Here is a 54,601-nt window from a genome sequence, read left to right on the forward strand (position 1 = left end):
TGGAAATCTCTGAACATATCTCCTTGATGACTCATGAAGTGTGCCTTCAGCCAGCAGGGCAACATCCAGACACACAGGTCAGTGATAATCCTTCAGCTGCAGAGTTTTTGTTTTACCAACTGATAAGGACTTACTGGAGAGGCAGTTCAGGCAGTTTGGATGCTCACTAGCACAAAAAGCCAGAATCTGTTGAGAGCTCCTGACTATGGACAAATACTAGTCCAAACCAAAGCTTGACTCAGCCACAGATCCTTGATCCCTGGCACAGGGAGAAACCTGGTTGCTCATGTTACTTATAAAGGCTTGAGGGTCTCAAGGGCTACAGGATAGGAGCAATGAATGCCTCAGTGTCACCTGTCCCCACTGTTTGGGGAAACTACCATCTAGAGCCCCACTTCACCTCCAGGTCAGAGGCCTCCAGATACCGTTTGTTCTGTATCTTCTCCTTCAGGAACTGCAAGGCCATCAGGATATGAAAAATCTTTTTTATTCTCGAGTGAGGAATTTTTTCTACCAGAACGACATCATCTACTGGCTGACTCCTGATTGCCTCTGGAGCCAGTGGGCCTGCCAGCTCGCCCATTAACACACAGGTTGGACTCTACCTCCTGGACTGCTCCCCTCCTTCATCATGTACATCTCAAAGGGACTGGCCCTGTCCCTCAGGAAGAGTCTGACCCCTGCTGCCCTTTGGGAGCTAGAACACACCCCACTGGATACTTACCTGGTGCAGGGCTTGGGAATTGAGATGCCAGGGTGCAATGGACTGTGCTGCTGTTCACATGTGTCACTGGATTGGTGATGTCACCCTCTCCAAGCAGCATTCATGTAGAGCCTACTCCATGGGTGTGCTATAGAGGGGAGGCCTGACTTACAATCTGATGGTGCTAGACCTCTCACCCATCATGTGCACACCTCTCCCACACTCATTCTGATTCACTGGTATCCATATTGCAGCAGGGTGGAGGGGGGGGCAGATGGGGCCACTGTGGGTTGCTCTTTCTGGGTATCCAGAGCCCTTAGCTCTGCCTGGGAACCACTGTTCTGGAACAAACTGAGTGATCAAGCTGAGAAAGGCGCATCTGCAGGGTGAGGAAGATCTTGAGGAGGTCAGGAAAAAGAGGAAGTTGGATTTCTGGACAGTCTTCTCTTTGCCAGAGTGAGTGTGTATAGGAGGGGCCTGAGGTTTTTCCCAGAAGTACAGAGGAAGGGGCAAGCCATGCACTCTCCCCAGCCTTTCCCAGTTGAAGAATGGGAACAGCTTGTTTGACAATGACCTTTGTGCTGAAGTGGGAACATTCATCTTCAAGGGCCATGACACCACAGCCAGTGGTATCTCCTGGACCCTCTATGCTCTGGTTGCTCACCCCTAGTATTAGCCAAGGTGCTGCAAGGAGATCCAGAGCCTCCTGGGGGATGGTGCCTCCATCACCTGGTGAGTGCTCAGGAGATGGGAGAGCCCTGTCCACCCAGCTAGACAAGAAGCCCTGGTCTGCCTGGGCCCTGCCTGCCCTCAGGTTGGGCTTCATTCATTTCAGGGATCACCTGGATCAGATGCCTTACACCACCATGTGCATCAAGAAGGCACTGCGACTCTATCCACCTGTACCAAATGTCAGGAGAGAACTCAGCGAGCCCATCACCTTCCCTGATGGATGCTCCTTACCCAGAGGTCTGAACTTCACCACAGTCACTAACCTAGGAATTCTGCAAGAACCTGTGGCAGATCAGACCCATGTGTCCTATAGCAGTTCTTTGGTCTTGTTCCTTCATCATAATTGGATGTTTACTTTGTAATTTGGAGGAGGAATATAACATGCTTGGCACAGAACTTGAACATAGAAAAAGCTCAATAAACAAATGATAACCTTTGAATGTAGCCTTATCATTTAGCCCTAAAGTTCTAATTCCCTGAGATATGAGGGCTACAGAGACCATCAGAGAGGATAAGGGAGATGTGCTTTCTTTCTTGTGGAGTCTAGGCAAATGAGGGAGATCAGAAAATCCACTGTCATGGATCTGATGGTCCTGTCTCTGAGGAGCCCTGAGGTTGGTGGCAGAGAGGAATTGATTACCAGATCTGGGACACCTATATGGTTGGAGGCCACCCTTTGGCTCACATTTGTTCTGAATTCCAGCCCTACCACATCCTAGCTATGTGATCATAGGCAAGTTACTCAGCCTTTCTGAAGCTCAGGTGCCTCATCTGAACAATGGGAATATGAGCACCCTCCTTGGAAGGTTGTTGTGAGGATGGAATGAGTTAATGCAAATCCCTAAGGGCTCATGGATGGCACTTGATAAACTGAGTTGTAACTTGAGTTGCTCCAAAATATGAGCCTCTAATTCTTTCTTGCTTCTCATCCTATATAGATTTTCTGAATCAATGATTCTTTAAATTCCTCTAATGGTGAATCAACTTTTACAGAACAGGCTTTACGCAAATTGTTCTTCTAGAAATTAGCTCCAGGATTTGATTTTTCCAGAATTGAGTTCTTCCTCATAGACCTTGGCTGCAAGTCACATGACTCCCACTAGAGGACAGAAGCGTGCTAGACAGCTGAATCCTTAGGCAGAACTCATATTTATTCTTAATTTATTCCATTTTGGTTTTTAAAAAAATTCAATTAACGTCAATCAAATATAAAATTATTAAGACTGTCTCCGTGTGCCAAATCCTGTGCTAGGAGGTGGGAACACAGAGATGAAAGATACTGTCCGTGAATTCAAGAGTTCACAGTCATGAAACAAATACCTTTACTGAAGACAAATATTCATTCACTCTTTCACTCACTATTCACACATTGAGCACACTGTTGAATGTTCCATGTTCTTTGCACTGTCCTGGGCACTGGACGGTGATGTGTCCTTGAGTGAAACATGAATTGTGCCTTAGTGTCTGGGGAGGAAGAGGTATAGCTGACAGAGAGGAAGAGGCAGAAGTCTGGACCATTTATTGGGAAGCAGATAGTACAATAGGCTGAGAGTGGCTAAACGGTGGCCCCTCCAGGAAGCTTCCTTGTTGTCATTCTGCCTTCCTCATACAACCTCATCTTGTCTTCTCTCTGAAGATTGAGGTCCCAGTGCATCCCCCTAATGAGGGCCTGAGAGTGTGGCCCACCCCACTCCACACTATGCCTCGACCTGACCTCCATATTGTGAAACCAGAAACTGCTTGTGAAAGGAGTGAACAAACTAATAATTAATTCTCTTTTTTTTCTTTTTCTTTTTTGTTAATCCTCACCCAAGGATATCTTTTCCACTGATTATTATTATTTGTTGTTGTTATTATTATTGAGAGAGAGAGAGAGAGAGAGAGAGAATGGAAGGGATGGGGAGAGACAGAGAAAAACTTCAATGCAAGAGAGATACATTGAATGGTTGCCTCCCACACGCAACCCCTCCCCCCCCCCCGCCCCCAGGGCTGGGGATCTAGCATGCAACCTAGGTATGTGCCCTTGACCGCAGGCTGATGTTCCTGCCACTGAGCATAACCGACTAGGGCCTAATAATTAACTTTTTAATGACTCATTTGACTTGACTTAGTGGCTTAGGGCACTGACCTTTCCCCATCATGACTTCTGAGAACAGAAGTTGAAATTAGGAGCTAATTCTGGAAAAAAGATAGGCTTTGTTAAAGTTCAGGAGCAGAATATGAAGCAAGGCTAGTGGGGTAGAAATGTGCGTGACCTAAAAGGAAGGGGATCGAATTGACTCACATCAGAACCCCCTGCTCCGGCAAGGACCAATGCCTGCCAAACTCAAAACAGGGTTTAAGACCATTTCTCATGTCATTTCCTCTCAATGGCCCAGGAACTGCATCGGGAAGCAGTTTGCCATGAACAAGCTGGAAGTGGTCATGACCCTGAACCTGCTCTGCTTTGAGCGATGCTGGATCCCTCCAAAGTCCCCATATTTCTACTGGGAATTGGGTTGAAGTCCAAGAATGGGATCCAGCTGTGTCTCAGAAAGCTTCTATAACCTTTGATGGCACAAGGACAAACTCTGAGGACCTCTTGTTTATCATGCTGTCTTCCTGTCATCAGCTTCTGTCCCCTTCCTCCTGCTCATCAGACTGTCTACTCTTCTGTTTCTCTTCTCCAGACTTCCTACTTGTTTGCTGTTCCCTGTCTCTACCTAACTCTGACTTTCTACCTAACTCTTATTCACCTGCTGATCCTCCAGCCTGTCTGCCCTCTTCCTATCTTTTTACTTTCTGCCTGCCTTTCTATCCCTGTATTAGTATTCTTTTGATGTTATAGAAAATTAGAACAAACTTAGTGACTTACAAACGTAAATATTTATGATCTTACAAGTTAAGAGATCAGAAATCTGAAATGTGTTTCACTGGGCCACAACCAAGGTGTTGCAGAAACTCTAAGGAAGAATATTTTTTTCTTACTTTGTCTAGCTTCTATAACTGTGCTCTTAAGGGCTTTTAGTGAGTATATTAGGCATTCTTAGATTATCAAGGAAATATTCCTAAATGCAATTTATTGTAGATGTTAACCACATCTACAAATCTTCACAGCAACATCAGTCTTGTGTTTAATTGAACAATGGGGTACTATAGCCTATCTAAGTTGACATGTAAAACTAGATGTCACAGTCCACCCCTTATCTACTTGGCATTCACACACATTCCCTTAAACCATTCTTAATCTGTAAATAAAAACTATAATAAAGTTATACTTCTGCTGCTACCCTGTGTATCATGAAAAGGCATTAACAACCCCCCACCCCGCCCCGCCGAAGACAATGCAATGTCATTGGCTGCTGTTCACTGTTCTGTAACTTAAATGCTGTGATATAAAGTTGACTTATGTTAGATTTGAAGGGAAAAAGAGGAGGAAGAAAAACTATCAGATACACTCATGTACACACACACACACAAACATATTTATAACAAAATAAAAAGAAATAAAACAATTATAGTCCTTGTTCTTGCAATTGGTCACATGGCCGTAGCTAGCATTTATAACCACCTTCTTTCACTATCAATTCCATATTCTCTTTGCCCTCAGCAAGCACCCCAGCTAGACATGGTTCTTTGTCTGGTAGGGTGACCCAAACCTTCATTCTTAAAAGACCCTGGTTTTTAGTCCTGCTTGAATTGGGTAGTGGTATTTTTCTATTTAATTTAATAACAGGGTATGGCAGTTCTAAGAGACACTCTAGATATATCCTGTATTACAGACATACCTCCATTGGTCATTTCACCTTGGTAATCAGAATCAATCCAGTACAGTAACTACTTTTGATTCAGAGGCATGAGGAACCCAAAATAGCCAGCTAGCAGTTTTACTCACTAGTTTAATGTAATAATTATTATGTCTCCCAGTAGAAACATTTCTCCCTTTGGAACTAAGACTTCTAGGCCAACAGAGCATAAGATTGTAGGGACAAGAAGTAAAAAATGTGCTAATGGGATCACTAGGGGTAACAATGAATGGTGCTACTCCCATTTCCATCCCTTGATTCTTGAACTGGTAAATCATGGCAATGGAAGAAACTGCACCATTTATTAGACATTGATTTATAGCATATATGGCCTCCTGAAGAAACTTACCTCAGCCCTGAGAGTTATTGTCACCTAGCTGGTACTATATATCTAAACCTCTCCTGAGGTTTCTGGAATGCATAATTGGAATAGATATATACTCAGCATTTGCTATAGAAAACAACAGAATGTAAGGTTTTGATGTCTCCAGCTTCATTGGGATTTTCCCATATGCCCCCCTTCCAATTTTCAGGCTCTCACTACTTCTCAATCAATGTTCCACTTTAGCAGAAGATAACTGCAAGATTGGAAATTCAATTTGTATTGTTATTCAAACACTGGTGAGATGAGATTCTGGATTTAGTTTTCAGAAATTTCAATCCTAGCTGAGACCTGTGGCTACATAAAGGACATAAAGGTTTCTTTCAGGTCAGGCATGGAAGCTTTCAGGTTTTTTAAAAGCACTTTAGGCTGGGAAGTTGAATCCCCAACCTTATCCTTTTCTTTCTCCACCTTCTCCAGCACAACCAGAAGCAACCAGTCAATCTTTCTTTTTAAATTTTTTTATTGATTAAGTTATTACATATGTGTCCCTATCCCCACGTTACCCCCTATCCCCCCCCCCCCCCACCAACCAGTCAATCTTATTAGACTCCTTAGTTTAACTAAAATACTCTAAGGTATCAAAAACATGGTCACTAGACGCTTGTCTTATGTAGGTATTTGGTTAGCAGTATTCACTGGGGACAGTTTGTGTATCTCTATTGTTGCATGATGCCTGGACTTCCATGTCCTTTTATTATTGACTAGTAGCCCAGTGCACAAAATTCGTGCACATTTTTTAAATATATTTTTATTGATTAAGATATTACATATGTGTCTTTGTCCCCACGTTACCCTCTACCCCCCCCCCCCCCCCGCTCATGCCCTCAACCCCCCCCCCCCCCGTTGTCCGTGTCCATTGGTTAGGCCTATATGCCTGCATGTAAGTCCTTTGGTTGATCTTTCCCCCTTTCCCCCACCCTCCCCTACCCTCCCTCCAAAGCCCGACAGTCCAATCAATGCCTCTCCGTCTCTGGATCAGTCCTTGTTCATCAGTTTATGTTGTTCATTATATTCCACAAATGAGTGAGATCATGTGGTATTTATCCGCTCTCCAGTTCCATCCATGCTGTGGCAAATGGTAAGAGTTCCTTTTTCTTCTTCCTCTCCTTAAAGGATACCTTTCAGCATTTCATATAATACTGCTTTGGTGGTGATGAACTCCTTTAGCTTTTTCTTATCTGTGAAGCTTTTTATCTGACCTTCAATTCTGAATGATAGCTTTGCTGGGTAGAGTAATCTTGGTTGTAGGTTCTTGCTATTCATCACTTTGAATATGTCTTGCCACTCCCTTCTGGCCTGCATAGTTTCTGTTGAGAAATCAGCTGACAGTCGTATGGGTACTCCCTTGTAGGTAACTGACTGTTTTTCTCTTGCTGTTTTTAAGATTCTCTCTTTGTCTTTTGCTCTTGGCATTTTAATTATGATGTGTCTTGGTGTGGTCCTCTTTGGATTCCTTTTGTTTGGGGTTCTGTGCACTTCCTGGACTTGTAAGTCTATTTCTTTCACCAGGTAGGGTAAGTTTTCTGTCATTATTTCTTCAAATAGGTTTTCAATACCTTGCGCTCTCTCTTCTTCTGGCACCCCCATTATTTGGATGTTGGTACACTTGAAGTTGTCCCAGAGGCTCCTTACACTATCTTCATATTTTTGGATTCTTTTTTCTTTTTGTTTTTCTGGCTGGGTGTTTTTTGCTTCTTTGTATTTCAAATCTTTGACTTGATTCTTGCAATCCTCTAGTCTGCTGTTGGATCTCTGTATAATATTCTTTATTTCAGTCAGTGTATGCTTAATTTCTAGTTGGTTCTTTTTCATATCCTCGAGGGTCTCACTAGATTTATTGAGGGTCTCACTAAATTTATCTGCAGTTTCTAGAAAATTCTTGAAAAACCTTAAAAGTGTGGTTTTGAACTCTATATCCAGTCGTTTGCTTTCCTCCATTTCTGTCATTTGTGACCTGTTTCTTTGTCTCCGCATTTTTTATGCTTCCCTGTGTTGGTACAGTGGCTTTGTGTCCTAGGTATCCTATAGGGCCCAGTGGCTCAGCCTCGCCAATTACCTGAGGTGGACACTCTTGGTGCACCCCTTTGTCGGCTTTGTGCACAGTCTTGTTGTAGTTAAGCCTTGATTGTTGTAGGTATCACTGGGAGGAATTGACCTCCAGGCCAATTGGCTGTGAGGATCTGCTGTGTCTGCAGTGGGAGAACTTCTGTGCTGGAGACACCCTTATGGGGCCAAGACTTGCTTCAGTGGGGCTTTGGTGCTCACTGAGTCTGCCCCCTGAGTGTGTCCCTTATGAATCTGAGGAGTTGTAATTTGGATGGTCCCACTATGACCACTGGGTACACTGGCTCTTGCATCTCTAAGGAGGTGCTAATTTAGCCTCTGCCTGAGGCTACCCAGCAGGAGCTATGGAGAGATTTGCAGATTCCTCTTCTTTGTTTGGGGTTTGGAGGTGCCCAGATGAGGCCCAGCTGTGAAGCAATGCAAGCTGCTGTGGGGCCTTGGGCCTTCTTTTGGATGTTCTGGTTCTCTCTGACCCAGCTGCAGTTTGTTAGGTAATTTAGATTGCAAAGCGCCAGGCCATTCATATGCAAAAGCCTCTGCACACAGCTTGGATGCAGCGGGGTCTCAGGGAATCCACAGGGCAGAGCAAACAGCTATGGCTGATCCTCAGCCCTCCCTAAGAGGCCCCAGGTCTCAGTGTCCCCTGGTAATCGCTGCAAGCACCTCTGAGTTCTTGAAAAACCTTAAAGCCGCCTTTGAGTTCCGCCCGATGCCAGACAGTCCAGTTTCTCCCTGTATGAATCTGGGTCCCCAGAGACTCGCCCAGAACTGGAGTTCAGAGCTGTCAGAAGCTTGAGACTCCCTCCTGATTGAAAAAGAGAACCGTGTCCTCAGTTGCCAGCCCTTTCCGCGTGTGCCTTTGTACCTCTGCACTTTACTTCCACACCTCCTCTGAGCCTCAGTGTGCTTTTCTCTTTCCTTCTAGTTGTAGAATTTCCACTCAGCCAGCCTTCCTGTGGTTCTGGATGATGTCCATTTTGTCTTTTTGTTGTATTTTTGAAGTGGTTGTCGAAAAAAGATATTTACTAGTTAGTAAGTACTGTCCAAGGCAAGCAGAACTTTCTGAGTTAAGCTCATATTCCACATACAGTTATACATTCTGCTTTGATCACTTTGTTACAAGCTTTTCTATATCATTAAAAATTCTCCATAAATACTATTTCAACGACTATTACATCTGGGCACATGGTTTGTTCAACACTTTCTCACAAAAGCTGCCCTGGACAGTAAGGCTTGCATTTACGCCAATATGTGGAGGTGCTGAAACACTCATCCGCTACTTGGAAACACAGGATAAAACAGAGAAAACATGACATGCCTTCTGGGAAGTTTGGGAGGTGCCATGTATGGACTGAAATCTCTTTACATTAATGGTAAATGCAAATCTCTGAGGCCAGACAGCCTGGGTTTGAATCCTGGCTCTACCCCTTACCAACTGAGCGACCTTGGGCAGGCAGATAACCTCTCTGTGCCTTAGTTTTCTCACCTAGAGTTGTGGGATTATTTTTAAAGTCTGTTTTGTAGGGTTGTTGTGGGAGAAAACATAAATACTTTGCTCAGTGTCTAAAACATAGTACGTGCTCACTAAATGTTAGCTATCACCAAGTATTATAAGCCCAAATATATAAGAGAAACTTTCTCAGGGAGAGAAAGAAAGAGTTAAAATCAAAATTTAAACCCAGGCTTTCTGACTCCAAAGTCCTTCATTACTGCCCCTCATGGTGATGGTGAAAAGCTGGTGCTGAGCCGATTAAGGGAGAGTTAGGGTCCAAGAGTCCCTGGGATTGGAGCCAGAGGGATGGAAAATAACCAAAGAACTGGGGGAAGGTTGGGAGGAATGGGTGTAAAAGGTTACATGATCAGGCCCTTGGGTTTGGACAGCAGCCCAGGATACAGGGGAGAAAGAAAAGAACTCTGGTTGTGTGATGATCACTTGTCACATGGTAGGGCAATGGAGGAGGTTGTTGGGAGTAGAGTTTAGATGGATGAAGGAACAGGTCGGGAGGAAATGGAGCCTCTTGGAAGGCTGCCTGCCAAGGAATTTTCCTGAAATATATTGTGTTTTACTACCTGAATGATGGGCCTTGGAGTTGATATTGGGGGAAAGAATCATGAAAACACTGAGGGTAAGAGATTAACTTGCCCCTATCCCTTACTCTTTTATATAAGATCCTCTATCTAGCACTCTCCTCCTGATGAACTTGTATTCATCCTGTAAGACCCAATTCTCTTGGCTTAGTTTTCTCCTTCCCTGGATGGACCCAGCTCACTATTCATTCCTCCAGCAAAGGCCTTATCATATTTTTTTAATGTGTTTTTTTTTTTTTACTTTACCTACTAGATTGCGCACTCAAGAAACATTTGCTGAGTAAGTGAATGAATAAATGAATGAATGAGCATTCCTATGCCATTCTTAGGAAAAAGATTACTAGCACACCTACAAAAGGAGAAACTGAGGCTAAGAGAGCATCAGTTGCTGACTTCATATGAGGTGGGCCAGACATGGGGCTGAGCCTCCTGACCCTAAGGTCAGTACTCTGTCCACCAGCACATTCGCCTTGGGTCACAACTGAATAGGGGACAGAGACAAGCCCTGGGGAAAACTTCAGAGGCAGGTAGGCAAGCGATTTTGGAGACAAGGGAGAAGGATTCTAACACCAACTCAAGCTGTCAATGGCTGTTTTCCGTTGGCCATTTCACCTATCTGTAATGGGCTTTTAACTCTGGAAATGATAATGAAATATCGTAACCACACCTACTGAACATTTGATGAACTAGACTGTGATTTCTGGAACTCAAAGTTTATGTGTGTTTTGTTTGCAGCTGTGTCCTGGCACCTGGCATACTAGCTGACATAACAGGTGCTCATTAAGTGTTTGTTAGGAAGTGATAAGTGGAAGTTGAAATGTACACAACCATTGTCACTGTCAACTAAAAAAGCTTTTCTTCCTAGTCCCAAGATAGCTCCTCCACAGTTAATCAACTCTGGTGGCTCAGCTCCAAGCTCTGCCCTCACCCTTCACCCTCCTCACAGGTGGGTGGGACAAAACTTCCAGACTGGCCTGAGGTGGTCAGAGGCAGTCAGAGGTCCAGACGCATTGCACCATGAGTATCTCGGTGCTGAGCCCCACAAGATTCCTGGGCAGTATCTCTGGGCTCCTGCAGGTGGCTTCCCTGCTGGCTCTGGTTCTGCTGCTGCTCAAGGCAGCCCAGCTCTACCTGCTCAGGCAGTGGCTGCTCAAAGCTGTCCGGGAGTTCCCATCCCCTCCTTCACACTGGCTGTTCGGGCACAAACAGGAGGTAAATGGGAACGGGACAGGGGAAAGGGAGGGCAAGGAGGGCAGAGGCTCTCTGAGCGAGGTCATGGTCAGCAAGTCTATAGGACAAAGCCTTGTTGTGAGAAGCCTTGTTTGGCCATGGGGGCAAAACTCAGATTACCCCTCAGATCTTGGCTCCTCATCCCATGTGCTGGTGTTCTCAGTCTGTCAGATCCTTCTTCCTTAGGTAGGTCTACAAACTATTATGCCAGCCAGCCCTTTGAGGACAAGGGCTGCTCCTTTCTGAATCTCCCTGCTCCAGGCTCACAGAACAGAACTTCTCCATGCTTCCCTGCCCATGTCCACTCAATTCCATCCTGTCTGCCTGGCCCTGAGCTTGCCTGGGAACACAGACATCATCTCATGAATCCCTGCCTGTGGGGGTTCACAGCATGTGTGGACAATAGACAGGAATTTAGAGAAGATATCAGGAACCAGGAAAAGGGATAAAATTGGGTGTAGGGGTCCAACAAGCTTGGTTGGCCTGAGACCATGGGTTTTTCAGACTAGTGACTACAGTGCTATAACCCTGGCAAGTTACTGGCACATCTGAGCAAGAAGGCTTCCAGGATGGTCCCAGGGAAGGAGCACTGGCATCTGCAGCTCGCCATTAATGAGAATCTCTTTACCTGCCAGCTCCTATTCTCCACGCCCCTGCCCTGTGAGCTCCTTGGGGCTGAGGCTATCATCCCCCTTTCTGTGCCCTCATCCCCGACACAGAACCTTACACAGAGGGAGCTTGACTCAGGTGTGCGGACTGACAGAAAGGAGCAGCTGGCAGGTTGGATGACAGGCAGTGCTCCCCAGCCAGCTCTGTTAGCACTAGTCCCTGGGGGAAGGGCACAGAGCAAGGTGAGGGGGCTGCATGGACAGGGGCTCATCTGGGTGGGTGTGTGGGTTGAACAAGCCTTAGGAGGTGGAGTGCGGCAGAAACCTGAGAAAGTTTCAGAGAAGGAGGCCAAAGATTATCTGCAGAGTGGAGCCCCAAATGGGAACTGCTCATACCAGCCACAGAGAGACAACCAAAGCCCAGTTGCTTCATGCAAATTTGGTACAAGGGACTTCCAGATGATTTGTTGATTTGGAGAAACTGTGACTTATGTTGTTGTAGTTGTCACCTTTTTAAGCAGAGATTTGACAGAAGGAACCACTCTAATCCCCCAGTGACTTTTCCATGTACTGATGGCATTAGATGGGATGTAGACTCAATAATTGGGTAATGCCATTTCCATAGCTTACATTTCATGGTGTGAATCATCTTTCTAATCCTGCTGGCCTAAGAGATACTGCAGTTACGTTTTCCTTGCTTTTATAATACTGCCTGAGTTTTTCATTTATTTAATACCTCTGTAATTGACTAAGTCTGGAATTGAATGCCTCATGTTGAATCCAGATTGAAGCTAATCTTTCAGGCCAGATGACAAGGTGGGCAGTTGAGCATGTGGGGCTCCATTTTCAAGCTACTTGGGTTCATATTCCAGCTCTGCACATACTTTTATTTTATTTTATTTTATTTTATTTTATTTTATTTTATTTTATTTTATTTTATTTTATTTTATTTTATTTTATTTTATTTTATTTTATTTTATTTTATTTTATACTAGGAGCCCAGCTCGCGAATTCACATGGCGCCGCCCACCCTTGAGTTGCCTCAGGCTGATCCCGCCTTCTCCCGCCTTCCCACCTCCCCGCTTCCCTGCTCCTGCCTCCCCGCTGCCACCCCATCTCCCTGCTTCCCCACTCCCACCTCCGCATTTCACTGCTTCCCTACTCCTGCCTCCCCACTTCCACCCCATCTCCAGAGCAACATCTGAGGTGCTCACAGGCAGCCTCCTGATGATAGGAGCTAATAAAGAGATGATATGCTAATGGTCCGGTCATGATGTGTTATGGTGTCCTGGCTAATTTGCATATTACCTCTTTATATGTATAGATTCCCCATCACCATTCATCCCCTCTTCCAATTCCACCCCCACCCCCAAAAAACTGTTGTTTTTGTCTACAAGTCCTTTCTCTCTTTTTTGCTCAATCCCTCCAACCCCCACTCCCCACCTCCAACAGAGCTGTTTGCCTGCTCTCTATCTAGGAGTCTGTCTCTATTTTGCTTGATAGTTCCGTTTATTCCTTAAATTCCACATCTGCATTAAACCATAGGGTACTTGTCTTTCTCTGACTGGCTTATTTCACTTAGCATAATGCTCTGCAGGTCCACCCATTCTCTGCAACATACTTTAAATGCCAGCTCTAAGATTCGATTTCCTCATCTGTAAGTTGGGGATGAAGATGATTATTGCACTCAAGTGAGTTCCTATAATGTTAGAATTGTGCCTGGCACAGACCAAGGCCACCATTACACTCACTCTAATTTGTATGAATTTACAGTAATGTTAATGCCTATAAAGGACAAGCATGTTAAAGGTACAAAATCACTGCATTAAGTAGTGATGGAATCTCACAAGGACTATGGAAAGGGGAACTAACATCTTTGGGATGCAAATAACACAAACTGCCCCATTCCCACCCCCAACTCTCATGTCCTCTCTCCAAACCAGGAGTACCGGCCATGCTAGCAGACCCCATATCTGAGGATGGCCTGTGTGGCCACATTATTACCTGTCCACCTACTCCCTTTGTGGAAATTTCTTTGTAGGGCAATTACCAGGGTCAGCCAGGTGAGGACGACTCCAAGGCAGCATTGCCTTCCTTGAGTGGCCAAAGCTTGGAGGTCACCTGGGCACTGGGTATTTGCCTACAAATCTGTTACCTCTGCCACTATGGGCATAATTCCCTCTATAAGAGTTCCTACTGGCTCTGGCCACACATGTTCAGGGACAGGTAGCATTCCCAGTGGGTTGACTGGAGAGCTGTCAGAGCAGTGGATGCCAAAATGGCCTAGATAGGAGAATGAAAATGCAGAATATAGTTTACCTCCTTTTGGTCCCCAAAGGGAAGCAATGACAGTGCCCAGCATCAGGAATTTCGGGAGGCTGACCGGCATGGACACCAAGCAATTAGAAAGAGGGCATTCTACTATGCTGAAATGGGGTCTCCCAGATCCCTGCTGTGCCAGTATGAGGGGATCCTAGAGGATCAGGTGACATAGATGGGGTGGTAAGAGGCTCTCACTGGTCAGTCCCCACGTTGGATCAAAGGAGAAGGGCAGCCCCGATAATGTATGTGACCTGAGAGCATGAAGTATCCCCCTTAAGTCTTTTGAGTAGGACACTTCCCAGGTCACAGCAGGATTGTCTGTGCATCCTCACCCCCACTTGAATCCAAGCTCTATGGTAGCAGAGACTTGTGTTGTTCACTGCTGCATCTCCAGCAACTAGAATGGCAACTGACCCAAAGTAAGTGATCAAGACATAGTAATCAAATAAATGAATGAGTGAATCACTGTCGTGAAAACATTTTGGGATGTCTTCCTAGCCCACAAGCTCTGAGATCTCTTCCCCCACATGAGTGAGCCCATGGATGCCCTATTCAACCCCAGCCACAGTTGATAATGAACACTTCGGCCATATTACAATCAGATTCTGGAATAGGATTCACAGTGCCACTCAGACACAGTATGGCAGTATTGCCTAGAAAATTGTCAGGTAAAACTCAGATAAACAGTTAGTAAGAAAATGAACGCATGCAATGGACACAGACACTGGAGCAGCGGGGGCTTGCCCAGGGTGAGAATGGTTGAGGGAGGGGTGGTCAATTGGGGAAAAAAGGAGACTTACGTAAAACTTTAGACAATAAAAAATAGAAAATGAATGCATATATGTACAGAAAGAAAGAATGAGAGACTCAGCCCTGGCAACTCTCCAGTCCCTGGATCTATCCCTTTTGCACCCTGCTGCCTCCGGCCCCTGGGCTCTATGAAACACCCCAGGGTCCTCTGCCTTCTCTTTATCCCTTTTCTCTTTCTTACATTACCTCATGATTATATCTTTCACTTGCAACAAGAATTTTAATTAAGATTCACTCATTCACTCTCACATGTGCTCATTCATTCTTTCTTGCACCTCTAGATTCTTTTAAAAATAAGGCGTAATTCCTAAGAGCCATGCTCTATGCAAGCTCTAAGAACACAGAGATTACAGATATTAAAGGTAAGTTTGCCAACATGGGGCCAAGAAATTAGAACACTGGGTTGAAATAAAATAATAGAGACTCCCAGGGAGCTGTGGGAACCCTGGGGTCAACGGGCTTGGATGTAAACGCAGCTCACCTGGGCATATCGTGTAACAGTTTCCTCATTCTTCAGTGAAACAGGATGAAGTACTAATCCATCCCCAATCATAGGTTTGCCTTGAGCATTACACAATTGTCCTACTTTGTTAGGGTTGCTTAACAAACGGGGTGGCTGAAACAACAGAAATTGAGTGTCTCACAGTTCTGGAGACTAGAAGTCCAAATCAAGATGTCGGTAGGGTTGGCTGCTTCTGAAGGCTGTGAAGGCCTCTCTCTGCTCCAGGCCTCTCTCCGTGACTAGCAAACCACGATCTTCTCCATATGGCTCTTCACATCATCTTCCCTCTATGAGTGACTGTTTCTGTCTCCAAACTGACCACTTTTTCTAAGGATAATTATATTGGATTAGGGTCCCACTCTAATGAACTAATTTTAACTAAATTACTCCTATAAAGACCCCATCTTCAAATAAACTCACAGTCTGAGGTTCTGGGGATTAAGTCTTCAAGATGTCAATTTGAAAGGGACACAGTTCAACCAATAATTCTAATATAAGTTTGTGAAAAAGGCTTGTACATCACTCAGTCCATAACTGAACATTTATCGAACTTGTACTATGTGTAAGATTCTAAAGGCAGTTCTGAGTGAGGGTCCAACCAAAAGCCAGAATCTGACTTTAGACCAAGTCTTGATGAAGAGCGAGAATTCAGATCAGAAACTGGCTCATCAGATACAGTTCCAAGGTCCTAATAACTGCTGATGGATCCTGAATTATCTTCCTGTGGCCATTCTACCCTTCACCATCACTCCAAAATCCAGACCTAAAGAGAAAGGTTTTATTGATTTGTCTTTCCCTTGCTTATAGTTCCAAACGGACCAGGAGCTACAACAGTTTCAGAAATGGGTAGAGAAATTCCCATGTGCCTGTCCTCGCTGGCTATGGGGGAGCAGAGTCAGCCTCATGGTTTATGACCCTGACTACATGAAGATGGTCCTGGGAAGATCAGGTGAGACAGAAACCTGCACTGTGGCTGGAACAGCTCTTTCCTCTTGGGCACATGTTATTTGGGTTGTGGAATTCCAGAATTGTTTGCAGTTCTGCCCTCATTACCTGAACCCTCTACCAACTACCCTGCCAGCCCTCAAGCCAGCTTAAGGCCAATAATATCTCTCTAAACCAGGGGTCCTCAAACTACGGCCGTGGGCCACATGCAAATACAAATATTGTATTTGTTCCCATTTTGTTTTTTTACTTCAAAATAAGATATGTGCAGTGTGCATAGGAATTTGTTCATAGTTTATTTGTGTGTTTTTTTAACTATAGTCCGGCACTCCAATGGTCTGAGGGACAGTGAACTGGCCCCCTGTTTAAAAAGTTTGAGGACCCATGCTCTAAACTGAATGCTTAAACAACTATGTGAGGCCAATTTTTTCTTTTCTCTCTCTCTCTCTCTCTCTCTCTCTCTCTCTCTCTCTCTCTCTCTCTCTCTCCCTCCCTTCCTCCCTCCCTCCCTCCTTTCCCTCTCTTAGATTGAGATGATCTGTTATGTAAATTTGACCAGATCTGAAAAACAATTTGTTTTCAGTCCTGACTTAGGTTGGGCACCTTTAAGTGTTGCCTTTTCTGAGGCACGGGACGACTAGGATTCCACAAATGGTAGGAAGACCACAGACTGCTGTGTTTTCTCTGGCACTGAGGATAGAGCCTATATTTCTGGCACAGTCACCATCCTAGTCCTATTGGTGTTCTGCTGCTGGGATACTGAGTCTGCCTTCCTGAGCCCACAGTGACTGTTAGGACAGAGAGACTTGGGAATAGGAGGCATGTGGGAGGTCATTTGAGACAAATTGTCAGCTGACAATGATTAGGAAGTGATGGCAGCCCGTGGTCTGGGCCACAGCCCTCCTGGGGACTGCCTGCCTTGTTTGGTTCCTTCCAGGTTCCTCCATTGCCCTACCTTTCCTTTCAGACCCAAAGAATCATGGTTCATACAGATTCCTGGCTCCCTGGATTGGTAAGTATGTGTAATCAGGACTGCTGTTTTCCTGCCAGGTAGACTTACCAAGAGCTATCTCTTTGGCTCACAGAGAACAACAGATAACCAGCACTATATCACCACCCTCATCTCTGAATCAAGCCTGATTTCTCTTCTAATAAAACCTTCACTCATCCCGGGTGGTGGCAAGAGCCCCCCTGAAACTCAGCTTCTTCCTGTGCTATCCAATGTTTTCAGGGTAATATTCATTTACTAGTGGCCCAGTGCATGGAATTCATGCATGAGGGGGGTGGGGAGGGTGTGCCTCAGCCTGGCCTGCACCCTCTCCAATCTGGGACCCCTCAGGGAATGTCCAACTGCCGGTTTAGTCCTGATCCCTGTCTAAACCAGCAGTCGGACATCCCTCTCACAAACCAGGACCATTGGCTCCTAACCACTCTCCTGCCTGCCTGCCTGATTGCCCCTAACCACTCTGCCTGCTGGCCTGCTTGCCCCCAACTGCCCCACATTGTCGGCCTGATTGCCCCCAACATCCCCCCCCCCAGCCTACTCACCCCTAACTGCCTCTGCCTTGGCCCCTCCACCATGGCTTTGTCCAGAAGGAGGTCTGGAAGGTCTCCTGGAAGGTATCCCGGTCTAATTAGCATATTACCCTTTTGTTAGTATAGATGATCTTCTATGACCTGCCTACTCTACTTCAGCCTTTATCTCACAGCTGTCATGATGACCTCTTATTACCTGCCATTTTAGGAAATTCATCTTCCTGGAATGTACTGGCCTTTCCTGCCTTTGCCCATCATTTGCTTTCTTCTGACACCCTTGGTTCCTCCCAAATTGTCCCAAATCATCCTTCTGATTCCATCTCCCCCTCCCACACACACACCTTTCTGTGGTCCAGGATATGGTTTGCTCCTGCTGAATGGACAGACCTGGTTCCAACACCGGAGGATGCTGACCCCAGCCTTCCACTATGACATTCTGAAGCCCTACGTAGGGCTCATGGCCGACTCTGTCCGAGTGATGCTGGTAAGTCCATCCCTCTCTCACCTGCTCACACCCACTTGCAGCACAGCTCATATAGTCCACTAGGATACGAGTGTCCTTCAGACATCCATCACACACAACCAGCTAGAATAACATTCTCATATCCCATAAGGTGACAGAGCTTCCCAAAGTGGATGGGACAGGAGGTACCTGGGCACCAGTTTGGATCCACACTACTTTGGTCATTGCCAAGAGAAAGCAGAACTATGGTAGAAACAAGGTCTGCTCACCTCTCACCTCCATGTCTTCAGCGCAGTGGACTAAAGCAATAGTCATTCCCCTGGACAACAAGACAAATGGCCACTCGCAGGCCTGGGCAGTGGCAGCTTCAGTGACAGGGTGGACATCCCAGGATGTCCTCCAGGAGGGTTATAGCCTGGGTGCCAGGGCTTCAGCATGAAATTGAGCAACTCCATTGAAGGAAATGGAGATTACATCTGCACTCACAGACCCGGATCCTGATCCTATCAGCTATGCTCAGCTAACATTTGATGAAGGGAAGAAATTGAAGTCCCCGATGTCTCATCCTTAGGATCCCCAGTACTGACCACTTAGGTTACCTCTTGCCTTGACATATTTGCTTCCTAGAGTTGGAGTGCACTTGTCCTTCAGGTCTAGCTCAATCTCAGGACAGAGAAGATTCACCCTATGTCCTCTGAGTAACAATGTTTTCTGGTCTGGTAAAAGGTAGTTACCGTCATAATTTATTCTGCAAATGAAAACTAATTCAGACTATTATGAGGGAACCTGTTTAATTAATAATCAAACTTTATGTGAATATAGTCCTCACTTTACTAACATTTGCTTTAAATCTTTTTGTTTGGTTGGTTGTTGTTAATCTGCACCCAAGTGTATTTTTTCCATTGAATTTTAGAGAGAGTGGAAGGGAGGGCAGGGGAGAGAGAAACATCGATTTGAGAGACACATTGATAGGTCGCCTCCCCCATGGACCCCAACTAGAGCCTGGGATGGAACCTGCAACCCAGGTACATGCCCTTCACCAGGAATCGATCCTGCAACCCTTCGGTGCATGGGTCGATGTTCTAACCACAGTCTTAATATACTACAATGCCGCTGTTCTGGAAAGTAAGGTATCTGGAGAGACTAGAGAGCAGAGATGCCCTGGGGGAGTGGAATAGGTTTAATGTCCACCTCCAACCACAGGACAAATGGGAGGAGCTCATCAGCCAGGACTCTCACCTGGAGATCTCTGAACACATCTCCTTGATGACCCTAGACACCATCATGAAGTGCGCCTTCAGCCAGAAGGGCAGCCTCCAGACAGACCGGTCAGTGATATCCTTCAGCTACCGGGTTTTTATATTTATGAAAAAGCAAGAGTTTGTTAAGAGCTCCTGACCACGGACAAATTCCAGTCCAGATCAAAGCTTGACTCAGCCACAGATCTCTAATACCTGGCACAGGTTGCTCACAACAATTATACAGGACTGCGAATCTCAAGGGCTGTAAGACAGAGCAATGAATGCCTCAGTGCCACCTGTATCCACTGTTTGGGGAAACTCCCACCTAGAGCCCCACTTCACCTCCAGGTCAGAGGCCTCCCAGTACCCTACTTTGTTCTGTATCTCCTCTCTGCAGCAAATCCCAATCCTACATCCAGGCCATTAAGGATGTGAAAACTCTCTTTATTTCTCGAGTGAGGAATTTCTTCTACCAGAACGACATCATCTACTGGCTGACACCTGATGGCCGCTGGAACCAGCGGGCCTGCCAGCTCGCCCACCAACACACAGGTTGGACTCCACCTCCTGGGCTTCTCCCCTCCTTCATCACGCACATCTCAAAGGCACTGACCCTCAGGAAGAGTCTGATCCCTGCTGACCTTTGGGACCAAGATGTCAGGGTGCAAGGGACGGTGTGAGAGTTTGTATGTCTCACCACATCGGTGATGTCACCCCCTCCAAGCAGCGCTCAAGCAGAGCCTACTTCATGGGTGTGCTATTAAAGAAAAGCCTGACTTGGAATCAGAATGTGCTAGATCTCACACCGCTCATGTGCACACTTACTCCCACACTCATCCTGATTCACTAGCACCCCTATTGGAGCAGGGTGGGGAGTAGATGGGGTCACTGTGGGTTTCTTTTTCTGGGCATTCTGCTCTCAACTCTTCCTTGGAACCACTGTTCTGGGACAGACAGAGTGATCAAGCTGAGGAAGGCACACCTACAGGAGGAGGAAGAGTTGGAGAAGGTCAGGAGAAAAAGGAACTTGGATTTCCTGGACATCCTCCTCTTTGCCAGAGTGAGTGTCTGTAGAAGGGACCTGAGGCTTTGCCCAGAAGTAAAGAGGAAGGGGCAAGCTATGCATTCTTGTCTGCCTTTCCCAGATGAAGAATGGGAGTAGCTTGTCTGACAAGGACCTCCGTGCTGAAGTGGACACATTCATGTTTGAGGGACATGACACCACAGCCAGTGGTATCTCCTGGATCCTCTATGCTCTGGCTACTCACCCTGAGCATCAACAGAGGTGCCGCCAGGAGATCCAGAGCCTCCTGGGGGATGGTGCCTCCATCACCTGGTGAGTGCTCAGGAGATGGGAGATCCCTGCTCACCCAGCTAGACAAGAAGCCCTGGTCTGCCTGGGCCCTGCCTGCCCTCAAATTGGGCTTCATTCATTCCAGGGATCACCTGGATCAGATGCCATACACCACCATGTGCATCAAGGAGGCACTGCGACTCTATCCACCTGTACCAGCTGTTGGCAGAGAGCTCAGCAAGCCCATCACCTTCCCTGATGGACGCTCCTTACCCAAAGGTCTGGACTTCACCACACTCACTAACCTAAAAATTCTGCCATAACCCGCGGCAGATCAGACCCACATATCCTAGAACAGTTCTGAACTTCTCTGGTCTAGTTTCTTCATCATTAATTGGATGCTTACTATATAGTTTAGATGAAGACTGTAAAATGCCTGGCACTGAGTTAGACCATAGCAAAAGTTCAATAAGTTAGTTCTTTTTCCAACTCAGAGAGAATAAATCATATCAGTACATTCACCAAAATAGACATCTCACATGAATAGAAAGAATCCTAAGCTTCTATCATTCTCCAGGACTAACAGTTCATCACATGTAGAATCCATGGTTTCATCCTGCTACAGTAATTCCATTTGATGGCACTGATGCTCTATGATTCTAACACTCCATGTTCCCATCCCAACGCCAGATTACAAGACTCTAGGGCAGGGATGGGCAAACTTTTTGACTCGAGGGCCACAATGGGTTCTTAAACTGGACCGGAGGGCCGGAACAAAAACATGGATGGAGTGTTTGTGTGAACTAATATAAATTCAAAGTAAACATCATTACATAAAAGGGTACGGTCTTTTTTTTTTATTTCAGTAGTTTTATTCATTTCAAAAATTTTAACAAGAAGAATGTAAACACTAATTATTATAATTTGAAACTTCAAAAAATGGAGGAATCATAGCACAATAACATACCTTATATTGAAGATGGCAAAGGCAAAATAAAATTGCCTAACAAAGGAAAGGTACAAAAGCCTTTCAAATTAAACTTAAATATAATAAAATAACTTAAAACTAAAACAAATAGAAAAGAACAAAATGTGTAAACAGTAAATTAAACATTTTCTTTAGTGCAACTTCCAAATTATGCCCGGGATGTAGATGTAGATGGCAATGTAGACTGGGTTGAAAGGTTTTTGGTCTTTAAAACATCAACTTCAGTGGGAACAGTGTTGTTGGTCTCCTTTTTTAGCTAATGCATCAAAGCCTGGAGTTAGTTTTGTTGTGGCTATTCTCAGGATAGATCTGAGGTGTTCGTCAGTTAAGCTGGATCTGTGAGGGGCTTTGTTGATGTTCATGACGCTAAATGTCTGCTCACAAACATAGGTTGACCCAAACAGCACCAGTATCTTCTGTGCCATCCTCTGGATGTTTGGAAAAGTGGCTTCATTAAGTGAAGCATAAAAGCTCATCTTAGTTCAAGAGAGCTGAATTTCTCCTTTAGGACAAAGTCAGACTGAGGATCGATGAGTTCCAGTTGCACCTCTTCTGGTGCTGTTTCAGGGTTTTGTGACAAAGGACAGGCCACCAGTTGAAGTGACTGGTCAATTTTTTCAACATCAGAAAACCAATGACAGAATTCTGCATGCAGATCATCCAGTGATTTGCTGTATTTCTTCATGTTTTGGATACTCTCCTTCTGTGTGGCTAGTGTGGCAAAATGAGTGAAGACTTTGTCTGAAATTTGTCTGGAAAAGAAAATCAGCTTCGATTTAAAGGCTTTCACATTAGTGTACATGTCATGTACATACTGATCTTTTCCCTGTAGCTTCACATCTAGCTCATTCAAATGTGAAAATATATCTACAGCAAATGCAAAGTCGCACAGCCAATTCTTGTCACTCAGCTCAGTAAATTCGTCAGACTTCCCCTTTAATTTCAAAAATGCACCAATCTCTTCTTTGAGCTCCCACACTCATTGGAAAACTTTGCCCAAACTCAACCAGTAGACATGAGAGTGGTAAAGTAAGTCGTGGTGATCCGCATCAGTTTCCTCCAGAAACTTAATAAACTGACGGTGCTGAAGTCCCTTTGCTCGAATGAAATTAACAAGCTTTACGACTGGATTAACAACATGATTAAGTTGTAATATAGACTTGCACAATGATTCCTGGAAAATAATACAGTGAAGAAAAATAACATCTTGGTTAGGGTTCTCCTCTTTCACTTTATCCTGAATTCTTTTTAGCAGTCCAACATTTTTTTCCAGTTAAATTTGGAGATCCATCTGTCGTGACATTAGCAAGTTTACTCCATGGTAGCTTCATTTTCTCGACGACAGTAGACACCAGTCATACAAGTCCTCTCCCCATGTTTTTCCTTTCTGCTCCATGGCTAAAAACTCCTCTGTAATTTCAAAATTGTCACTAATCCCTCGGATAAAAATTAAGAGCTGAGCAGTGTCCTTTACGTCATTACTTTCATCCAATGCTAGTGAATAAAACTTAAAGAACTCTGCCTTACTATTTAACTTGCTGGCCAAGTCTTCATCAATCAGTTCCACTCGACGAGTCACTGTCCTGCGCGATAAGCTGAGTTTTTCAAACTTGCCTTTGCTCTCTGGACACAAGAGACCTGCTGTCTCTATCATACATTCTTTCAAAAACTCGCCTTCAGAGAGAGGTTTGCTAGCTTTTGCTAATTTGAATGATAGCATAAAACTTGCTTTGGTAGTTGTCTCTTGAATTGCAGTTTGTCTGTGAAAGACATTTTGCTGAGCCTGTAATTTAGCCATCAACCTCTGTGCAGTAGCCTCCCGTTCTTGAGGTGACTGCTTGCTAGCATAGTTGCCATGCTTTGTGGCAAAGTGACGGCTGAGATTGTACTCTTTGAAGACTGCAAGTGTTTCCTGGCATATCAGACATACCGGCATTGATCGGACTTCAGTGAAAAAATATTTTGTTGTCCACTCCCTCTTAAACACTCGGCATTCACTGTCCACTTTCCTTTTCTTTGGTCCACTCATGTTTAATATTGGGCTAAAACCAACAGTACCGTTCTCTTATTAAATTCTTTACTAAAATAAGACAGTAAATTATAAAAACAAGTGATTAAATTTGCTCTACTGTAACATTTTTGGTCTTCTAAAAATATATATATATAGCAAAATCATCTGAAAAAGTTCAGACATGGGACAGAGGCACACCCTGACCATAGAGAACAACCCCTTTCCTCCATAGGAAACCTGTGTATCTTTCACACAGGCCCTTTGTTTATGGTAACACACATAGCTGCACATTGCTGTGTCTTCCAGACACACTTGTATGGGAGGTGCTAGGGCAGTGCAAAACATGGGTAACCAGTAGTTACCACTAGCACTTCCGTTACTGGCAAAAAACAGCCGCAGTGCACATAGTGTGAAAGAGCCCATTATCAATGTCAGATTGCATCCACTGGACTCTATAAAAACAACCAAGTGCCACTTTTAAATGCCCATTACAACAGTTTTTCTTATTAAAAGCTGGAAATGGCAGGATATTTATATATATACCCCTACTGTGACAGCCTTGCAGAGAATTACAAAGGAGAAAACCCAGCATCTGGTGATGTCCATAAGTACAAGACTTCAGGCTGTCATTACCAGGAAAGGGTTTCATCCAAGTATTAGATATGAACATTTGATTTTCAGTTTTTCATTTGTCCAATTACTTCTGAAACCCTGAAATTAAGCCATTTTGTAATAAAATCTTTAGTTCATCACATTTCTATACAATCTTTTTGTTCAACCCACTGAATTAGGGTTCGTTCACACTAGCCGTGCTGCCATTGCAGTGCAGTGCAGTACTGCAATGCAGCACAGCTAGGGTTAATGCAGGGCACACAGGTTTCCATCATGTTTGCATTGATGCTAATGTGCAGTGGTGCATGTTAACACAAATGCCCTGTAGCACGCATTTTTACAGCTGAAAGTCTTTGTTGTTTTATTAACAAGTCATTGTGATGTACAGAATGTGGGAACAGGAAAAAAATTGTGTTTGAGTAGAGCTCTTAATCTTACCTCAGAAAGGCTCTGATACTGTGCTCTCCAGGGGCGTGTCTCCCTACATCACCATGATAACGTGTCTACGCATTCCCAGGGTGATGTCAGGAGACGCGTCCGCGGGCATTACAAGGAGCCTCTGGAAGATTGAGAGGTTGTTCCTTCTACTGAATGGGCGGATATAAATCCGCCCACTCAGAAGAAGGAGCTGTGGCCCTGTTTCCCCACGTTGCCATGTTAACACTGCTGCTGGTGAAGGAGCGGAGGGGAGAGCAAGAGAACCCTCCGCTCTTTCGGCTCCGGGGGCCGGATAGAACAGCCGAATGGGCCGGATCCGGCCCGCGGGCCATAGTTTGCCCATGGCTGCTCTAGGGGCAATTCTGTGCATGGTCACATCTATTTTAAAATGCTCCATATCTGAGGTAATATATGCATAACTCCTCTTTGACAAATGCAAAAAAACTGTATAAATGGCAGCTAATATAATACTGATTCGGTCCATGGAATCTTCCTCACCAGGAAATGTTGGACTCTGTTGTGGCTTTTGGAATTTCACTCTAATCTAATTCTCTCAGGGGTAGGTGTAGATGTGGTTTCTTTCTTATAGGATCTAGGCAAATGAGGGAGATCAGGAAATCCATTGTCATAAGGCCTATGGTCCAGTCCAGCCGTGGGCAAACTACGGCCGCGGGCCGGATCTGGCCCGTTTGAAATGAATAAAACTAAAAAAAAAAGACCGTACCCTTTTATGTAATGATGTTTACTTTGAATTTATATTAGTTCACACAAACACTCCATCCATGCTTTTGTTCCGGCCCTCCGGTCCAGTTTAAGAACCCATTGTGGCCCTCGAGTCAAAAAGTTTGCCCACCCCTGGTCCAGTCTCTAAGGAGCCCGGAGGTTGATATCAGAGAGCACCTGATGACCAGATCTGAAAACACTGCCATGGTTGGAGGTCACTCTTTAACTCACCTTTGGTGGTCTGTATCCCAACCCTGCCACATCCTAGCTGTGTGATCATAGGCAGGTTGCTCGGCTTCTTGGAAACTCAGGTGTCTCACCTGAACCACAGAAATATATATTAGCACCCTCCTTGGAGGGTTGTGGTGAGGATAGATGAGTTAAAGCATAATCCCCAAGGGACTCGTGGATGGCATATGATAAATGTGAGTTTTACTTTGAATTGCTCCAAAAGCAGGCCTTCACTTCTTTCTTCCTCCTCACTCCTGGGTCATGGTTATAGACTCTTAATGTGTGCACATGTGTTTTTCCGTGTTCACCCCACCTCTATTGCAATAGGATCAATCCACTCAGAGTGACTCTCATTGTGGCTCCCAAGCTTTTTGTGCATGCACCTGCCCCCTGCTGGCATGTGTATAATCAGTTTTCTCTCCTCTACCTGCCCAACAGGAATCCATGTCTCACTTAACTTTTATGCACTTCACCATAATCCGAAGGTGTGGCCTAACCCAGAGGTATGGTGGCTGTGGGAGGGAGGATGGGCTGAAGGAGGGAAGATGAGCTGATCTTTCTAGACAACACCTCCTCCTGTGCTCTCATGGGTTGGAAGGAGGGCCTTGACCCTACCTGTCCTGGCCGTACTGCTCTCTCTGCAGGTGTTTGACCCTTCCCGTTTTGCACCGGATTCTGATTCACACAGCCATGCTTTCCTGCCCTTCTCAGGAGGATCAAGGTGAGGCATCCTGTACTTGGGTGGTGCACATCACCGGGGACATACCTTGATGATTGTGACCTGCATTTATATGTGGTGTCTGCTGTTATGTCCTTGTATATTGTTGTGTTGAGAAGGAGGCGTTTTTCTATATGTACAAAAGAAAGGTGGCATTTCAGGGCAGGGCACAAACACTTGATCCACTAATTTTCTCTGAAAAGCAATTGATTGTCATTGTTGTTTTCTTTTGCTTTTTGCCAACGTTGGACTGTGTAGACAGTAGAACTGTGGTATAGAAATCCCAAGTTATATATAGAATTTTTGCCTACTGTCAATGTCATGGTTATGTGAATGTTAATGTGAAGTCCAACTTTTGTGGTGAGACTGCAAAAATAGAGAGGCACATATTGCTCCAAAACTCCTCAAATGACTACTTTCCCAATGGCCTACCACAATTCAGTGTCAGTCATTGATTTAAAGTTCAGTGATTCTAGCAATTTCCTCACTTCAGGAATATGACTTCTCAGAGTTAAAGTTTTTTTATACAAATTAAGCTTCAGATTGCTTTTCTCAGTTATCAGTAATATTAAAAAAAGGTATGTTTTTTCTCTTCCCACAGTCCAGTCCAGGAACTGCCTTTTCTACTTCACTGATCTGTCACTCACTGTATCTGTGACATTTGCATGTGTTTGGATTTCTAGCACCTTCCTTGTCCTAACTGCTCAAACCCTAATCATGAAAGGCCTACTAGCCATTTGAAGAGAGGTTCACTCCAATGTGTGACTCTTCAATTTTGCAGGCTATCCTACAAAAGCTTGAGTGTACATTGATATTCACGTACCAGGTAAATGTGACTAATATATTGATATTCACATAAGCATGGTTTGTATATTAATATGCACAAAAGCATGAATAATTTTCCAGGAGACAAAATTCTATATATAAAGTGGGTTTTATATAGCAAAGTTCCAAAGTTTACACAGTCCAACGTTGGCAAAAATCTTAAAAAGAAGGACAATCACTGCTTTGAGAGAAAACCCACTACTTTGCATACGACACACAACATTTGAAAGGCTCCTGGTGTGTAAAATATAAGGCACACCTGAAACAACTGAAATCGAGCTGGACGAGTGTACTCCAGAACGCCTGCTGTTTGAAAATCTTCAATGGCTACAGAAGCCCCCCTGTAAAATAGTCACTTCCACAAACTCTGTACTTGGTTACTAAAAATAAGCTTTTTCTGCCCTACCTGCTTTGGCTCAGTAGTTAGAACATTGGCCCAGGGACTAAAGGGTCACAGCTTTGATTCCGGTCAAGGGCACATACCTTTGGTGCAGGCAATCCACAGCTACAACTGGGGTGGGTGAGGGAGGCAACCAGTCATTGTGTCTCTCTCACATCCACGTTTCTCTCTCTGTGTCTCTCGCCTTCCTTTCCACTCTTTCAGAAAAAAATCAATGGGGAAAAACACTCGTGTGAGGCTTAATAAAACCAAAAAAAATAAAAGGGGGGGGAGCAGAAACAAGCTTTTTCTGAATCCATAAATCTATGAATTCTTCAGATGGGAATCAACTTTCACAGAACACACTTTTTACAAAGTTTTCTTCCAGAGATTGATTGGCTGTACCATTTGGTTTCTCCCAGGATTGAGTCCTTCCTCATAGACCTTGGCTTGAAGTCATGTGCCTGCCACTAGAGGGCCGGAGAGCACTAGGCAGCTCAATCCCTAGCTCAGAACTCAGGTTTACTTTTTCTTCTTCTTCCAATGTAAATTTACTGTTTCAATTCAATTGACTCCATTCCCATATAAACGTATTTCTTAAGCTTGTGCCTGTGTGCCAAGTCCTGTGCTAGGAGATGGGAAAGATACTGTCCCAGCCTCCAGGAGTTCACAGTCAAGAAACAAATACCTCTACTCATGACACAATATTCATCCATCCTTTCACTTGCCCATTTACTCACTGAGCACACTGTTGAATATTCCATGTTCCTTGCACTGTCCAGGGCACGGGATGGTGAGGGATTCTTAAATAAAACACTAATTCTGCTTTGGGGGTCCTGGGAGGAAGGGGTACCGCTAGCAGGGGGTGAGGATGGCATGTCATTGGGATCAGACATGAACATGTGGCAGGCAGAGGTGCAGGGTGGGCATTCTCTGTGATCTCAACAGCATGAGCTGAGCTAGGAAGTGGAGCTGGACAGGTAAGAGGTGAGTGAGGCAACAACCCATGGAGGGCTTTGATGCCAGCTGAGGCATTGGACATGTCCTACCTGTGATTGGGGGCCTAGAAGGAGTTGAGTTGGGCAATAGCTTCAGTGAAGAGTTAGAGGAGGCAGGGAGACAGAAAAGTCCAGGTGAGGAAACTGATGGATGTCAAGGAGGGACATTTCTGTAGTAGAATAGGAAGGCTACAGAAGCTGGTTGACTGAGGGGATGCGGGAGAGGCAGGAGTCTGGACCATTCATTGGGAGGCAGGTGGTGCAACTGGGTGAAGCTCAGTAATCCCTGATTGTTCCAGAAAACTCCCTGTTGCATTTCTGATTGCTTTACAATGATCACATATCTCCTTCTCTTTAAGGATCAATGTCTCAGTGTATGCCCCTAGAAAGGGGGAACTAAGTGTGGTGACCACCTTACTCCATGTCATGCCCTGACCTGGCCTCAACATTATGAAACCAGAAACTGCTTGTGGAAGGAGTGACCAAACTAATAATTAACTTTGTAGTGATTCACTTGACTTGACTTGGTGGCTTAAGGCGCTGACCATCCCCTAACAGGATTTCATGGCTGCTGAGAACAGAAGTAGGAGTTAGGAGCTACTTCTGGAAGAGAGATAGGCTTTGTCAAAGTTCAGGGGCAGAATGTGAGGCAAGGCTTGTGGGGTAGAAGTGCGTGACCTAAAAGGAAGGGGATTGGATTGACTTACATCAGAACACCCTGTTCTTGGCAAGGGCTCAGTGACAAATGCCTGCCCAGCTGAAAACAGGATTTGATACCGTTTTTCATGTTGTTTTCCTCATATTGTCATCTTGGCTCAGGAACTGCATTGGGAAGCATTTCGCCATGAAGGAGCTGAAGGTGGCTGTGGCCTTGACCCTGCTTCGCTTTGAGCTGGCGGCAGATCCTCTCCAAGCTCCCATCCCCGTCCCAAAGATCGTCTTGGATTCCAAGAATGGGATCCACCTGAAGCTCAGAAAGCTCCTCTAGTCCTTGTTGGGACAAGGGCAAGCTCTGAGGAAATCCTTCCTGCCCTTCCCTGTCTATCTCCCCAATTCCTGCTTTCCACCTGCCCACCTGCCCTTCCACCTGATGTCCTCCTTTCCGTCCTCTGCCTGTCTGCCCCTTTCTCTGCACTTTTCACTTTCTGCCTGCTTGTGCTTCTCTGTATTAGTCTCCTTTAGCTGCTATAATAATTTACCACAGCCTCAGTGACTTAGAACACCACCAATTTCTTCTCTTAGGGTTCTGGAGTCAGAAGTCTGACATGGGTTTCACTGGACCACAACCCAGGTGTGGGCAAGGCCACCCAACCTCCAGGGCTCTAGGAGAGATGCCCTGTCTTTGTCTTTCCAGCATCTAGAGCTGCATTATTACTTCTTTGGCTCCTGGAGCCATCTTGCATATTCAAATCCAGCAGCATCTTCAAATGTCTCCTTGCTTCTATCTTCACATTGCCTTCTCTTTTGTGAGGACATGTGTGATTACATGGGCCACACAGATGAAACAGGATATAGTCACACCTGGCAGGGAATAGACTGTGGACATCTTGGGAGCCATTCTTGAGCCTAATTGGTCCCCATGTGACTACCATCTGTTTGTGTTCCTGGTGGCCTTCTATGTTTCCTACCCATTTGTCATCTCCACACCCTCTCCTTCTTTCTTCTCCCTGGAAAAGTTTTACAATGTCAATAAGAAGTGCCTGTCTTTTCTTTATTTCCTTTGTCTTCCCCTTCCTGCCACATTTGGTGACTATGTGGTTGATGGTCCCCTGACTCTGGGCTCTCTATTCCCTTTTTTATTCCTCCATCAGCCTCTCAACCCAAGCCTGTTCTCTTGCTTGTTCTGAACATAAGCCTTCCTCCTATCCAACCCCATGCCATTCCTAAGTCAGGGTCCTGAATGCCATAGACCAGCAGTTCTCAACCTGTGGGTCGTGACCTCTTTGGGGGTCAAACGACCCTTTCACATGGGTCGCCTAAGACCATCGGAAACACATATATAATTACATATTGTTTTTGTGATTAATCACTATGCTTTAATTATGTTCAATTTGTAACAATGAAATTGGGAGTCACCACAACATGAGGAACTGTATTAAAGGGTCGCGGCATTAGGAAGGTTGAGAACCACTGCGATAGACAGACCTCCTGGCATATCTCCTGTTGCAGTAGGATGCCTAATTCTGCTCCCTGAGGGCCTTCTCCTCCAACAAGGCTCTCCCACCCAGTCCCATGGCCTCCCAGGTCACTGCTCTAACAAGGGGCAGAGTGGACAAACAGTGTTTGACTGAGATATAGAGCAGGAAAGTGAGCTAAGAGCATCCTGTACAGGACTTTTGGCAGGTCCCTGGAAATCAGGTGGTGCAGAAGGATTTAGTGGCCATGCTAAGAGAGCACAGGACAATGGGAACTTGTACTTCTGGGTGGTCAGCCATGTCAAATGCTCTAACCACAGAATTTCACAGGAGTTCGGGGAGGGACCAAGAATGACCCTCCTGCTTCATACAATGGGACAAACCGAGGCTGAGTTCATGCTCTCATGCATGCCTGCATGACACATACATAGAGACACTTCTGTGCATCCACACCCATGTGTGCCCCTCACACACCACACTCTATCTACACACTTGTGCCACAAGTGCCTGGGATCAGAGAGGGAGCAGGGTGTGTTAGAGAGCTGGAAGGATGGAATGGAATTCATTCTGGTGCTCTCCAGTCCTCAACCTCTGTCCTCCCCTCACACTTGGAGTCTCTGCTTTCCCTCTGGCTCCAGAACTCTCAGCTCTATATCTCACCAACACATACCCTCAGAGAGAGTCAACATTACCTATGGAGCCTTGGTCAAAGAATCCAGAAACTGAAGGCTCAGCTCACATGCCTCCCTGATGAGTGTCTTGGCAGGGTCCTTTCCTTAATATTGAAGTAGGATAATGGTCTCCTCTAATCCTGCCTCACAGGCCTCCTGACTGTCCACAGATAAGAAAAGGAGAGAAGTATTAAAATTGCGCGTGACCCATGAGCCAAGGTTGATTATGACCACTGGGTTCAGCTCCCAGGTAACAGCTTTGAAACTAAATTCACTTGTGCAGAGAAAGGTCTATCTAGGGGCAGGACAGAGAGAGATGTTGATGGCATGGTGAACACTCTGGCTAAGTCTCTGCATCCTAACTTAAGGTGGGCAAGAAGGTCGAGGTCTTAACAGGGCTTTGCAGGAATGAGCAGGTGCCCATGGCCAACCGTCCAGGGCTGTGGCCTTCTTTTGAGAAAAGAGGCATCAATAGCAGGTAGGATGTGTCTCAAGATGTTCCATCCCCGGGGCAACATAGAAACATCCCCACATCCCAGGGCTATAATTCTCCTCTTTTGACCATCCCACGGCATCAGGTGCCCTCCCTTCTATATATGTCTAATTCTTGGACTGGAGCTCACTAATGGCCTTAGACCTTCAACCCTAGAGGTATATGTAGCCATCAGGCAGCTGCTGCAGGGATGACTGGGGAAGATCTCTCGTTTTTCATGTGGCCCCAGCCTGAGGTGATCCCCAAAATTCCTTCTTTGCACCTCATATCTCACCCAGCCTCAAGGCCTGATTTAAGCACCAAATCTTCCAGAAAGCTCTCCTCTATCATTCTGCCACCTTTCCTAGCTAAAGCCCATACAGCCAGAGCACCAGGTGTCTGTGACACAGACTTTGACAAGCGCACGAGTGCCACAGAGATCCATCTCAGGAGGGCAGAAAACATACCTGTGAAATCATACTCCATATTCATTGACCTTGGCAATGGTTACCTGGGGGCTTGCTTTAGAAATTTACTGCTCTTTATTATTATTTTTGCTTTAGGCAAATTCTCCTTATGCAATTTTCCAAAAACACATCCATATAGTTAAACAAAGACACCCAGCAAAGTGTTTTTGGTCATCATCATAACTACTTCCTGTGCCGCCAGCACTGGGCACAGCACATGACACAGATACATGTAGAATGGAATTAAAAAGGACTGAACCCACCCCAGCACAAGCAGGACAGGCAAAGACTCTTACATTCTTTTGTTTTTGAATCACTGACTCTCAAGGCAAGTTATTCATAACATTATGCTAAAGTACTCATTGATACCAGTCATTGGATGCACACCATGGGCCAGATACAGAGTTGAATACTCTACAAAGCCCCCAAATATGGTTTTACAGGTCAGCCCTGCATAGCATCACAGTCTATGTGAATGGTGCCTCCTGAAGTTGTTCAGGGCACTACCTGCATAGTGGCCCATGACAGTCCTGAGGATTTAATCCAGATAACATCCTGTAAGGAAGGTACTCTCCTCACAGCCATTTCACAGAAGGGGAAAAAGAGGCTTAGCGGTAGAGAAATTTACTCCTGTTATAGAGCCAGGATTGGACCCAGGCCAAACACAAAGCATGCGTTCTCCACTATTAGTGCAAATATTGAGCCAAAGGCGTAGTGAGAGGCGTAGTCAGAGAAGCATCCTCAGGAACTCTCATTTGAGCCCCAAATCCACTCCATCAGGTAGAGAGTGGACATCCACAAAGCTGACAGGCTTGCTGAGCTGGCAGTACACCTGGGGCATGGGTGGGTAAAGTGGAGGTTCTCCTTGGTGCACATGGTCAAGTAGGTCATCTTGCCCAGATCATCCCTGCCGGCAACACAACCAGTCTTTTCTGGAGATGGGGAGCCACAGGGCCCTCTGGGAAGGCAGGATCCAGCCCCAACTGCCCCCTCCACAACCATCACAACCCCAGGACTCAGAGGGACACAAGTGCACCAAGTGGTCGGCCACACTGGACATGGGGTGGCCACTCAGACCCAGGGTTCTGACTCCACGTTTCTCTATCCCGCGCTCATCTTCACTGCTGGGAGGGGAAAGCCCAGGACCCTAGAGGTGTGTGTGCCCCCAGCCATCAAAGACAAGGTCACTCCTGTGTCTCTCAGAGCCCCACAGAAGCCACACAAGAGACAGATGTTTGGGTTCTGCTTGTATTCCCCTCTGGAGCTGGAATGGAAAGGAACAGAAGCTAATATCCATTGGTTGAATGAAGTAATAAATGCATTAACAATGACAAGCTCAGATATATATATATATAATGTATTTCCCCTTTTCCTTTTGTCACTAAGAAGCTCAGACCCAATTGTGAAGTCCAAATATAACTACTATGCAACACCTTATTAAAGAGCCACTAGGTTCCCCTCACACTTCCCCAGTCCTCATTTTTCATTTGTGTTTTACTATTTTATTGAATAAGTATCTTTGAGCTGCTTCCAGATAAAATGAAGGAAAAATAAAAAAAATTTCAATACCCTGCCTCCAGGCTGCTTCATGTTGTTACCCAACTTAAAATGCCCCGTTCTCTTTCCCTTTGTCAGAGTTTCAGCCCTCCTAGGAAAGCCAACTTAGGCTCCACTCCTTCTGCTTTCTCTGCCTGCAATATGAGGTCACTCATTCTTTGGTTTCTCTTGCTTTTCAGTTATGTGAGTTAGTCTCTCTAAAAATGTCCAAAAACAGCAAATTGGATCCTCTTCCTCCTCTTTCCACATACACCCTTAACAGCACCTAACATGTGGCTGGACACCCTGGAGGATTTCCAACATCCAACCAATAAAAATAACTAAGGGAGATTTCATCCCCCAAATATTAGGCCCTGCAGTTGAATGTGTCTCTTTTAAATGAATATAAACTTCCTTCCATCAGCTGAGAATTTTTTGCACCCCTGCCCAGTGCCTATCCCAAGAGGGGAGAAGACAGGGAGAGAGGAATCTGGAGGCAGAGGTGTGAGAGGTTTCCAGAGAGCCTGCTGCAGAGAAAGGTCCGCATCAATGGTGTTGTGTTAATGAGTTCAACTGGAACCAGGAGACAGAGTAATTCAAAGTTTCTGACTGATGGAGTTTGGAAAACAGCATTTTCTCGAGAAAGTTCACCAGAAGAGACCATCACAAGGCAGGTGGGAAGGGGTCAGCTCCCTTGGCTTTCACAACTCTGTTCATCTTCAATTTGCACCTCCTTCTCTCCCAGCATTCCCTGTCCTCTCCAGGAACCCAAAGGGGTGGTCATTCTATCATCAGAGTCAACACTCAAGAAATGGGTCTCCTGATGGCAACTTTCTCTACATTACTCACACTGGAAAAGACTCTAGTTGGAGAAGGGAGCATCCTCGCACTGCAGGTAACAAGACAGCTCCTGCTGCCTTCACCTGGTTTCCAGGATGGCCCTGTGTCATCTGCGATGACACCAGACAGCACAGACACAGCCTGCAGCTGAGCAGGACAGACTGAGCTCCCTCGCAGACTCACTCACCACTGGAAACAGTCCCTTTCCCCGAGGATCTCACAAACCTCCTCCTTACAGTGATGCTGGTGTTCTGGGTTTCAGGCCATTGTAGTAGAGAAACCAGGAGATGCCACTAGTGGCAGTGTCACTGTTTTCACTGCCTCCTCTGGGCCTCTCCAGCACTGTTAGTCCCTTACCCATGATCTGCTTTGTCTTATAATTGCTTGCATCTATGACAAAAATATTAATAATATTACAATTGGCCATCATTGAGCATGTAATGTGATTGCGCACTGCACTAATTCTGCTCTACAAATTCTTTCATTTAATCCTCAGAAAATTCTACAAGATAGACACTGTCATAATTCCCACTTTATAGATTAGGAAAGGGAGCTTGATCACATGGCAAGTCAGCAATGGAACTGGGGTTCACACCTAAGACCCCTGACTCTACTCTGGCTGTGAGTTTCCCATGTGCAGAGGTACATCTCCAGGTGACATCTCCAGGTCATCAAGGGCCTCACCACAGGGCCTTGGAAATAGTGTGTACTTGATAAAGAGCACGTTGCATGAATTGAGTGCATAAAGGAAATGAAGAAGAAGGAAGACAGGAAAGTAGGGGAGAGAGCACAGCAGCATTTAGCTAATGTATACACTGGCCAGAGTCAGCCAAGCGCCTAAGGAACCAGCCCAAAGTCTTGCTCAATGAAGGCAGGCAGTTTGGCAAACAGCATTGCAGATTTTTTTTTGTTTTTCCCAGCCAGTCCTAAGCTAATGTCCAGATTTGCTGCTTATTTCTGTATTCTATGTCTTGACATAGGAAATGGAAGGGAACAGAAATGTATTGAGTAAATCCTATATATCAGGTATTATGTGAGAGAATTTATAGATTGCCTCATGTAGAATGGCTAATTACTCCCATTTTACAGATGAGAAAACTGAGATGCAGAGATGTGAACTGACTTGTCCATTTCTTGTAGGTTAGTACTGCTCTAACTCAGGCGAGAGCCCCCACATTCTCTTCTGTACGTTGAAGCCTGTTAGAGTTTCTGTGTCCAGTGGCATACATTATGCACCTCACAGTCCTAGAAAGTGCCAGTCATGTTGAGGTCTGTGATAGTGCTGGCCCTGTTTTTGCTTCCTGCAAAGTTCCCTTTCATGGTCCTCACCCACCCAACTAACCCATGTGTCTTCCAGGAAACAGCCTTGAAGAAAGAGGCTGAGCATCTGACAATGTATCCCCAGGGATCCTGCCTGACCCAAGCCACTTTCCCAAAGGGCTCTGGGGACTGGGCCTGGCTACTTTGGCCTCCAGCTACCCATCTTTTGCCTTCTCTGGGGATCTTCTCCTTTCAAGCCAGCTGCAGAGTCCAATGTAATCTCCCCATAGATCTCCTCACTCATTGCCTCTGAACTTACCATTGTGAGTTTAACTGGGGCAGGTGAGGGTGTAAGAGTTTTCAGTGCCCTTGTGCACACAATGTCAAAAAGTTTATCACTACAGAGAGTGATAAACATTGTCTTCATCTCCCCATAGATCTTCTCACTCATTGCCTCTGAACTTACCATGCCTATGAAGCCAGTCCTGGATACAGGAGACACAAATTACCTCTAGAGCATACATAATAGTAAATGTAGTAATCAGAAAGTAATAAGATTTTTAAAAAATATATATTCATTGATTTCAGAGAGGAAGGAAGAGGGAGAGAGATAGAAACATCAATGATAAGAGAGAATCATTGGTGGGCTTCCTCCTCCATGCCCCCCACTGGGGATCAAGCCCACAGCCTGGTCATGTGCCCTTGACTGGAATTGAACCTGGGACCTTTCAGTTCGCAAGCAGACGCTCTATCCGCTGAACCAAACTGACTAGGGCAGTAATAAGATTTTTATTACCTATTAGGTGCTGCAGTAGGATCCAACAGATACAGCTTTTTAAGCTGCTATCCCCAACTCCCAGCTATCTTCATAGGCATTGTCCACAATTCATTAGTTCATTCATGCATTTATGCTAAGATAGTCACCTGTTAGGTGCTGGATTTACAGCCTTGAACAATGAACACAACCTCTGCTACAACTTCCTGTTATCCTCCCTGTCACTGTCTCCCACTCCTCAAGTGGCTATCACAGACTCTGACCCAGGTTTTATTTGGCAGGTTAAGGATTAAAGGTGATGACTTCATCTGGACCAAGATCTGGTGCCTCAGATGTTCATTTTGTACCAAACTTGTTTCAGCTCCCTCTTCCCTAGACCTTCCCACCTCTTGCCTACTTCCACCCCCCTCGCCCCCAGCTAGAAGTTATTTGGCAGTGTCTCAGAGTCATAGAGTTTATATAATTAATGCTGAGGGCATTGACAAACAAGTTGTTAAAATATTGAGGAACCAGTAAAATTTACATAGCAGCTTTCTTGCAGAGGTCCAAGAACACATGGTTCCATCATCTTCTTCCTTCAACAGCCTGGAGGTAAGAGAATGGAAATGTTCAGGAAGTAGGCATAGAGCCAGTTCAAGCTCACTGCTGCCTCCTGTGCATCAGCCAATGCTGGCAATGCCAGGAAACAAAGAAGGATCAAGGGTAAGCTTTTCCTTGGGACAGTTCACAATCTGGTGGAGGGGACAGATAGGCAAGCAAAGAGACACACTACAATGGATAAATGCTATAATTGGAATAATCCATCTGGATTCTCTGGTACTCATTCTTTCTTCTGATTGAGGTAATTAAATCCAAAAAAAGGAAAGCAGCTTGCCCTAAGCCTCTTCTCTCCAGACTGAAAATTCCAAGGTCTTTTCTCCTTTCCTCCTTGCTACCTGTGAGCCACGCAAGATGTGTTGACCTCCCCAATTCCTTTGGGTGATACAACAGGTGAGTCAAGGAAACCTCTAAATGTATCTAATTGTGTTGCTCTGTTATCTTGAGTAGTTCCCATATTTTGAAAACTGGGTAGAGAAGTGTGAGCCTCCAGAGGAGGAAAAGAAGCAAGGAGAGAAGTATGAGAGAAACCACGGGCACCAAGTGTTGTGGAATACAAGCAGACACCAAGACATTTGAAATAAAAGATGAATGTTGAGTGCCCTTGACACAGGTTTGAAAGATGTTCATAGGAATCAGTGTCATGGAAATCAGTCATAAGCAAAGGAAGAGCTGTTGAAATGACAGAGAAGCCAAAATAAAGTGGCTTGAGGAATGACTGTGATGGCAACTGACTGAGACTGTGGAGAAAGTGTTAACAACTCTGAAAAGTTTGTCTATGAAAAAGAAGAGACGTAGGCTGGCACCTAATTGGGGATTTGATAGTGAAAGGAAGTTAAGACTCTCTCACCGCCCCCACCCCTCCCAATTCTTGCAGAGTGAGAGAGCTTGGAATTGGTAGTGCAGTCACTGGCCTTGAAGTAGAAGGAAGAAGGAAAGGTTGGGACAGATGTAGAGTTTCACATTTTGTGGCATTTCATACAACAGAGAATAGCCCAAAACGTAAATCTCACTCACAATCTTCCTTTTATAGACGGTTTTGAATTCTATTAACTCAATTTTACAACTTCAAGAACCAGCCTTTCTCTTTTTAATATAAATGTGCCAACTCAAAATAGTTGAATTTAAGAGCACATTGAAGTCATCTGATCAAGAATACACTTTGCTGATGGAGGGTAAATGAGTCAGGAGGCTTTGGCTAGAAATAAATGACAAAGATTAATTCAAGGTAGTAAATATTTGCAAACCAGACTCGCAAGTGGGCAATACCCAGAGTGTTGTGAAGAAGAAGAAAGAAAAGCTGAGAGTTCTTATAGTAAAAAGTACATTTTGGGGTAGAATCAGTCCTGCATTCTCAGCTTCTGGATTGTTCTCAGATGATACTCTTTCAGATCCAATGTTCTGGATAATGGATCTCAGGTGGTCTGGAGGTATGAACATTCTTTCCTTAGTTCTTCAGAGGGTAATCAACCCTAGCTGGTTTGGCTCAGTTGACAGAGCGTTGGCCCCCTGACTGAGGGTGTCAGGTTCAATTGTGGTCAAGGGCACATACCTGGGTCAGGCTTGATCCCCGGCCCTGGTCAGGGTGAGTGCAGGAGGTAATCAATCGATGTGTCTTTCTCACATAGATGTTTCTCTCTCTTTGTCTCTCCCCCTCCCTTCCTCTCTCTCTAAAAATCAATGGAAAAAATATTCTCAGGTGAGGATTAACAAACGAACAGATAAAACACACACACAGAGAAAAAAAAACACCCAAAGGGTAATCAGAGGGTTATTTATAGGATATATAAAGAGTTATAGGTAGATAGATATAGATATAGATATAGATGATATAGATATAGATATAGATATAGATATAGATATAGATATAGATATAGATATAGATATAGATATAGATATAGATATATAGGTGTAGATATATAGAGAGTTTAAAAGTTTAAGTTCCCAGGCAAGCTAAAGCAAGAGTAGAATCATTTCCTCATGCCTTAACCTACTTGATTTTAGTAATTTAATAGCTTGACTATAGAGACTTCATTTTATTTCTTCACTGTTTTCCTCAACTTGTATAATATTAAGTTAAATTCTCTATACTAAGTTAAACAAATGCCTTCAGTAATCTCTCCCATTTGTTTGAAATGGGTACAATTCAAAAACTAATAATTTTATCTGAGCATCAGTAAGGAACATAACTATGGGCATAACAGGCTCTGCTAAGCTGAAATAATAATATCATCAAAAATATTGAATCCTTTCATATATATCTCCATCCTCCCAGGTAGGCATTACCATACGCCCATTGCAGATAAGCAAACTGCAGCCCAAGGAAGCCAAGTAACTTGACCTAGGTCTGTCCTCTGTAGCACATGGAGCCTCCAAGGCATCATAAGACCCATCTCCTGACAGTTCTTCTCATTACGCAGACACACATCGGGAGTCATAAATTTACCAAAATTTTATAATATTAATCTATATTCATTATTGACTAAATATTAACATTTTAAAATATTATTTATTAATATTTTACATTCTTTATGAAAATCTGCCTAGTTATACATTTTGAAGTGTTCAATATTGCCAAATTCATATAATATATTTCCTAATTAGTCTTCCACATGACCAATATACATATTTCCTTAAATTACTTAAACTCCTGAAGCTTAGAGTAGAGTTACCTACTGCAACTAAAGTGAATTCTAGACCTTACTCAAAATTAGAAAATATACCGGTTTCTATATTTTTGGAAAACAGATTCCAAACTTCTCTGTGAATAACAAAAGGGCTTATTTTTCTATATGTAAAATAGCATATAACTTTATTAATAAAACTAGAGGCCCGGTGCACAAAAATTTGTGCACTCGCGGGGAGGGGGTCCCCTCAGCCTGGCCTGTGCCCTCTCGCAGTCTGGGACCCCTCAGGGGATGACCTCCTGCTGGCTTAGGCCTGCTCCCTGGGGGATTGGGCCTAAGATGGCAATCAGATATCCCTCTGGCAGCCTGACAGCCCTCGGGGGATGTCCACTTGCCAGCGGGGAGTAGGCCTAAACTGCAGTCGGACATCCTTAGCGCTGCTGAGAAGGCAGGAGAGGCTCCCACCACCACCGCTGTACTGGCAGCCATCAGCCTGGCTTGTGGCTGAACAGAGCTCCTCCCATGTGAGAACATCCTGACCACCAGGGGGCAGCTCCTGCATTGAGCATCTGCCCACTGGTGGTCAGTGTGTGTCATAGTGACCAGTCATTCCCAGTCCTTCTGCTGTTAGGGTCAGTTTGCATATTACCCTTTTACTATATAGGTTAGAGGCCTGGTGCAAGGGTGGGGCCAGCTGGTTTGCCCTGAAGGGTGACCTGGATCAGGGTGGGGGTCACGCTTGGGTGCCTGGCCAACCTGGATGAGGGGATGATGGCTGTTTGCAGCTGGTCGCACCCCCTGCAGTGTGGGGGTCCCCACTGGGGTGCCTGGCCAGTCTGGGTGAGGGGCTGAGGGCCGTTTTCAGGCTGGCGGGTGACTGAAGCTCCCAACCTCTCCTTTTTTTCTTTTTCTTTTTTATTCTGGGATTTATTTACCTTCTATGGCTGTCACTGGAGCTGAGAGCTGTCTTTAGCTCTGAGGCTTGGCTCCAGCTCTGAGACCTCAGCTGCTGAAAGCAGGTATCTGGGTTTGTTTGGCTTCTATAATTGAAACACTTTTGCAGCTCCAGCTCTGACGGCTGAAAGCAGGTTTTTGGGGTTTGTTTAGCTTCTATAATTGCAACATTGTTTCTTAGAGTGCAAGCTCAGAGCCCAGCAGTGGCAGGCGAGGAACCTTGGCTTCCTCCTTCACTGGAGCAAGCAAGCCTCCTGTTCGCTTCAGCTGCCTGGCTGCCGGCCGCCATATTGGTTGGCAGTTAATTTGCATATCGCCCAGTTTAGCCAATGGGAAGTGTGTCAGAGGTATGGTTAATTACCATGTTTGTCTATTATTAGATAGGATGATATCCATTCTGATATTCCACAGCCCTTTGTGAACAAATATGGAATCTTAAAACTTTAAAGTAAAACCTGACAAAGAATAAAATAAAGGAAATGCTTTGTCTTGGAGAAACCAAGATGGCAGCATAGGTAAACACTGGAGTTTGCTGCCTCGAACAACCACTTCAAAAATACAACTGAAAGATGGAACGGACATCATCCAGAACCACAGGAAGGCTGGCTGAGTGGAAGTTCTACAACTAGGAGGAAAAAGAAAAGCATACCAAGACTCAGAGGAGGCGCAGTGCTGAAGTAAAATATTAAGGTGCGGAGTGCATGCGGAGCCGGCTGGCGGCTGAGGGCATGGTTGTCTGTTTCAATTGGGAGGGAGTCTCAGACTCTGAGCTCCAGATCCGGGCGAGTCTCTAGGGACCCAGACTCAAACAGTACTGTTTGGCTTCGGTCGGAACTCGAAGGCATATTTCTCTCTGAGGTTTGCAGTGGTTGCTGGGACTCTGAGAGGCAGAGCCCCTGGGGACGGGGCTGAGAGCAGCCATAACTGCTCGCTCCGCCCTCCCTATAGATCCCCTGGGACCCACCCCACCCAAGCCCTGCACAGAGGCATTTGCCGGATAGCCTCAGGCAAAGGCTAGATTAGCACCGCCCTAGAGATCCAGCACAGAAGTTCTCCCACTGCAGACACAGCTGATTCTCATAGCCAGTTGGCCTGGAGGTCAAATCCCCCCCAGTTTACCTACAACAATCAAGGCTTAACTACAACAAGACTGCACACAAAGACCACAAGGGGGTGAACCAAGAAAGCTTAAAAAATGTGGAGACAAAGAAACATGACAGAAATGGAGGATACAGAACTCAAAACCGCACTTTTAAGGTCTTTCAATAATTTTCTAGAAACTGCCAATAAACTTAATGAAATCTACAAGAAATCTAATGAGAACCTCGAGGCTGTGATAAAGAACCAACTAGAAATTAAGCATACACTGACTGAAATAAAGAATATTATACAGACACCCAACAGCAGACCAGAGGAGCGCAAGAATTAAGTCAAAGATTTGAAATACAAAGAGGCAAAAAACACACAACCAAAAAAGCAAAATGAAAAAAGAATCCAAAAATACGAAGACAGTGTAAAGAGCCTCTGGGACAGCTTCAAGCATACCAACATCAGAATTATAGGGGTGCGAGAAGATGAGAGAGAGCAAGATATTGAAAACCTATTTGAAGAAATAATGACAGAAAACTTACCCTACCTGGTGAAAGAAATAAGACTTACAGGTCCAGGAAGTGCAGAGAACCCCAAACAAAAGGAATCCAAAGAGGACTACACCAAGACACATCATAATTAAAATGCCAAGAGCAAAAGACAAAGACAGAATCTTAAAAGCAGCAAGAGAAAGAAACTCAGTTACCTACAAGGGAATACCCATAGGACTGTCAGCTAATTTCTCAACAGAAACTTTGCAGGCCAGAAGGGAGTGGCAAGAAATATTCAAAGTGATGAATACCAAGAACCTACAACCAAGATTACTTTATCCAGCAAAGCTATCATTCAGAATTGAAGGTCAGCTAAAGAGCTTCACAGATAAGGAAAAGCTAAAGGAGTTCATCACCACCAAACCAGTATTATAGGAAATGCTGAAAGGTATCCTTTAAGAAGAGGAAGAGGAAGAGGAAGAAAAAGGTAAAGATACAAATTATGAACAACAAATATGCATCTATCAACAAGTGAATCTAAGAATCAAGTGAATAAATAATCTGATGTACAGAATGAACTGGTGATTATAATAGAATCAGGGACATAGAAAGGGAATGGACTGACTATTCTTGGGGGGGAAAGGGATGTGGGAGATGCGGGAAGAGACTGGACAAAAATCGTGCACCTATGGATGAGGACAGTGGGGCGGGGGGTAAGGGCAGAGGGTGGGGTGGGAACTGGGTGGAGGGGAGCTATGGGGGGGGGGGGAAGAGGAACAACTGTCATAATCTGAACAATAAAGATTTAATTTAAAAAAAAAGAAAAGAAAGACACACAGCCACTGACCACCTCCCACATACGTGCAGGGCAAAGGCTGCCTGGGGGTGGGTTTTGGCAAATCAGTGCATTAGCACCTGTCGGCTGGGGATCCCCCTGGAGGGCCGTTTGTGGGCGTGGCCAGTGGAAGATGGGTGCAGCACCGGTCAGCCTCAGATCCCATTGGGAGGTCCGTTTGTGGGCGTGGCCGGTGGCCGATCGCTGGGGTCCCGTTGCCAGCCCTGGGTCTGTTCCCATAGGGGCCACCTGTCACCCGGGTTGCAAATAGCAGGCCCCAATGGCAGCAGGGCAGGCAGGATGGCGCTGTCCTGCCCTGCCTGCAGTATGCAAATTAGCTGCCATCTTTGTTGGTGGTTAACCACCATCTTGGCTGGTGATTAATTTGCATATCGCCCTGATTAGCCAATGGGAAGGGTAGTGGTTGTACGCTAATTACCATGTTTCTCTTTTATTAGATAGGATAGTTCTAATGGGCTCCTTGATTGTTTTTTTTGCAACCTCAAATTTTTTTTTTTTACAATAGATTTTTATCCACTTGAAATAACTGGGTTGGAGGAAGAAATGCAACCCAGCGAGCATGCCTTAGTGGCTGAGCATCAACCTATGAAACAGGAGGTCAGAGTTCAATTCCAGGTCAGAGCACATGTCGGGGTTGAGGGCTCAGTCCCCAATAAGGGTCATGCAGGAGGCAGCTGATCAATGATTATCTGTCATCATTGATGTTTCTATCTCTCTCTCCCCCTCTCCCTTTCTCTCCGAAATAAATAAAATACATTTCAAAAAAAAGAAATGCAAGTATGTCAGTATCTTCAGTTTAGTTTTTGAAATATTATAATTGCTAAATAATCTCTTTGTCAACTACATAACAAAAATGATGTTTACAATCCTTTTGCCTAAACTCTGCTATGCATTGAGAGCATATCAATCTGCATATGCTCAGCCAGTGGGAGAACTAGTCTTTCTGCCCTGTCCCTGCCCTGCTTAAACCTGTCCAAGACAAGCTATCACTGAGCCAATATATGGGAGCAGGAAAGAAGAAAATGTGGGTTAATATCAGCAAAGTTTATCCTGCTTTGTTTCAGATCTACTTACAAATCAAACTTCTGCCTAGCTTCCTGCAATGTGCTGCCTCTGTAAATGGAACATCACTCCTGGACTCATGTGGTATTTAAACAAGTTACAACTTCTCTAAGCCTCAGTTCTCCCAATTGTGAAAAATGGGAATGACATAGCGCCTACCACTGTCAGTCATGGTGAGAAGTACATGAGGGTACAAATGGGTAACACTGGGCACTGTGCTGAAGTAGTGAGTGTACATATGAATTTCAGTATTGCAGTTATCAGAGAAACAACGGCTACAGCCAGAGTCCCAGGGAAGTGAAATAAGGGGTATGTCATTCATCCATTCAGTCATAAACAAACATACATTAAACAAATAATATGTATTCTAAATAAATATATTACTTCAATAAACAAATATGCAGAGCTAGCGACATTGTCATGCAGCTTACTATCTACCACATATTTCCCACCTAGTAAATGTATATAAAGTGACTGATTAACCATGATTCAAATCTTTTCTTAAGTGCCTTAATCTCTACATTTTCTAAAAACTTGGAATGAACCAGCTACAATATCTACCATCGAGAAAATGGTGTGGTGGCCTTTCCCCTAGAATGAAGCTAAAAGCTGAAAATTATAGTATGTGCTGCTAAAGAACTAGAAAACATACTCAAAACCTTTTCAACAGAAACAAGGATGTTCAAATGTGCAGAAATGAGTTAGGTAATAAGAATAAGTAAAACACTTTAATTACTTTTTGTTTCAGAGAAATTGACTGACATTGGAGACAAATGGACATTTAGACTCCTGAAATTTTTGAAAAATCCCATATCTGGCCAAGCTGGTGTGGCTCGTGGTTGAGCATCATCCTATGAACCAGAAGGTCACACGGTTCGATTCCTGGTCAGGGCATGTGCCTGGGTTATCGGCTCAGTCCCCAGTAGGGGGCATGCAGGAAGCAGCCAATCAATGATTCTCTCTCATCATTTGATGTTTCTATTTCTTCTTCTCCCTTCCTCTCTGAAATCAATAAAAAACATATACATTTTTTTAAAAAATCCACATCTGGGTGGATCCAGTAAAGATGGCAAGTAAGTTAAATGATACTCACATCCTCCCACATCCACATCAAAATTATCACTAAACTACGTAACAATTATCATTTAGAACCACCTGACATCTAGTTGAACAGAAGTCCTATAACTAAGCATATACAGAAGAAGCCACATTGAGACTGTTAGGAGGGGCAGAGGTACAGAATGGGCAGGTTCCACACCCACCTGTGATGGCTAAAAATTGGGAGGATATCCTGGTTGCAGAGGTCCCCATTCAGGGGCAAGGAGTTCCAGCCCCATATCAGGCCCCCAGTCCAGGATTCCAGAAGCTTTCATAACTTTTAACTATGAACACTGGTTAGGATTGTGACTGAGTGAGCCAGAGGGCCACTGGAGTCCCAGGCATTACTTTTAAAAGGCCTACACACCTACTTACTGGGACTCACTGGCTCTGAGCTCCAAAGCTGGTGCTGAAGTTTGAATGCCTCCAGGGACACATGAGGAAGAACTGAACTCTCTGACTTCAAGGAGGCTATTGTTGTTCTTTTCCCTCCACCCTTCTCCAACTCTACATCAACTAGGCTAACACTGTTCACTCTGCCTTGGTGATTCCATGAGACCACGCCCCACCTAACTTGCAAGCCCACCAGCACCCTTTCCATATAAACAGCTGGTCTTGGCTCATTCTGTGGACCTCTCTGAAATCTCACAAAGGTTCAAAAACCCTAAACAAGCAGCATCTTGCCTCATATTACCCTGTACCTGTTAAGTGTCCCCAGTACTCACACTAGTGCCAGCTGTCCTTGGTTTGAAGCTTAGCCTCTCTTGGGCAACTCCAAACCAAGCACAAGTAGCAGCCATCTTCAGATTGCTCTGTAGCTCATGCTAGGTAGCCCAAGGCAGGGCACACGCCATGGCTGACTTGGCCTGCACCTTCTGGGAGCCCCCAGAGCCAGTGTACCTAGTGGAAAGATTCAGACCACACCTGAGCACCACCAAGCACCTTCATTGAGCAACACACTCAAGGGGTGGACTCATTGGGCACCAGAGTCCTGCTGAAATAAGTGCAGCTCTGTGGGGTTTTCCCTGTACAGAAGATCTTCCATTGTGGTCATGACCAGTGCTCTTGGCTGATCAGTCTGGGTACAAACCCCTTCCATTGATGTCCAGCAGTAATCAAGGCTCAACTACAACAGGAGGGTGCACAGTACCCACATGAAAGGGGCACCTGGAGTGCCAGCTTGGTTATCCAGGGAACTGGTACCTGGTCCCTACAGGACACCTACTACATAAGGCCACTCTACCAAAACCAGTAGATGTAATAGCTCTACCTAATATATCAAATACACACACATACCACCCCCCCCCCCACACACACACACAGAAAGACAGCCAAAATAAGGACACAGAGAAACATGTCCCAATGAAAGAACAAAACAAAACTTCAGAAAAATAACTAAATAGAATGGAGTCAAGAAATATACCAGATGCAGAATTTAAAATAATACTTATAATGACGCTCCATGAACATAGGAGAAAAGAAGATGAACTCCCTGAGGACTTCAACAAAGAGCTAGGGAACACATAAACAAAGATAGAAAACATTAAAAAGAACCAGTCAGGAATAAAGAATACACTAACTGAAATGAAGAATACATTACAGGGAATCAATAGTAAAATAAACAAAGCAGAGGCTCAAATCAGTGATTTTGAAGACAAGACAGCTGAAAGCACACAATCCAAACAGCAAAAAGAAAAAGAATCCAAAAAAATGAGGATAGTTAAATGAGTCTCTGAGACAACCTCAAGCATAGCAACATTGGCATCATTGGGGTGCCAGAAAGAAAAGAGAGAGAGCAAGGTACTGGATACCTATTTGATTTTTTGTTGTTGTTAATCCTCATCCGAGGATATTTTTTACACTGATTTTTAGAATGGGAGGGAAGTACAGAGAGAGGGAGGGAAAGAGGGAGAGAGGGAGAGAGAGAGAGAAATGTGAAAGAGATATATTGATTGGTTGCCTCCATCATGCACCACGACCAGGTTGGGGCTCAAACCTGCAACCCAGGTATAGGCCCTTGACTGAGAATTGAACTTGCAACACTTCAGAGGGTGGGCTGTCACTCTAACCATAGAGCAAAACCTGGGCTGGGCTGGAAACCTATTTGAAAACATGACCAAAATTTTCCCTCACCTGGTGAAGGAAATACACATACAAGTCCAAGAAGTACAGAGAGTCCCAAAGAAGATGAACCCATAGGGACCCAAACCAAGACACATCATAATTAAAATGCCAAAGGTTGATCTCTTACTCCCTCCCAACCCTCCCCAACCTTCCTGCTGTAGTTTGACAGTCTGTTTAATGCTGCTCTGCCTCTGTATCTATTTTTGTTCAACCAAAGGACTTGTATGCATGCATATAAGCATAACCAATGGACACAAGACACTGGGGGATAGGGGAGGCAGGGGGAAGGTCAAGGGGGAAAAAAGGAGACAAATGTACTACTCTTTGTAATATTTTAAGCAATAAAAAAAAGAGAGAGAAAAAAATGCCAACGGTTAAAGGCAAAGAGAGAATCTTAAAAGTATCAAGAGAAAGTCAGTTAGTTACCTATAAGGGAACTCCCATGAGACTGTCAGATAATTTCTCAACAGAAACTTTGCAGCCCAGAAGTAATTGGTACAAAATATTCAAAGTAATGAAATGCACTGATGTACAACCAAAACTACCCAGCAAAGTTATCATTTAGAATCAAAGGACAGATAAAAAGCTTCCCAGATAAGAGAAAGCTAAAGGAGTTGATCACCACCAAACCAGAATTACAAGAAATGTTAAAAGGCCTTCTTTAAGAAAAAGAAAAAACAGATTTAAAATATGAATAGTAAAATGGCAATAAATACATATCTATCAACTATTACTTTAAATAAAAATGGATTAAATGCTCCAATAAAAACAAATACTGATTTTACTTAAAGAATTCATTTTATTGATAATAGTTCTGATGGGTCCCTTGGTTATTTTTCTTTGCAACCTTAAATTTAAAAAAAAAAATAGATTTTTATCCTCTTGAAATAACTGGGTTGGAGGAAGACACGCAGCCCACCCATCATGGCTCAGTGAAGGGATAACAAACAAGACCTTTCCATAGGCTCTAAGGAGACTCCAGATGGAAAGACATGCCCAGACTGAAAGTAAAGGGATGGAAAAAGATATTTCCTGAAAATGGAAATGAAAACAAAGTTGGGGTAGCAATACTTACACCAGACAAAATAGACTTTATTACAAAGGCTATAACAGCAGACAAAGAAGGACCCAGCAAGTCCACTTCTGAGTAATTATCCTAAGTAATCCAAAACACTAAATTAAAAAGACATATACAATAAGGACACATATGTAATACCTTAACCAACAAAGAAAATAATTGGTAGTGAAGTGTGGTAGCAATCATCTCAGGTAGAAACTGTAGTGTACCTTTAACCCTGCTGTTTGGCTTCTGCACTTATTTGCTTTGTTTAACAACAGAAAAGTGACTTTGATTTTCTGAATTGTATAAATCATCCCATTCGATTGAATGCCTTATTGATTGTAATGTGAATATCCCATTGATTGTGATCTTACTGGTTTTAGAAAGCAAATTCCTCTGTACGTGGGAACCAGGACAGCACAATTATCCCAAGACCTGAGGGTTCCAGATAATGTTTCCCCGTCAACTCAGTGGTCCCAAGACCCAAGGGCTCTAGATAATGTGTTTCTGTCAACTCAGTGGTCCAAAGACCCAAAACTATAATTAATCTTTGTAGATAACTAATCGGCTCAATCTCGCTTCTGTAACTGCTTTGTGCAAACCAGGGTCCTCATTCCAAACCCTGGGATGTAATCAATACCTTTGTGATTTTTGCCTATATAAATCTGGTGTTGCAGCCATCTTATCACTGCGAGATTTCGGAAAGCGAAATGCCCCCTCTTAGTCCCAGATTGCAATAAATGTGACTCTTTAATTCGACTTCTTGAGGCATCCTTCTGTGATTCGCGGAGTACATTACAACAGTAGTTACAGAATAGGCATAGAGATGTAAAGTCCAGCACAGGGAATATAATCAATAATACTGCAATAATTATGTGTGATGTTAGATGGATACAGGATTTTTCTAGATGATCACTTAGTAAGTTATATAATATCTAATTACTGGGATGCACCTGAAACTAATATAATATTGTATACCAACTGTAATTGAAAAATAAAAATTATTTTAAAAAATTTTAAAAAGACATATACATCCATACATTTATTGCAGCTTGATTTACAATAGCCAAGTTATGGAAGCAGCCTAGTGTCCATCAACAGATGAATGGATAAAGAAGAAGTGGTGTCTATATACAATGGACTATGATTTAGCCATAAAGAAGAATGAAATATTGTCATCTGCAACAACTTGGATAAACCCAGAGGGGTTGTGCTGGGAGAAAAACAAATGCCACATGATTTCACTTCTATGGGAATCTAAAAAAACAAAATAGCAAATAAGCAGAAATAGATTCCCTGATACAGAGAACATTTTGATAGTTGCCAGCTAGGAGGGGGCTGGGGCTGGGTAAAAACGGTGAAGAGATTAAGAAGTACAAATTGGTAGTTGCAGAATAGTCATAGGGATGTAAAGTACAGCATAGAAAGTATAATCAATAATATTGTAATAACTATGTATGGTGTCATATGGGTACTAGATTTGTGGGGTAATTACTTTGTAAGTTATATGTCTAATCACTGGGTTGTACACCAGAAACTAACATTATATTGCATGTCAACTGTAATTGAAAAATTAAAAAAAATTATATGTAAAAAAGAAATAACCCACTCCTGAAACACAAGGAAGTGTAATAAGAGTTGGACGAAATACATCACTTTCAGAAATAGTCACTCCATGATCCTCCAGACCACTCTGAAATGTAAGGCAACAAAAGAATCTTTTCACAGATAAGGACACAGAGACACCTAGGGAAAGCCAAAAGTGAAAGTGAGACTAAATCTGTGTCCCTGGTCTCAGTTTGAGCTCTTAAGAGTCTTCCAAAGGAACTGGCATGTGTAATGTAAAAATTAAAGAGAAACCTCATTAAAATGAAGGCAGAAGGTCAGAAGGGGGAGCTCTATGCAGTACATGGATCAAGGAACACAACAGGAAGAACTCAGTTAATAATGGCTCTCCCAACTTCCTTTTCTCCTCTATAACAGATTTTCCTTTCCTAGTTACTTAAAACTTGCACATGGCTAACCATTAGACTGCATATCCAAACTTGTGATTCTTCGTTGTTCCTGAATAAAACCACTTGGCTGGAGAAATATCTGGCTTTCTGTTGGTTAAAGTCAACAGTATTGTTTCACATTAGTGCCAGCCCTTTCTGGCCAGGATTCTCTGAGAACTGGTTGGAGGGCATGCAGGAGCTGCCAAGGAAGGAGGATGTAGGGAAGGAGAGAGTGGAGATCAGATGACTAGCCACTCTGAAATGGACTGAGCTGAGAAGTCAGACAAAAATTCAATGTCTGAAATAGGGGCTAAGTTACATAAGTCAGAGAGACCCACCTGAGGAGGTGCAAAGGATACCAATATCTGGGCCCAGATGAGGAAGTCATGGTCAAGGTGTGGATCAAGACCCAGAGAAGAACCTTAGGGTGTAATGATAAGGAAAGACCCAAATCTCCCAGATTCCAGGGTGGAACAGATAACCTACTCCTAATCCAAAAGCCTATCATTAGTCCATATTTTAAAATTCAGGGTGGAAGCCCCTAAGTCAATTCTCTTTATTTTGGGGACTCAGAAAGTATTTGTTCTCCCCCCTCCCACCCTAGTACGGCTGCTTCTTATATGTACTTGGTATTTTTGAGGAAACGTAGGCTCTACACAGGGTCTGACTCAGACTTTTTAATGAGCCTAGTGGTCCCAATGGGGTTAACTGCACTATGTACCCTGAGGGGTTACTGGTAAGTTTTCTGAAGTGTTGACAGATCCTTTCTCTTCCTGTTCTGACTAACAAACTCCTGACTCTACCTTTGAAAACTATTTCCAATCTGATCCCTCCTCTCAAGTCATGCTGCTGCCAGGGTTATAGATCAGACCTTCCAGCTAGTCACTCTGACAGCAAAATGCCTTTCACTCAGTGGCCTGTGGGATAATGTCAATACCTTGCTTCAGAACCACCATGGGTGTGAAGTAGGCACTGCCTATGTAATGTCCTCTTGCTCATTATGGAACGCATGGCTCATCAGACATTACGCCCCTTCCCTTACTTTCATCTTTGTCTCCCACTACTCACCTGTCATTTTACTCTTCATCTACACTGAACTTGTCACCATTCCCTATAACACCTTTGCCTTTGCTTTTCCTTCCCTCCTTAGACCAAGCCTTGGCAAGAGAGCAAGAATCCAGATCAGAACCAGGTTCATCAGAAACAGCTCCAAACCGTGGCCAACCGACCCTTCACCACCACTCCAAGGGCTGGAGCTAAAGAGAAAGGTTCTATTGATTTTCTTTCCCTTGTAGCTCCTGATCCAAAAGGACCAGGAGCTAGAACAGCTTCAGAAAAGGGTAGAGACATTCCCGTGTGCCTGTCCTCGCTAGCTATGGGGAGCAAGTTCAGATTCAGCCCTGACAACATGAAGGTGATCCTGGGAAAATCAGTGAGAGCTAAATGGGAATCAGCTCTTTTCTCTTGAGTACATGCCCTCGGGTTGTGAAATTCAAGAGGGGACTTAGCTCAGCCACCATTACTTAAGCCCTCTACCAACCTCACTCCTAGCCCACAAACCAGCCTACAGCCAATAATCCTATATAATAAAAGGGTAATATGCAAATAGACCAAACAGCAGAACAACTGAACAACCAATCAAAGCATAATATGCTAATGATATGCTAAGGCTGCTCAACCACTCACTATGACATGCACTGACCACCAAGGGGCAGATGCTCTGACCAGTAGGTTAGCTTGCTGCTGCAGTCCAGCCAATCTGGACTGAGTGAGATGGTCCAGACACACCCTGGAGCCAACCTGTGGTCCCTCCACAGCCCAATCATGCACCAGTGAGGTCCCTCTGCCTGGCCTGCACCATCTCGCAATCCGGGACCATTCAGGGGATGACAGAGAGCTGGTTTCAGCCCAATACTGCAGGCCACGCCCCTTGGGAGGGCTCCAGACACCAAAGCTCATGGCTGGTGAGCACTACTGTGGCAGCAAGAGCCTCTCTGGATTGGGATTGATTGGGCAGGAGCCCGCAGCAGGCACAGTGTGGCCAGGATGAACAGGAGCGGCATGTAGGAGCTGCAGGCAGCGTTAGACTGCAGGTTTGGGCCTGATCCCTGCAGGCCACCCAGAGGCACCCCACCGGTGCAAGATTTTGTGCACCAGGCTTCTAGTATTTACGTAAACTCAATGCTTATAAAGCTATGTGGGGCCCAATTTCTTTTCTTTCTAACTTCTTCCTTTGTTCCATCCTTTCTCCCTCCTCCTCTCTCCCCCCTCTCTCTACTTGCCTCTTCCTTCCTTCTGCTATTTCTTTCTCTCCCTGTTCCCTCTTTTTCTTCCTTCCTGTTCTCTCTCTCTCTCTCTCTCTCTCTCTCTCTCTCTCTCTCTCAGCCATATTGAGATGATCCATTATATAAATTACCCCAGATCTGAAAGGTAATTTTCTACCCACCCTGAGTTGGATTTGGCACCACTAATTTTTGCCTGTCCTGGTCATGGAATAACTAAAACCCCACAAATTGTAGGAAGACCACAGACTGGCACTGAGGATGGAGCCTATATTTCTGGCAGATTCACCATCCTAGTGCTTTGGGTGTTCTGCTGCTGGGACACTGAGTCCGCCTTTCTGACCCACGGTGACTATCAGGACATGGCCAATTGGATGGCAGGCACATAGGGGGCCACTTGAGACAAACTTCCAGCTGACAATGATCAGGAATGGATGCAGCCCAAGCTCAGAACCACAGCTGCCTCGAGGGCCTGTCTGCCTTGTTTGGTCCCCTCCAGTTTTCCTATAATGCCCTTCCTTACCTTTCAGATCTGAAGTCTTATGGTTTCTACTAAAAAGGAGAAAAATCTGAGTTGTCCTTAACTAATTACAGGCATCCAGAGGGTGAAAGGATGAGAAAAGAGAGGTTAATCCTTTAGCAATTGCAGGGCAAACCAACAAAGACTACTTACCTTCCTGAGTGTGCATTGAAACTTTGAGTTAACTTTCAGGGGGCTATTTCTCCAATTACCTAAAGAGAACAGCTAGGTGCGATGGAGCCCTAGGAACCTATGCTTCTTGCTTAGTCATGAACTTTCCAGACTGTTGCCCACACCATCCAAAGGAGCAAGCATTTCTTCCTGATGAACTCTGCACCTATCCCAGAGCTAGCTCTGCTTCAGCCTCCCACCCCCCGCCCCCACCTTCTTTAACTGTAGACAATGTAAACTCTTTAAAACAGCTCACATCGACAGAACCTGGCTAGAGAACCTCGCTATGCTGATCAACTGAACGCTGTCTCCATGTCATTCCTTCTTCGCCGACTCTATCCACACCTTTGGGAACCCCTGGACCTGCTGGGGCTGGACCCCAACAGGAAATGTATAGTAATGCTGTGAAACACACAATGGAAGTGAAGTTAACTCACCAAAATAATGAGGGATTCATTGAATAACTTAGTGGAAAAAGAGCCCTGAGTATTGGAAGACAATTCTCCAGGGTCTTTCTTATTTCTGCATATCTTTGTGAAGTGAACAAATTGAAGAGACCTTAAATGCTGAGAAGTTTTAACAAGATAATGGTTTATAGCATGATTCTAAAGTCCTGATATTAAGAAGACGATGGAAAAGGACCTAACTTTAAGTATAATAAAATTTTTCTTGTGCTACTAATAAATAAATAAATAAATAAATAAATAAATAAATAAATAAATAAATAAATAAATAAAACAGCTCACATCTTTCTTTCCCCTCCCTGATGTATAAGAAAAGGCTTTTCTTATTTCATTGTACTGTTTTCTGACTTTACCTACTAAATTGTGCACTCAAGAAACATGCTGAGTGAATGAATGCACGAATGAATGAGCATTTCTATGCCTCT

General features: G+C 44.4%; 1 protein-coding gene across 1 annotated transcript; it reads left to right on the forward strand.

Moving 5' to 3' along the window:
• The first annotated feature begins 10,711 nt into the window (after positions 1-10,711).
• Positions 10,712-30,623, forward strand: LOC132231123 (cytochrome P450 4A11-like). The gene is made up of 12 exons (XM_059689681.1): positions 10,712-10,969; positions 16,037-16,178; positions 17,142-17,186; positions 18,067-18,194; positions 19,377-19,501; positions 19,812-19,966; positions 20,368-20,474; positions 20,560-20,750; positions 20,854-20,987; positions 26,150-26,214; positions 26,356-26,432; positions 29,451-30,623. The coding sequence occupies exons 1-12, from the start codon at positions 10,775-10,777 to the stop codon at positions 29,617-29,619; spliced, it is 1,533 nt and encodes a 510-aa protein (XP_059545664.1). The 5' UTR covers positions 10,712-10,774; the 3' UTR covers positions 29,620-30,623.
• Positions 30,624-54,601: the final 23,978 nt, after the last annotated feature.

Source organism: Myotis daubentonii, chromosome 3 (assembly GCF_963259705.1).
Source record: "Myotis daubentonii chromosome 3, mMyoDau2.1, whole genome shotgun sequence".
NCBI classification, from domain to species: domain Eukaryota; kingdom Metazoa; phylum Chordata; class Mammalia; order Chiroptera; family Vespertilionidae; genus Myotis; species Myotis daubentonii.

Coding starts and splice junctions, on each gene's coding strand:
- LOC132231123 (XM_059689681.1), top strand. CDS start 10,775: ATGAGTATCTCGGTGCTGAGCCCCACAAGATTCCTGGGCAGTATCTCT. Junction 10,970..16,036: donor TGTTCGGGCACAAACAGGAG/GTAAATGGGAAC, acceptor CCTTGCTTATAG/TTCCAAACGGACCAGGAGCT. Junction 26,433..29,450: donor CCCTTCTCAGGAGGATCAAG/GTGAGGCATCCT, acceptor ATCTTGGCTCAG/GAACTGCATTGGGAAGCATT.